The 71,539-nt window shown below is 47.4% G+C and overlaps 2 protein-coding genes across 2 annotated transcripts; both read left to right on the top strand.

Annotated features, from left to right (window-relative positions):
* The first annotated feature begins 12,750 nt into the window (after positions 1–12,750).
* Positions 12,751–23,189, top strand: ankrd67 (ankyrin repeat domain 67). Its single transcript, XM_078410979.1, has 4 exons — positions 12,751–12,822; positions 17,039–17,279; positions 19,471–20,047; positions 22,586–23,189. Exons 2-4 carry the CDS (start codon positions 17,047–17,049, stop codon positions 23,012–23,014), a joined length of 1,239 nt encoding a protein of 412 aa, XP_078267105.1. The 5' UTR covers positions 12,751–12,822; positions 17,039–17,046; the 3' UTR covers positions 23,015–23,189.
* Positions 23,190–25,456: 2,267 nt separating this feature from the next.
* On the top strand, positions 25,457–48,437 carry ccnl1a (cyclin L1a). Its single transcript, XM_078410978.1, has 11 exons — positions 25,457–25,771; positions 28,888–28,962; positions 30,468–30,577; positions 39,172–39,292; positions 39,377–39,441; positions 43,142–43,241; positions 43,987–44,091; positions 44,885–45,026; positions 45,218–45,332; positions 46,624–46,716; positions 47,699–48,437. The coding sequence occupies exons 1-11, from the start codon at positions 25,457–25,459 to the stop codon at positions 48,036–48,038; spliced, it is 1,581 nt and encodes a 526-aa protein (XP_078267104.1). The 3' UTR covers positions 48,039–48,437.
* Positions 48,438–71,539: the final 23,102 nt, after the last annotated feature.

Genomic DNA, 71,539 nt, shown 5'->3' with positions numbered 1-71,539 from the left:
AAGACTGGAGCGACTAGGCTTGTATATGTTGTGATATTGCTGGGACTACTTTGTGTATCCAAGGACTACTTTGTATGCCTGTGTATATAAGTGATTGGGGTGATTAGGCGGTCACTCTGGATCCAGGCGGCCTTGGAATAAACAGCCTGGAGTTGAGCTCCAGCAATGTAACCTTTTATACACGTGTACTTGTGGTCCTTCCAGAGTCACAACAAAGGTACAACAAGTACCGGACCACGAAGTACAACATGGTGGCAGCGGCTTGGTGTTTCGCCTAGGGGGAGAATGAAGCATGCTGCCCGAGCAGAAAAGGTAAAAAAGAAGAAGAAAAAGAAGAAAAAAAAAGCCCTGAAGGGAAACAAAACAAAACAAAAGTTTCCAGCTCTGTACTCCCGACAGAGCCAGTGTGAGTTGGTATACTTACCTGCTCAGTAGTCATTGGCGCCGAGTTGCGGACGTGACGCTGCAAGTTGCTGAGGGCGGTGCGTGTAGGCCCACGTCGCGCCCCAGCACCTGTGTAGGCCCGAGATTAGAAGCCTGCGACTGCTTCGCGGGGGAGAGACCGGGAGAGCCGACACACACGGAGATGTGCGGTGACCGGGGAAGACCGACACACACGGAGATGTGCGGTGACCGGGGAAGACCGACACACACGGAGATGTGCGGTGACCGGGGAAGACCGACACCCATGGAGGTGTGCGGCAACTATAGGAGACCGGGAGAGCCGACACACACGGAGATGTGCGGTGACCGGGGAAGACCGACACCCACGGAGGTGTGCGGCGACCGGGAGACCCGACACCCATGGAGGTGTGCGGCGACCGGGAGACCCGACACCCATGGAGGTGTGCGGCGACCGGGGAAGACCGACACCCATGGAGGTGTGCGGCGACCGGGGGAGGCTGACACCCACGGAGGTGTGCGGCGACCGGGAGAGGCTGACACCCACGGAGGTGTGCGGTGACCGGAGGGGGTCGGCGACCGGAGGGACCGACCACCCGCGGAGGTGCGGCGGCCGGTAAGGCCGAGGCACTGCGTACATACCCAGGCGCGTCGACCGGAGAGTCGGGACGGCCCTGGGCCCGAGGCAGCGGCAGCGCGTTCGAATTTGAGCGGCAGCTGCCGGGAGCACCTGTGGGCGGGGCCGGGGAGCACCTGTGGGCGGGGCCAGCGCACCGCGATTACAGCAGTGCCAACCCAGCAGTGGGAGCCCAGCAGTGGAAGCCCAGCAGTGGAAGCCCAGCAGTGCCAACCCAGCAGTGGGAGCCCAGCAGTGGAAGCCCAGCAGTGGAAGCCCAGCAGTGTCAGCCCAGCAGTGGGAGGCCAGCAGTGGCAGGCAAATCATGGTGGTGGAGCATCTAGAGCCTACACTACGTTTGATCTACACAGCACGTCTTCTTGAGGGGAAGATATGGAACAAAATGAATATTTTGTGTTTAATGACCTGTGTAGTGATCTGTGTAATGAAAGCTTAATGTATTATATTTGATGCTTTTGTATAAATGTATATATCTGTGGAGATGAGTGAAATTCCGCAGAGGAGTGACCACCATGATGGCGGAGAAAAGCAATTGTGTTTAGTTGTGTTATTGGTTTTGTTTGCAAAAAGCAATGGTGTTTTGGTTTTGTTTGTTAAATATATTTTAGCCCTCGAATGGTAAAGAAAACAATTTTATATAAGACAAGGGGGATGTTGTAATATATAAGACAAGGGGGATGTTGTGATATTGTTGGGACTACTTTGTGTATCCAAGGACTACTTTGTATGCCTGTGTATATAAGTGATTGGGGTGATTAGGCGGTCACTCTGGATCCAGGCGGCCTTGGAATAAACAGCCTGGAGTTAAGCTCCAGCAATGTAACCTTTTATACACGTGTACTCGTGGTCCTTCCAGAGTCACAACAAAGGTACAACAAGTACCGGACCACGAAGTACAACAGTATAAACTGGAATTTAGAAGGATGCGAGGGGATCTTATCGAAACGTATAAGCTAATTAAGGGGTTGGACACGTTAGAGGCAGGAAACATGTTCCCAATGTTGGGGGAGTCCAGAACCAGGGGCCACAGTTTAAGAATAAGGGGTAGGCCATTTAGAACTGAGATGAGGAAAAACTTTTTCAGTCAGAGAGTTGTGAATCTGTGGAATTCTCTGCCTCAGAGGGCAGTGGAGGCCAATTCTCTGAATACATTCAAGAGAGAGCTAGATAGAGCTCTTAAGGATAGCGGAGTCACGGGGTATGGGGAGAAGGCAGGAACGGGGTACTGATTGCGAATGATCAGCCATGATCACATTGAATGGCGGTGCTGGCTCGAAGGGCCGAATGACCTCCTCCTGCACCTATTGTCTATTGGCTATTGTCTATTGTCTAAGGTTATCGAGAACCAGAGGATATCAGAGGTTTACGATGAAGGGGGAAAGATTTAATAGGAACATGAGGGGTAACTTTTTTTTCACACAAAAGGGTGATGGTGCATGGAATGAGCTGCCAGAGGAGGTAGTTGCAGCAGGAATTATCGCAACACTTAAGGAACATTTAGACAGGTACATGGACAGGGTAAGGCATAGAGGGATAGGGCCCAAATGCGGACAGGTGGGACTAGTGTAGATGAGACAAGTTGGCCGGTGTGGGCACGTTGGGCCACAGGGCCTGTTTCCACACTGTATGACTCGATGCTCGAAGCAATAGCATTTTAATATCCCGGAGGTTCTGCCCTTCAAGCCCCCAGTAGCAGGGGTGGCACGGTGGCACAGCAGTAGAGTTGTTGCCTTACAGTGCCAGAGACCAATCAGGTCTGCGATCCGGGTTCCATCCTGACTACGGGCGCCGTCTGTACAGAGTTTGTACGTTCTCCCCGTGACCTGCGTGGGTTTTCTCCGAGATCTTCGGTTTCCTCCCACACTCCAAAGACGTACAGGTGTGTAGGTTAATTGGCTTGGGTTTGTATATAGACGCTCCTCAGCTTATGATGGGGTTCTGTTCCGTGAAACCCATCGGAAACCGAAAGTATTGTAAGTGGAAATGCATTGTGATGCACGCGATCACGTGGCCGGGAGCGAGCGGTGGCTCGCTACGGGTCACTGCCATTGGCACCATCGCTAAGTCGGACTATCGCAAGTCGAAGTGGAGTCAGGGGGTATGGGGAGAAGGCAGGAACGGGATACTGATTGAGAATGATCAGCCATGATCACATTGAATGGCGGTGCTGGCTCGAAGGGCCGAAAGGCCTCCTGCTGCACCTATTGTCTATTGAAGCATCGTAATGGCGGGGAGCACCTGTGCTTGGTGTAAGTGTAAATTGTCCCGAGTGTGTGAAGGATAGTGTTAGTGTGCGGGGATCGCTGGTTGGCACGGGCTCGATGGGCCAAAGAGCCGCGCTGTATCTCTAAACTAAACTAAACTAAACTGTGACGAGGACTGGCTGCCAACAAGCCACACATTCCACCAGTTGACCTCCACTGTGAGCTAGCAAATGTCTTTGTAGCAGCACCAAGTATCACCCTCATCTCCAAACAGCTCCGTTTCTTTAACTCCCACCAACACAAAGGACAAAACTAATCATGGGCCAACTGTCAGCATCGCATCTGTAAAAACAACCAGATAAACAAAGTGGGGAATCACGAGAGACAAATCATTCTTTCCCATTTGTGCGTCTCCTCTATATGCCTTGGGGGCACAGTCAACACAACGCTTGGCTGAGATACAAATAATATGACCAAGTATAAATGAACCTTTGTACAGTTCTGGAAACCACCACATGTACATATGATGTGAAGAAATTAACTTCTATGCAACTGTTTCCAATTTTTAGTCATTCTTACGCTCGGCACAAATAAAGAGTTATCCTGCTATTCCTCTCATGAAAAGACAAAGTGCTGGAGTAACTCAGCGGGTCAGGCAGCATCTGTGGAGAACATGGATAGGTGACGTTTCACAGAGTGCTGGAGTAACTCAGCGGGTCAGGCAGCATCTGTGGAGAACATGGATAGGTGACGTTTCACAGAGTGCTGGAGTAACTCAGCAGGTCAGGCAGCATCTGTGGAGAATGTGGACAAGGCCAGAGATGAAATGAGAAAAGAAAGTGTGAGATAAGGGTAGAAGTAGAGGTGCAAATTGTGAAGCCAGAGGAAGGAATATTGGTGGAAGGGGAGGGGGAAGGAAAAGATGGGGGCGGGGAAAGAAACATAGGATCATGGAAATATAGGTGCAGGAGTAGGCCATTCACCCCATCGAGCCAGCACCGCCATTCAATGGATTATGGCTGGTCATCTAAAATCAGTCCCCTGTTCCTGCTTTTTCCCCATATCCCTTGATTCCGTTAGCCCTAAGAGCTAAATCTAACTCTCTTTTGAAAACACCCAGTGAATTGGCCCCCACCACCTTCTGTGGCAGAAGGGAGAAAGGGAGAAGGGAGGGGGGGGGGGGAGAGGTTTGTAGGTTAGTTACCTACAAAACAGTATAAGTTAGTGTTAGATTTAGATTTAGAGATACAGCGCGGAAACAGGCCCTTCAGCCCACCGAGTCGGCGCTGCCCAGCGATCCCTGCACATTAATACTATCCTACACGCGCACACACACACACTAGGGACAATTTTTACATTTACCAAGCCAATTAACCTACAAACCTGCACGTCTTTGGAGTGTGGGAGGAAACCGAAGATCTCGGAGAAAACCCACGCAGGTCACGGGGAGAACGTACAAACTCCGTACAGACGCCGCCCATAGTCGGGATTGAACCCGGGTCTCCGGCGCTGCATTCGCTGTAAGGCAGCAACTCTACCGCTGCGCCACCGTGCCGCCCACGTTACAACAGTGCAAGCTACACTTTGCCAGGTCAATGGGATCGATACTTCTCCATGTCCACTCGTGTGTGCTTGAAACACAAGATCTCAAGATGGTCAGAAATAGTCCATGTGCCTCACCTCCATCCTGTGCCCGAGTTGGTAAAACCAGCCACCAGCCACCAGCCACCAGCCACCAGCCACCAGCCACCAGCCACCAGCCACCCAGCACCAAGGCACCAGCCACCAGCCACCAGCCACCAGCCACCAGCCACCCAGCCACCAGCCACCAGCCACCAGCCCACAGCCACCAGCCACCCAGCCACCAGCCACCAGCCACCCAGCCACCAGCCACCAGCCACCAGCCACCAAGCGCCAAGCACCAGCCACCAGCCACCAGCCACCAAGCACCAAGCACCAGCCACCAGCCCACAGCCACCAGCCACCAGCCCACAGCCACCAGCCACCAGCCACCAGCCACCAAGCACCAGCCACCAGCCACCAGCTACCAGCCACCCAGCCACCAGCCACCAGCCACCAGCCACCAGCCACCAGCCACCAGCCACCAGCCACCAAGCATCAAGCCACCAGCCACCAGCCACCAGCCACCAAGCACCAGCCACCAGCCCACAGCCAACAGCCCACAGCCACCAGCCACCAGCCACCAGCCACCAGCCACCAGCCACCAAGCACCAGCCACCAGCCCACAGCCAACAGCCCACAGCCACCAGCCACCAGCCACCAGCCACCAAGCACCAGCCACCAGCCACCAGCCACCAAGCAGCCCCAACAAGACGTGCCATTTTCAGCTGACAACTTTTAATAGATCAAAGGTACTTTTCAGTCACATGCACCGAGGTACAGTGCAATTCCTTGTTCTTGCTACATGGATGGGAGAGGCTTAGAGGGACATGGGCCACAAACGTGGATAAACGGGACAAAATGAGACCGGGCATCTCAGTTGCACAGACGAGTTTGGCTGAAGGCCTGTTCACTCAATGGGGCAATAAGCCCGTTTTGTCTAGTTTAGTTTAGTTTAGTTTAGAGATAAATGGCGTGGGTCAGAAGAGGAAGGAGGTTCTGTTATGTGAGTGTAGAAAACTAGGCAGGAGGCTGCAAAGCAGGACCTCCAGGGTGGTATCTCTGGGCTGCATCCAGTATGTCGTGCTGGTGAGGACAGGATCATGGAGATGGGGGATCTGAATGTGTGGCTGAGGAGTTGGTGCAGGGGGCAGGGATTTAGATTTCTAGATCACTGGAACCTCTTCTGGGGCAGGGGTGACCTGTACAAAAAGGGCGGGTTGCACCTTAATTGGAGGGGGACCGATATTCTGGCAGGCAGGTTTGCTAGTGCTACACGGGTGGGTTTAAACTAAACAGTTTGGGGGGTGTAGTTAACTATGTGGAAGCAATGCATGCAGTTAACGGGAAAGAGAGTGTAGGAAAGGTCACGTTTAAACTAACAGGGCAGGGCGATGGGAACCAATGCAAGAAGACAGAGGGACATAACAGGAGGACAGAAGCAAAAGGGAGAAGGGAGATAAGAAAAACGAACCTGAAAGCTTTGTGCCTTAATGCGAAGGAGCATTCGAAATAAGGTGGACGGATTGAATGCGCAGTTAGTAGTTAAGGGATATGATGTCGTTGGAATTACAGAGACAAGGCTCCAGGGTGACCAAGGCTTGGAGCTAAACATGCAGGGGTGTTCGATATTCAGGAAGGATAGACAGAAAGGAAGAGGAGGTGGGGTGGCATTGCTGGTTAAAGAGGAGATTAATGCAATAGCAAGGAGAGACATTAGCTTGGATTCTGTAGAACCGGTGTGGGTAGAACTGCGAAATAGCCAAGGGCAGAAAACGCTTGTTGGAGTTGTGTACAGACCACCAGACAGCAGTAGGGAGGTTGGGGAGAGCATCAAGCAGGTGATTAGGGATGCGTGTAGCAAAGATACAGCAGTCATCATGGGTGACTTTAATCTACGTATAGATTGGGCCAACCAAATTGGTAGCAGCGCTGAGGAGGATGATTTCCTGGAATGTATACGGGGTGGTTTTTTAGACCAATATGTAGAGGAACCGACTAGAGGCCAGGCCATCCTAGACTGGGTATTGTGTAATGAGGGAGGATTAGTTAGCGAACTTGTTGTGCAAGGCCCCTTGGACAACGGTGACCATAATATGGTGGAATTGTGCATTAGGATGGAGAGTGACGCGGTTAATTCAGAGACTAGGGTCCTGAACTTGAATAAAGGAGACTTTGAAGGTATGAGATGGGAATTGGCTAGGATAGACTGGCAAATTATACTTAAAGGGTTGACAGTGGAGAGGCAATGGCAAAGATTTAAAGACCGCATGGATCAACTCCAGAAACTATTCATCCCCATCTGGCGAAAAAATAAAACTGGGAAGGCAGCTCAACCGTGGCTGACGAGGGAAGTCAAGGATAGTGTTAAAGCCAAGGAAGAGGCATATACATTGGACAAAGGAAGGAGCAAACCAGAGGACTGGGAGAAATTTAGAACTCAGCAGAGGAGGACAAAGGGGTTAATTAAGGGGGGGGAAAAATGATGGATATGTTGGTTACTGTTTCTGTGGCCTGCGTGGGTTTTCTCCGGGTGCTCCCGTTTCCTCCCACCTTTCAAAGACGTGCAGGTTTGCAGGTCATTGGCTTCTGTATATTGCCCCGAGAGTGTAGGATAGAACTGGTGTTTTGATGATTGCTGGTCGAGCGTGTACTTGGTGGGCCAAGGGGCCTGTGTCTCTAAAGTCAGCTAAATATGCCTGGCACTGTGAGTAATGACCTGTATTTGGAGGTTCGAGTGTCTGGAGTGTACCACTTTCCTCACAGTTGCTCTTCGCACCAGAACCGAGACAATTAAGTGCGAACTAAAGAGGTCTCCAAGCTGACAAATGAAAATATTGTTCCACGCTCCCCCTAGGCCAGAGATACATTAGGAGGAGGCAAAAGATAAACATAGAAAGCATCAAAGAAATGTCTTTCACAGATGGTGATCACAAGGCAGATTTCGTGGACACAAGCAATTAAATTAGTTCAGAAATTATGTTTGGAAATAATTAATTTTCCTCTCAGTAGAACGTATCAAAATAGTCCAAGGAACACACAGAAGAAGGGATAGGGTCAATGAGCTCATACTGTGATATTGTCTCTCGACAGACAAAGGCCAACAGTAAGGCACGGTGGCACAGCGGTAGAGTTGCTGCCTTGCAGCGCCGGAGACCCGGGTTCGATCCCGACTACGGGCGCTGTCTGTACAGAGTTTGTACGTTCTCCCCGTGACCTGCGTGGGTTTTCTCCGAGATCTTCGGTTTCCTCCCACACTCCAAACATGTACAGGTTTGGCTTGGTATGAATGTAAAAATTGTCCCTCGTGCCAGATAGTGTTAGTGTGCGGAGATCACTGGTCGGCACGGACTCGGTGGGCCGAAGGGCCAGTTTCCGCGCTGTATCTGTAAACTAAACTAAAAGGTACATTCTCAAAGGCCATTAAACCCTCTGATCCAAATACACAACTCCTCTGCAATGTAACCAGTCTAGAGTGTTAAATTGGCATAGTTACCGGTGACAGAAGGTAGGCAAAATAGACCCAGCCTTTACGGCCTCTCCTTACACCTCAATCCCTCCAGACTCGGCAACATCCTCATAAATCCACTCTCCTTTCCACACTTGCTCCCTTGTCCAGCTGGGTTTTCCCAGCCTATTCTGCTTTTATGTGTAGGAAGGAACTGCAGATGATGGTTTACAGACACAAAATGCTGGAGTAACTCAGCGGGACAGGCAGCATCTCTGGATAGATGGTGTGGGTGATGTTTCAGGTTGAAGTCTCGACCCAAGACGCCACCCATTCCTTCTCTCCAGAGATGCTGCCTGTCCCGCTGAGTTACTCCAGCATTTTGTGTCTATAATTCTGCATTTATTGCAGTTTTCCAGCATCTGCCGTTGTCCTTAGACCTTCAAATATCATGCCAACTACACTGTTAGCCCAAGAATATCTCCCACCAATCAACAGTTCTGAATTCAGAGGCACCATCCTTGTGGTCTATCAAAATACTTCTCTTCCGATCAAGAACAGCTACAGGACACATCTTTGTAAGGTTGTGCTACCCTCTGCTGGATTTACTCACAGTTTACACAGAACAGGAACAGTAACAAAAATATCCATTCTTTTACTCCAAAGATGCTGCGCTGTGACCCACTGAGTGACTCCAGCTTTTTGTGTCTATCTTCTGCATAAACCAGCATCTGCCTACAGCGGCCCCCCGGGCCTAATACGGGACAAGGGCGGTCCCGTACGGGACAAACCAATTTAGCCCAATACACGGGATGTCCCGGCTAACACGGAACAGTTGGCAACACAAGTAAACATTTTTCAATCCCACACAGTAACCAACATCATATCTTGGTTGGAGATAGACACAAAGTGCTGGAGTCACTCAGCGGGTCAGGCAGCATCTCTGGAGAAAAGGAATAGGTGACGTTTCTGGTCCAGATCTTTCTTCAGACTTGGTCTCCGTTCCTTTTCTCTCTTCCTCCACCCATTCCTTCTCTCCAGAGATGCTGCCTGTCCCGCTGAGTTACTCCAGCTTGTAGTGTCTATGTTTGGTTTAAACCAGCACCTGCAGTTCGCTATCTACACATCACATCTTGAGGCTGGTCACGGTGGTGCAGCGGTAGAGTTGCTGCCTTACAGTCAATGCAGCGCCGGAGACCCGGGTTTGATCCTGACTATGGGTGCTGTCTGTACGGAGTTTGTACGTTCTCCCCGTGACCCGCGTGGGGTTTTTTTCCGAGATCTTCGGTTTCCTCCCACACTCCGAAGGCTTGTAAACACTGGAATTTAGAAGGATGAGAGGGGATCTTATCGAAACATATAAGATTATTAAGGGGTTGGACAAGTTAGAGGCAGGAAACATGTTCCCAATGTTGGGGGAGTCCAGAACCAGGGGCCACAGTTTAAGAATAAGGGGTAGGCCATTTAGAACAGAGATGAGGAAAAACTTTTTCAGTCAGAGAGTTGTGAATCTGTGGAATTCTCTGCCTCAGAAGGCTTTGGGGGCCAATTCTCTGAATGCATTCAAGATAGAGCTGGATAGAGCTCTTAAGGATAGCGGAGTCAGGGGGTTTGGGGAGAAGGCAGGAACGGGGTACTGATTGAGAATGATCAGCCATGATCACATTGAATGGCGGTGCTGGCTCGAAGGGCCGAATGGCCTCCTCCTGCGTCTATTGTCTATTGTCTATTGTATGTAGGTTAATTGGCTTGGAAAATGTAAAAAATTGCATCTGCAGTTCCTAGTCGACATGATGATTCTTTTCATGGCTCTCTCCAAACCCTTCCATGGAACCAAGAGAGTACAGACTGAAGCTTGGAGATGCTCAAAAAGGGAGGCTCTAACTGTTATGTGTACACACGTGAAAACATTGACTTTTAATCTTATGATGTTTATTTTCATTTGCAATCATTGTGTTTCTTTTTCTGATTGGAATCAAGGAAACAGGCCCTTCAGCCCACCGAGTCCATGCCGACCATTGATCGCCCGTTCACACTAGTTGTTCACACTAGTTCTATGTTATCCCACTTTCTCTTCCACTCCCTACACACTGGGGGCAATTTTACAGAGGCCAATTAATCTGCAAACCTGCTGGCTTCAACCGAAGAGAGACACAAAATGCTGGAGTAACTCAGCGGGACAGGCAGCATCTCCGGAGAGAAGGAATGGGTGATGTTTCAGGTCGGGACCCTTTTACAGACCTGATCTGAAGAAGGGTCTCGACCCAAAACATCACCCATTCCTTCTCTCCGGAAATGCTGCCTGCCCCGCTGAGTTACTCCAGCATTTTGTGTCAAACTACAAACTGGCGTGTCTTTGGGATGTGGGAGACAACCGGAGCACCCAGGGCAAACCCACGCGGTCACAGGGAGAACATACAAACTCCACACAGACAGAACCAGGGGCCGCAGTCTAAGAATAAAGGGGAGGCCATTTAAAACTGAGGTGGGAAGAAACGTTTTCACTCAGAGAGTTGTGAATTTGTGGAATTCTCTGCCTCAGAAGGCAGTGGAGGCCAATTCACTGGATGGGTTTAAGAGAGAGTTAGATAGAGCTCTAGGGGCTAGTGGAATCAAGGGATATGGGGAGAAGGCAGGAACAGGTTACTGATTGTGAATGATCAGCCATGATCACAATGAATGGTGGTGCTGGCTCGAAGGGACAAATGGCCTCCTCCTGCACCTATTTTTGATGTTTCTATCTATGTTTCTACCCTGTCACTTATGAACTTATATGAACGACACCTTATATCTGGAGAGGCTGTTATCAGTAATTACACTTTCATGAGCATTGCCCACCACCTTCTTTGGATTAATTCAGATGGCAGATGTTAGATTGGAACTGCATTCGCAGCAACTCCTGCGTACACAATACGTGGAAAAGGGATCAATTTGTCAGGAATATCTTGCACAATCTGAATAGCCATTGGGATTTGTGGAGAAAATGTGATCATCGTTGAAAACGCTTTCTGATCAAGAGCAATTGCCAGCTATTATGTGTCATACTAGCATTTCAGTTCAGTTTAGTTTAGAGATACAGCGCGGCAACAGGCCCTTCGGCCCACCTGGTCCACGCCGACCACCGATCCCCGCACATTAACACTATCCTACACCCACTAGGGACAATTTTTACATTTGCCCAATTAACCTACAAACCTGTACGTCTTTGGAGTGTGGGAGGAAACCCGAAGATCTCTGAGAAAACCCACGTAGGTCACGGGGAGAACGTACAAACTCTGTACAGTCAACACCCGTAGTCAGGATGGAACCCGGGTCTCCGGCGCTGCATTCGCTGTAAGGCAGCAACTCTACCGCTGCGCCACCGTGCCGCTAATATTGATTAAACCAATTAATTTAAATGAATTACACATGACTCGACTTGTAATGGAAAAGCAGTTGAAGATTGTTCATAACAAGGTAGTCATCAATTAGGAACCACGTTTCACTCCTTGATAGCACCATCTTGTCCCAATGAAGCGATGTGCATTCATGCATGCAAGTTGCTAGTGATCACAGCTGCTATAAGGTAGAACTACTCTACTATTGTGCTCGACTGTTCATGTTCCATGTTCTATGAAAGCATCTCTGGCATAAAATGGTTGACCTTTTCTGAAGAAGGGTCCTGACCTGAAACGCCACCTATCCATGACCTCCTGAGATGCTGTCTGGCCCGCTGAGGTACTCCAGCACTTTGATAGATACAAAATACTGGAGTAACACAGCGGGACAGGCAGCATCTCTGGAGGGAAGGAATGGGTCAAGACTCGGGTTCAGATTGAAGAAGGGCCTCGACCCGAAATGTCACCCATCCCTTCTCTCCAGAGATGCTGCCTGTCCCGCTGAGTTACTCCAGCACTTTGTGTCTATATTCGGTGTGAACCAGCACCTGCAGTTCCTTCCTACACACCCCAGCACTGTGTGTGTTTTGTGTCTAAGGTTTACCTAGACCAGAGGGAAGAAGCAAAGGTGAAACCCAAAAAAACACAAGATGGTGGAAATTCTGAAATAAAAGCAGAAAATGCAGGAAATGTTCAGAATGTCAGGCGGCATCTGTGTGAAGAGAAACAGCACTAATGTTTGAGATCAGTCCTTACGAGGGTTCTTGGACATGAAACGTTAGCTTTGCCTCTCTTCCCACAGCTGCTGTCCGACCTCTGGAGTTTTCATAAGTGATAGGAGCTGAATTAGGCCATTCGGCCCATCAAGTCTACTCTGGCATTCAACCATGGCTGACCTATCTCTCCCTCCTAACCCCATTCTCCTGCCTTCTCCCTGTAACTCCCGACACCCGTTCCGGTTTTTAAGCCTCCCTTCCCACACTGTTCATTACTTATGATTGTGTATCGATTCGGGCAGAGCTCTTTTGCAAATATTTATTTAAAGTTTATCGTCCTGACATTTCATGAGGAAGTGTTGAAACAGGAAGTTAGAAAAACACTGCAGTCTAACGCTTCAGAAAGTATAACAGATTGGTGAGTAACTGCCTTTCTAACAAAAATATTATTATTATTTGATTATTTTAACTCGAGCAACTTGATCAAGGATAAATATTGATTAATACCCACACGTGCATGACTTTTTCCTAGCTTCTCAATCATATTAAAACTAGAAAACAAATTGGAGGCAAAAAGACAATAATCAGTAACTACGGTCACTAACGTAGATGTGAAATATTAAAATAACGAACAAGCTACATCGATTATTTTTAAGAAGTAGAAACAAGGACCTGCAGGTGCTGGTTTACAAAAGACGGCACAAAGTTGCTGGAGTAACTCAGCGGGTCAGGCAGCATCTGTTGAGAACATGGATAGGTGACATTTCACAGAGTGCTGGAGTAACTCAGCGGGTCAGGCAGCATCTGTGGAGAACATGGATAGGTGACGTTTCACAGAGTGCTGCAGTAACTCAGTGGGTCAGGCAGCATCTGTGGAGAACATGGATAGGTGACGTTTCACAGAGTGCTGGAGTAACTCAGCGGGTCAGGCAGCATCTGTGGAGAACATGGAGAACATTGAGAAAACATTTCTTCACACAGAGAGTGGTGAGTCTGTGGAATTCTCTGCCACAGAAGGTAGTTGAGGCCAGTTCATTGGCTATATTTAAGAGGGAGTTAGATGTGGCCCTTTTTGCTAAAGGGATCAGGGGGTATGGACAGGCTACTGAGCTGGATGATCAGCCATGATCATATTGAATGGCGGTGACGTTTTTTCGGGTCGGGACCCTTCTTCAGACTGATTGTGGTGAGTGGCTGGGGGAGAAAGCTGGAAGAGAGGAGACACAGGGCACAGTCTGGCAGGTAGACACAAAGTGCTGGAGTAACTGTGTCTATCGTTGGTTTAAACCAGCATCTGTTGTTCCTTCCTACACAACGCCTGGCAGGTAATAGTTTCCAATAGAGGTGAGGGGGAGGTTTTGATAGGCAGATAATTGAACAAAAGCCGGAGATGAAAAGACAAAAGGGGTGAGACAAAAGGATTGAAGATGTTGTGAATTGTGAAGCTAGAGGAAGGAATGTCGTGCGAGGGGAGAAATAGATGCGAGCCCAGGTTTGGGGGGGGGGGGCGGGAATGGGAATAAGGGGAGTGGATGTGTGAAGAAAAGAGAGGGGGAGGGTTTTGTAGATACCTAAAATTGGAGAATTCAATGTTGATACCATTGGGCTCTAAGCTACCCAAGCGGAACATGAGGTGCTGGTCCTCCAGTTTGCCTGTGGCTCTCTGTAAATACTGGTAGATTTATAAATATGTGTTGAGTCAAGAGTAGGTTGGTATTTGCTGGGAACTACAAAGAGGTCTGTTTCTGTTTAACCTTCGTACATGAACTTTTAATCTCCCCCCCATTTAGACTGAAGACTCATTATCTACCTAAAGCTTCAAATATAAACGTGTAATCCCCATTTAGTCATCATGTACAGATGGCAAATCTTATCTAAAGAGCATTCATAAAATTAGGATGCATTCCATTCCATTGCGATTAATTGGAACATGTGGTTGAAGCAGTTGAACTGAACACACTGCCCCGTAGGGAAGTCTGAATATCAAGAACTAATGTTTTTTTTAATCCATCATTTCTGAATCTAGGATCTAAAACTTTATTTGAACACATATTTGGATTGTGAATCAGCATCCAGGGCAATTATAATATGCTTGCATCCTAAGTGACTTTTTTTCCGCAATTTTTCTTCTGTGTAGCAAAATTAATAATCACACGCGTGATCAAAATAGAGGCCTGTGTACACTTACAAAATACTTAGGAGGATCTGTGCTTGAGACACAATCTGATCTGGGTGCAAACTAACGCACTCTTTTCAAGAAATGCCTCTCCCAATATTCTTTGTCCAAGTTGGCAGACTTTGAGGGAAGGTCCTTAAGATTTTTAAAAGAACATTATGTGCCCAGACTTGAAATACTGCAATCTGATGTAAAAAAATAACTGCAGATGCTGGTACAAATCGAAGGTATTTATTCACAAAATGCTGGAGTAACTCAGCGGGTCAGGCAGCATCTCAGGAGAGAAGGAATGGGTGACGTTTCAGGTCGAGACCCTTCTTCAGACTGAAGATCTCGACCCGAAACATCACCCATTCCTTCTCTCCAGAGATGCTGCCTGACCTGCTGAGTTACTCCAGCATTTTGTGAATAAATACCTTCGATGATGTACTGATAGACAATAGACAATAGACAATAGACAATAGGTGCAGGAGGAGGCCATTCGGCCCTTCGAGCCAGCACCGCCATTCAATGTGATCATAGCTGATCATTCTCAATCAGTACCCCGTTCCTGCCTTCTCCCCATACCCCCTGACTCCGCTATCCTTAAGAGCTCTATCTAGCTCAATAGTGAGCCTCAAGAAAACAATGCATCTAAAGCCTTGAACGTAAGCCTGCCAGTACAAGGAATGACTAGCTGGCTGCACTTCTCCTGTGACATTAAGCCATAAAATTGTATTAAAACAAATAAAAAAAGGTGGAAATCTACTGTGTTGCAGATGCGAGAGTGGCTTTTAAGAGCCTTCTAGATAGGCACTTGGACATGCAGGGAAATAAAGAACATGGATCATATGCAGGCAGAGATTAGTTTAACTTGGTATCATGTACGGAATGGACAATGTGGGCCGAAGGGCCTATTCCTATGCTGTGCTGTTCTCATTTCTGTTCGTTGAATATAAACACTTTCACGACACTGTGCGCCTCACCTCTTGGGTAGACACAAAATCCTGGAGTTGCTCAGCGGGTCAGGCTGAATTACTCCAGCATTTTGTGTCTGCCTTCGATTTAAACCAGCATCTGCAGTTCTTTCCGACACCTGTACTCTTAGATCCCTTTGCTCAACAACGCTCCCTGGAGCCCTACCATTCCTGGACCAAGTTCCTGGACCAAGAACCAAGTTTGACTTTCCAAAATGCAACACCTCACACAAATCTACATTGAACTCCATTAGCTATCTTCAGCCCACTTGGCCAATTAACCAAGAATCTGCTGTAATGTTTGATAATCATCTTCACTATCTATGGAACCACCTACTTTAGTGTCATCTTCAAAATCATTAATCATGCCTTCCACGTTCTAATCTAAATCATTGATGTAACCATTTCATACATTGATATATAAACTCACCATTGTGCCCCTTCTTTGGCCATAAGATTATTAAGGGGTTGGACAGGTTAGAGGCAGGAAACATGTTCCCAATGTTGGGGGAGTCCAGAACCAGGGGCCACAGTTTAAGAATAAGGGGTAGGCCATTTAGAATGGAGGTGAGGAAAAACTTTTTCAGTCAGAGAGTTGTGAATCTGTGGAATTCTCTGCCTCAGAAGGCAGTGGAGGCCAATTCTCTGAATGCATTCAAGAGAGAGCTGGATAGAGCTCTTAAGGATAGCGGAGTCAGGGGGTATGGGGAGAAGGCAGGAACGGGGTACTGATTGAGAATGATCAGCCATGATCACATTGAATGGCGGTGCTGGCTCGAAGGGCCGAATAGCCTCCTCCTGCACCTATTGTCTATTGTCTATTGTCTTTAAGGGCGGCACAGTGGTAGATTTGCTGCCTCACAGCGGCAGAGTCCAGGGTTCAATCCTGGCAGCGGGTACTGTATTGTATGAAGTTTGCACACTCTCCCCATGACCGTGTGGGCTGTCTCCCATACTCCACAGAGGTGCAGCTTTGTAGGTTAATTGGCTTCCGTAAAATTCCCCCAGTGTGTGGGATTGAAAACCGGGATAACATAGAACCAATGTAGAGGTGATCGCTGGTCGGCACGGACTCGGTGGGCCGATGGACCTGTTTCCTCTCTGTATCACTAAACTATCGCTTTCATCCCTATTCTTAATTGTGATCAGTAGCAGCATTTAGAAACATAGAAAATAGGTGCAAGAGGAGGCCATTCGGCCCTTCGAGCTAGCACCGTCATTCATTGTGATCATGGCTGATCATCCACAATCAGTAACCCGTGCCTGCCTTCTCCCCATGTCCCTTGATTCCGCTAGCCCCTATAGCTCTATCTAACTCTCTTTTAAATCCATCCAGTGATTTGGCTTCCACTGCCCTCTGTGGCAGAGAATTCCACAAATTCACAACTCTCTGATTGAAAAAGTTTTTTCTCACCTCAGTTTTAAATGGCCTCCCCTTTATTCTTAGACTGTGGCCCCTGGTTCTGGACTCCCCCATTTGTCGGATAATATTTATTTTGCAGAATCCACCATGTCTGAACTATCCGAGGTGATGTGGGAATGGATGGAGTTGCACGATTCGATCTCGGCCCCCAGCAAGAACAGCAAGACCGTGGACATGGACCCACTACAGCAGGGAACCTGCTACCCTCCAAGTGCCTCCATGGGACCCACCTCCCAAAACGGAACACAGCCATCGCCAGTTGCAAGCCAAGGAGGAAGGTTGAATGGAGATCAAAGCCAATTGCCTTCAAAGATATCAAAGTATGTTGGCAAACTAATAACATATTATTGAGACATGCTGAGTCGAGCCGAGTGCTGGAGTAATTGAGTGGATCAGGCAGCATCCCTGGAGAACATGGATAGGTGACGTTTTGGGTCTGATCAGACAGATCAGACTGAAGATGGATCCTGACCTGAAACGTCATCTATCCATGTTCTCCAGACATGTTGAGTTGCTCCAGCACTTTGTGTCTTTTTCTAAAAATATATTGTTGATCTATTAGTCACAAATTCTGCTCAGTTTTAAAAGAAAATATGAAATAAAGGTGCATAAAATCATGAGGGGAATAGATAGGGTGAATACATAGTCTTTTATCCAGAGTTGAAAATCAAGAACGTGAGGACATAGGTTTAAGGTGAGAGGGGAAAGATTTAGTAGGAATGTGAGGGGCAACCTTTTCCACAAAGAGGGTGGTGGGTGTATGGAACGAGCCAAGTAGTTGAGCCAGGTACTGTAACAACATTTAAAAGACATTGGACAGGTACATGGATAGGAATGGTTTAGAGAGATATGAGCCAAATGCATGCAGGTGGGACTAGTGTAGATGGAGCATCTTGGTTGGCGTGGGCAAGTTGGGCTGAAGGGCCTGTTTAAGTTCTATGATTTTAAAAGGAAATAGGAACAGAAACTGTAGGTTCCCAAACATAATTCTCACTAGTTCACAAGTTATTGGAGTAGAATTAGGCCATTCGGCCCATCGAGTCTACTCCACCATTCAATCATGGCTGATCTCTGCCTCCTAACCCCATTTTCCTGCCTTCTCCCCATAACCCTTGGCACCCGTTCTAATCAAGAATTCTCAGCTCACTCTAAAGTAAACCACGTTGGCCTTCAACCTTCCTCTTTGTCGCACGGCTCAACGAATGACCAAAGGGTGAACTTACCCTCCCAGTCATGGGAAATATTCATTACAGTTCATTGCCACTGAAATGCCTAGCTTTGTATAACTTGGTTTAATTTTCACAGATTAGTACATATTACACATGTCGGTTATGTTTTATCTTTGCTTAAAGGTTTTAATTGTTTTATGCAATTAACTAATCATTCTTACTTTGCCCGCTAGCATTAGTGAAGCTGCCTATGGAGTATTGTGTTCAGTTGTAGACAGTCACCGTGCTAGACGAAAGATGTTGTCAAGTTGGAAAGAGTGCAGAGTAGATGTACGAGGATGTTGCCAGGACCTGAGGGCCTGAGCTCCAGGGAGAGGTTGGGCAGGCTAAGACTTTATTTCTTGGAGCACAGGGGAATAAGTGATGATCTTATGAAGGTGTATAAGATCATGAGGTCTGAGGAAGGGTCTCAACCTGAAACGTCACCCATTCCTGCCTGTCCCGCTGAGTTACTCCAGCTTTTTGTGCCTATCTTTGGTTTAAACCAGCACCTGCAGTTCCTTCCTACACATAGAGGAATCAAGAACCAGAGGGCATTGGTTTAAAGTGAGAGAGGAAAGATTTAATCGGAACCTGAGGAGCAACTTTGTCAAGCAGAGGGTGGTGGGTGTACCGAACGAGCTAACAGAGGAGGTAGTTGAGGCAGGTACAGGTAAAAGACATTTGGACAGGTACATGGACATAAAGGTTTTGAGGGATACTGGCCAATTGCGAGCAGGTGGGACTAGCATAGATGGGGCACCTTGGCCAGTATGGGTAAGTTGGGCTGAAGGGCCTGATTCTGTGTTGTACAACTCTATGACTGTTAAGAGAAATAAGAACAGTAACTGAATTAAGATAGGTTCCCAAATGTTACCTATATATTAAAACTCTTGTTTGTTTGTTTGTTCCTGAACTACAGCCAAAACAGTATACGATAGCGCAACAATTTTAGGCCCACCTTCCTCACCGTCGTCCCTTTGGTGCTAATGGAAGAAGTTTCATTGAAATCGGTGTTATATTTTAAAAGTTATTCACATTTTAAAGTTTAAATCTATCTCCTAGGGAGGGAGGGGGGGGATAAGGGGAGTTGAGGGAGATGGAGTGGGGGAAGGGGGTAGGGGATGGGGGGGGGGGGAGAGGGGAGGGGGAGGGGGAGGAGAGGCTGCTGCACCAATGGAAGGAGAGGTTTGGGCCCAATGGGTCCACTTGGTCTATTCTCAGCTAATTTTCAAGTTGGGCCAAAGGGCTGTGTGACTGTATGAATAAGACGCTACTGTTGATGTTCGCCTCATTGCCACAGGCCTCGTGTTGTGAATGACAACTCCGGGAGTGATTCTGGCTGGACCCCACTGCACTACGCAGCGTCCTGTGGGAATATCCCTCTGATCAAACACCTCCTCCACAGACGGGCGGCCATCAACCACCGCAGCGAGTTCCACTTCACGGCCATACACAGGGCTGCCCTGAACGGCCACGCCGAGGCGGTGGACTACCTCCTGCAGCGTGGAGCTCTCCTGGAGGCCAGGACCCGGTGTGGGGCCAGTCCCCTCCACTGTGCCTCGGCCCATGGCCACGTGAGCACCGCCCAGCGGCTCCTGAAATACGGGGCGTCCGTGCACATCAAGGACAACAACAAGTGGACCCCGCTACACTGGGCCGCCCTGAACAGACACAGGGAGATGGTTGAGTTGCTGCTGACCGGAGGGGATGCCCTGGACGAAAGGACGGACGATGGCGTGACACCGTTGCAACTGGCGGTGGAGGCCGGGACTGTCGAGGTTGCCCAATATCTACTAGAGGAAGGAGCTGACGTGAATGCCACGGATGAACATAACGAAACCGCTCTCCACAAAGCTGCTGCCTGTGGAAGAGTAGAGGTGAGGAGGCAGCTGTTTTTACACATTAGAAACATAGAAAATAGGTGCAGGAGGCCATTTGGCCCTTTGAGCCAGCACCACCATTCAATATGATCATGGCTGATCATCCAAAATCAGTACCCCGTTCCTTCTTTTCCCCCTATCCCTTGAGTCTATTAGCCCGAAGAGCTGAATCTAACTCTCTCTTGAAAACATCCAGTGAATTGGCCTCCACTGCCTTCTGTGGCAGAGAATCCCACAGATTCACAACTCTCTGGGTGAAATCGTTTTTCGTCATCTCAGTCCTAAATGGCCTACCCCTTATTCTTGAACTTGACCCCTGGTTCTGGATTCTCCCAACATCGGGAACATTATTCCTGCATCTAGCCTGTCCAATCCCTTAAGAATTTTATATGTTTCTATAAGATCCCCTCTCATCCTTCCAAATTCCAGTGAATATAAGCCCATTCTTTCATCATATGTCAGTCCTGCCGTCCCGGGAATTAACCTGGTGAACCTACGCTGCATTCCTTCAATAGCAAGAATGTCCTTCCTCAAATTAGGAGACCAAAACTGCACACAATACTGCAAGTGTGGTCTCACCAGGGCCCTGTACAACTGCAGTAGAACCTCCTTGCCCCTGTACTCAAGTCCTCTCACTATGAAGGCCAACATGCCATTAGCTGTGTATAAGAAAGAATTGCATTGAAGATAGCACAAAATGCTGGAGTAACTCAGTGGAACAGGCAGCATCTCTGGAGAGAAGGAATGTATATGCCATTAGCTTTCTTCACTACCTGCTGTACCTGCATGCTTACGAGTACACTCAGGTCTTGTTGCACCTCCCCTTTTCCTAATCTGACACCATTCCAATAATAATTTGACTTCTTGTTCTTGCCACCAAAGTGGATAACCTCACATTTATCCACATTACATTGCATCTGCCATGCATCTGCCCACTCACCCAACCTATCCAAGTCACCCTGCAGCCTCATAGCATCCTCCTCGCAGCTCACACTGCCACCCAGCAAATTCGGAGATGTTACATTTAATTCCCTCGTCTAAATCGTTAATATATATTGTAGATAACTGGGGTCCCAGCACCGAGCCTTGCGGCACCCCACTAGTCACTGCCTGCCATTCAAAAAAGAACCCGTTAATTCCTACTCTTTGCTTCCTGTCTGCCAACCAGTTCTCTATCCATGTCAATACCCTACCCCCAATACCATGTGCTCTAATTTTGCACACTTGTGTGGGACCTTGTCAAAGGTTTTTTGAAAGTCCAGATACACTACATCCACTGGCTCTCTCTTATCCATTCTACTTGTTACATCCTCAAAATATTCCAGAAGATTAGTCAAGATTTCCCCTTCATAAATCCATGCTGACTTTGACTGGTCCTGTCACTGTTTTCCAAATGTGCTGTTATTACATCTTTAATAATCGACTCAAACATCTTCCCCACTACCGATGTCAGGCTAACGTCTAGAATTCCCCGTTTTCTCTCTCCTTCCTTTCTTAAAAAGTGGGGTTACATTAGCTTCTGTACCTCTTGCCTAATGGGAGAGGGGAGAAGAGGGAGTGACCGGGGTGAGATCCGTACTTGATTATGCTGGCCTTGCCTTGTGTATATTAACCAACAGGTGCTGGTTAATGCACAAAGGACACAAAGTGCTGGAGTAAATCAGCAGGCCTGGCAGTAACTGTGGAGAACATGGATGAAAACAAGAGAACTACTTCAGACTGGGTCTCGACCCAAAACATCACCTATCCATGCTCTCCAGAGATACCATGTGACCTGCTGAGTAACTCCAGCACTTTGTGTTCAATTGAAAAACTTAATTGCTCTTGGCATCCAAGAGAATCCTGGGCTCCAGATACACATGTCTGTATTAACTAACACCTTGAGGATTCAGAGTTTAGGATTGCCCCTCAGGTTCCTATTAAATCTTTCCCCTCTCTCTTTAGCTTTATGCCCACCTGCCCACTTTTGGTCCATATCCCTCTAAACCTGTCATATCCATATTGTTGAAATGCTGCAACATCATCAGTGTGTGGGAAGGAACTGCAGGTGCTAGTTTACACCGAAGATAGACACAAACTGCTGGAGTAACTCAGCAGGACAGGCAGCATCCCTGGAGAGGAGGAATGGGTGACGTTTCGGTTAGGGTCCAGTCTGAAGAAGGGTCTCGACCCGAAACATCACCCACTCCTTCTGTCCAGAAGATGCTGCCGGTCCCGTGAATAGACAATAGCCAATAGACAATAGGTGCAGGAGGAGGCCATTCGCCCCTTCGAGCCAGCACCGCCATTCAATGTGATCATGGCTGATCATTCTCAATCAGTACCCCGTTCCTGCCTTCTCCCCATACCCCCTGACTCCGCTATCCTTAAGAACTCTATCCAGCTCTCTCTTGAATGCATTCAGAGAATTGGCCTCCACTGTCTTCTGAGGCAGAGAATTCCACAGATTCACACCTCTCTGACTGAAAAAGTTGTCACTGATCTGTTCGCTCAACGACGTTACACATGGTGAGTTTGCTACTCTCCTTTCTTTAGATCCTGCAGCTGCTACTCCAACAGAAAGCCGCGGTGGATGTATTGAACATGAACCACCACTCACCCCTCCACAGGGCTGTGGGCAGTGGGGTTGCTGCTGTGAACCTGTTGTTGCAGTTCGGCGCTTCCATCGACAACAGGGACGCGCTCCAGATGACCGCACTGCACCATGCGGCTACTCAAGGTCACGCGGCGGTGGCGAAACTCCTCATTCAGCGCGGGGCAGACGTAGACGCCCACGACTGGATGAAGAAGACTGCCTTGCACCTGGCTGCAGAGAAGGGGCATTGTGCTATGGTGCGATTACTTGTTAGCAGTGGGGCTGAATTACACGCCAAAACTAAGTGGAATGAGACTGCAGCTGATCTTGCTGAACAACAGCAACAGGAAGAGCTTCTCCACATACTGAGAGGCCACACGTGCAGATAGAGCCTTCAAGTAATCTGTACAAAGGAACTGCACATACTGGTTTACACCGAAGATAGACACAAAGTGCTGGAGTAACTCAGCGGGTCAGGCAGCATCTCTGGAGGGAAGGAATGGCTGACGTTTCGGGTCGAGACCCTTCTTCAGACTGAGAGTCAGGGGAGAAGGAGACTAGAGATATAGATGGCGAGTTATAGAGAGATTTCATCGTCTATATCTCTCATTTCCCTTTCCCCTGAATCTCAGTCTGAAGAAGGGTCTCGACCCGAAACGTCGCCCATTCCTTCTCTCCCGAGATGCTGCCTGTCCCTCTGAGTTACTCTGGCTTTTTTGTGCCCATCTTCAAGTAGTCTGTCATTTTGGATATATGAGATATGTTGTATTATATCTGCACAATGTTGGCATCCCATGCTTCAATCCCTTTGATCTCAAGGAAGCAATAAACACCTGTTCTCAAATCGTAGGCCTAATATTGAGCACGTCTCAGTTAGTGTGCACTTTATTCTTTGCTTTGTTAAGTTTAGTTTATTGTCATGTGTACCGAGCTACAGTGAACAGCTTTTGTTGTGTTCTCCATCTATCTACCTTCATTCATTAATTAACTCTGAAAACATTCAATGCAAAATCAGTGGCACTTTATCATCACATGTACCTGGGTGCAGTTACATGCTTTGTTTTTGCATTCAGGTAGTGTTTTTGCATACAGCAGACCTCACCTAGAGAGCAGACAAAGAGTCGCCACGTTTCTGGCACAGACAAAGTTTCAAAGGTTCTTAGTACTACTGTCTTACCGTCTCGCAACGGTGAACCAGGCCTGCTTTTGCACATGGCCACAGCCCCCCCCCCCCCCCCCCACGCTGGGTCCCCCTTCGTTCGCGGCGGCCCCAATACGCCAGGTCCCCCTTCATTAAGGCCAGAAGGTTCTCCTTATCCCTAACCAATATGAAGAAGGGTCTCAACCCGAAACGTCACCCATTCCTTCATTCCAGAGATGCTGCCTGTCCCGCTGAGTTACTCCAGCTGTATATATGTGAGAGAGAGAGAGAGAGAGAGAGAGAGAGAGAGAGAGAGAGAGAGAGAGAGAGAGAGAGAGAGAGAGAGAGAGAGAGAGAGAGAGAGAGAGAGAGAGAGAGAGAGAGAGAGAGAGAGAGAGAGAGAGAGAGAGAGAGAGAGAGAGAGATTTCATTGAAATCAGTGTTATATTTTTTTAATTATTCACATTTTAAAGTTTAAATCTATCTCCTAGGGAGGGAGTAGGTAGGAGGGGGTGAAGGGAGATGGGAGGATAAGGGGGGTTGAGGGAGATGGAGTGGGGGGGGAGGGGAAGAGGGAGAGGGGAGGGGGGAGGGGGAGGGGGAGGGAAGGGAAGGGAGGGGAGGGGAGGGTGCTGCACCAATGCAGGAGAGGTTTGGGCCTAACGGGTCCACTTGGTCCGGTATGACAATAAAACATTCTTGACTCTCTTGGATAGAACAGGTTTAGAGGGATATGGAGAGGTTATGGGGAGAAGGCAGGAGAATGGGGTTAGGAGGGAGAGATAGATCAGCCATGATTGAATAGCAGAATAGATTTGATGGGCCGAATGGCCTAATTTATTCCTATCACTTGTGATCTTATGATCTTAAGATATGGGCCAGAGGCAGGCAGGTGGTTCTAGTGTAGTTGGGACAGGTGTAGATGGGTCCAGTGTAATTGGGACAGGTGTAGTTGGGACAGGTGTAGATGGGTCCAGTGTGGATGGGTCTAGAGTGGATAGGTCTAGATGGGTCCAGTGTGGATGGGTCTAGAGTGGATAGGTCCAGTGTAGTTGGGACTGGTGCAGATGGGTCCAGTGTAGTTGGGACAGGTGTAGATTGGTCTAGTGCGGATAGGTCCAGTGTTGTTGGGACAGGTGTAGATGGGTCCAGTGTAGTTGGGATAGGTGTAGTTGGGACAGGTGTAGATGGGTCTAGTGTGGACCAGCACGGGCAGGGTCGGGCTGAATGGCCTCAGGCGGGGAAACCCCCTCTTGCTCCACCCACGTGATATGCAAATCACCCTGCGGCTCCGGCCAATGGGAACGCTGCCGCCCCCCCCATGCTCAACTGCCATTGGCTCCCCTACCCCTCACGTCACAAACGGCCTAACGTCACGGCCGCCGCGCCCTCGCGTCACGTGTCGGCGGAGTGAGACCCGGCCGCTTGGCCTGAGGGATGGGAGTGAAGAGACGGGCTCCTTGCACTCACCCACCCTCACACACTCTCTCTCTCTCTCTCTCTCTCTCCCTGGTTAATAAACTATCCATTTCCAGCAGCTCAGAACTCCATAAGAGTTTGGTGCAGGACAGGGAGACGGATTCCTGTCGGCGTAGTGACGGGTTTGAGGGGAGGCGAGGGACTCTTTGGCGGCGCGGCGCGTCACAGCGCGTTGTTGGGAGGGGGGTGGTGGTGGAGCGGGGTCCGGCGCATGCGCGGCAGCGGGCTCGCCGCCATTTTATTTCTCGGTGGGGACAAGATGGTGGCGACGGCTGGGCCCGCGCCCGCGGGGGGACTCGGCGGCTCCAGCGGCTCCAGCGGCTCCACCGGCTCCACCGGCATCCTCATCGGCGACAGGCTCTACTCCGCCGTCTTCCTCACCATCGACAACTCGCTCATCCCCGCCGACAAGCTGTCGCCCACTCCCTCCATGCAGGACGGGCTGGCGCTGGAGGCGGAGAGTGACCTCCGCATCCTGGGCTGCGAGCAGATCCAGGCGGCCGGCATCTTGCTGCGGCTCCCGCAGGTGCGACCCTCACCCCCCCCCCCCCCTCCGTCCTCACCCCCCCCCCCGCCCTCACCCCCCCCGGCATCCCCCCCCCCCCCTCCGTCCCCCCCTCCGCCCTCACCCCCCCGCATTCCCCCCCCCCTCCGCCCTCACCCCCCGGCATCCCCGTCCCCCCCCTCCGCCATCACCCCCCCCGGCATCCCCCCCCCCTCCCCTCCGCCCTCACCCCATCCCCCCCTCCGCCCTCACCCCCCGGCATCCCCCCCCCCTCCCCTCCGCCCTCACCCCATCCCCCCCTCCGCCCTCACCCCATCCCCCCCTCCGCCCTCACCCCATCCCCCCCTCCGCCCTCACCCCATCCCCCCTCCGCCCTCACCCCATCCCCCCCTCCGCCCTCACCCCATCCCCCCCTCCGCCCTCACCCCATCCCCCCCTCCGCCCTCACCCCATCCCCCCCTCCGCCCTCACCCCATCCCCCCCTCCGCCCTCACCCCATCCCCCCCTCCGCCCTCACCCCATCCCCCCTCCGCCCTCACCCCATCCCCCCCTCCGCCCTCACCCCATCCCCCCCTCCGCCCTCACCCCATCCCCCCCTCCGCCCTCACCCCATCCCCCCTCCGCCCTCACCCCATCCCCCCCTCCGCCCTCACCCCATCCCCCCCCTCCGCCCTCACCCCATCCCCCCTCCGCCCTCACCCCATCCCCCCCTCCGCCCTCACCCCATCCCCCCCTCCGCCCTCACCCCATCCCCCCTCCGCCCTCACCCCATCCCCCCTCCGCCCTCACCCCATCCCCCCTCCGCCCTCACCCCATCCCCCCTCCGCCCTCACCCCATCCCCCCCTCCGCCCTCACCCCATCCCCCCCTCCGCCCTCACCCCCCGGCATCCCCCCCCCCCCCTCCGTCCCCCCCTCCGCCCTCACCCCCCCGCATCACCCCCCCCCCCCTCCGTCCCACCCCCCGGCATCCCACCCCCGCCCTCACCCCCCCCCCTCCGTCCCACCCCCCGGCATCCCACCCCCGCCCTCACCCCCCCCCCTCCGTCCCACCCCCGGCATCCCCCCCCCCCCTCCCACCCCCGGCATCTCCCACCCCCGGCATCTCCCACCCCCGGCATCCCCCACCCCCGGCATCCCCCCCTCTGCCCTCACCCCCCGGCATCCCCCCCCCCTCCCACCCCCGGCATCCCCCCCCCTCCCACCCCCGGCATCCCCCCCTCTGCCCTCACCCCCCGGCATCCCCCCCCCTCCCACCCCCGGCATCCCCCCCCCTCCCACCCCCGGCATCCCCCCCCCCTCCCACCCCCGGCATCCCCCCCCTCTGCCCTCACCCCCCGGCATCCCACCCCCGGCATCCCCCCCCTCCGTCCTCGCATCCCCCCCCTCCTCATCCCCCCTAACCCCACACTCCCCCCCTCCTCATCCCCCCCTCCTCATCTCCTCCCCACCCCCCCATTCCCCTCATCCCCCCCTCCCTCCCTCCTCATCCCCCCCTCCCTCCCTCCTCATCCCCCCCTCCCTCCCTCCTCATCCCCCCCTCCCTCCCTCCTCATCCCCCCCTCCCTCCCTCCTCATCCCCCCTCCCTCCCTCCCTCCTCATCCCCCCTCCCTCCCTCCTCATCCCCCCCTCCCTCCCTCCTCATCCCCCCTCCCTCCCTCCTCATCCCCCCCTCCCTCCCTCCTCATCCCCCCCTCCCTCCTCATCCCCCCCTCCCTCCCTCCTCATCCCCCCCTCCTCATCCCTCCCTCCCTCCTCATCCCCCCCTCCCTCCTCATCCCCCCCTCCCTCCCTCCTCATCCCCCCCTCCCTCCCTCCTCATCCCCCCCGCCCTCCCTCCTCATCCCCCCCGCCCTCCTCCTCATCCCCCCCGCCCTCCCTCCTCATCCCCCCCTCCTCATCCCCCCCTCCCTCCCTCCTCATCCCCCCCTCCCATCCTCCTCATCCCCCCTCCCTCCCTCCTCATCCCCCCTCCCTCCCTCCTCATCCCCCCTCATCCCTCCCTCCCTCCCTCCTCATCCCCCCCTCCTCATCCCCCCTCCCTCCCTCCTCATCCCCCCCTCCCTCCTCATCCCCCCCTCCCTCCCTCCTCATCCCCCCCTCCCTCCCTCCTCATCCCCCCCTCATTCCTCCCTCCCTCCTCATCCCCCCCTCCCTCCCTCCCTCCTCATCCCCCCCTCCCTCCCTCCCTCCTCATCCCCCCTCCCTCCCTCCTCATCCCCCCCTCCCTCCCTCCCTCCTCATCCCCCCCACCCTCCCTCCCTCCTCATCCCCCCCCCACCCTCCCTCCCTCCTCATCCCCCCCTCCCTCCCTCCTCATCCCCCCCTCCCTCCCTCCTCATCCCCCCCTCCCTCCCTCCTCATCCCCCCTCCCTCCCTCCTCATCCCCCCCTCCCTCCCTCCCTCCTCATCCCCCCTCCCTCCTCATCCCCCCTCCCTCCTCATCCCCCTCCCTCCTCATCCCCCCTCCCTCCTCATCCCCCCTCCCTCCTCATCCCCCCTCCCTCCCTCCTCATCCCCCCTCCCTCCCTCCTCATCCCCCCTCCCTCCCTCCTCATCCCCCCCTCCCTCCCTCCTCATCCCCCCCCTCCCCATCCCCCCCTCCCTCCCTCCTCATCCCCCCCTCCCTCCCTCCTCATCCCCCCCTCCCTCCCTCCTCATCCCTCCCTCCTCATCCCCCCCTCCCTCCCTCCTCATCCCCCCCTCCCTCCTCATCCCCCATCCCCCCTCCCTCCCTCCTCATCCCCCCCTCCCTCCCTCCTCCCTCATCCCCCCCTCCCTCCCTCCTCCCCCCCTCCCTCCCTCCTCATCCCCTCCCTCCTCATCCCCTCCCTCCTCATCCCCCCCTCCCTCCCTCCTCATCCCCCCCTCCCTCCTCATCCCCCCCCCTCCGCACTCCCCCCTCTCCCGCACTCCCCCCTCGCCCTCATCTCCAACCTCCTCACCCCCTTCTCGGCCCGCACCCCCCATTCCTCCTCCCCCGCTCACTTTCTCTCCCTCCTTTCTCTCTCCCTCTCTCCTTTCTTTCTCTTTCTCATCTGTCTCCTCCTCTCGCTCTCTTTCTCATTTCTCTCCCTCTCATTTCCTTCTCTCTCTCTCTCATTTCTCTCTCTAATGTTCTGAACTCTCTCCCTGAAGGTGGCCATGGCGACAGCACAGGTCCTCTTCCAGCGCTTCTTCTTTTCCAAGTCCTTCGTCAAGCACAGTTTTGAGGTGAGTCTGGTCCACCCCATGGCCGTTTCACTTTCATTTTGGACGATTGATTAATTTAAGTTTGGGTTTATTATTGTCACGTGTGCCAAGGTACAGTTTTTTTTTAAATGGTGCCATCAATCAAATCAGATGTATAAAATAAATACATAAATACAATAAAACCAAACACAAGTACATTAGGAATGGTGAAAGGAAAGATACAGAGTGTAGCATATAGTCCTCAGCATTGTAGTGTATCATCATTTAGATAGAATCGGATACAACCCTGGCTTAAAGGACCATTCAGACACCTGATAACAGTAGAAGAAGCTGTTCCTGAGTCTAGTGGTGTGAGCTTTCAAGCCCTGTATCTTCTGCCAGACAGAATAGGGAGAAGAAGCAATGACCAGGAGGGATAAAAAATTTTGATCATGTGGGCTGTTTTCCTGAGGCAGCATGGTGCAGATGGAGTCAGTGATGGAGTTTGGTCTGGGCTAAATCCACAACTCTGCAATTTCTTGCAGTCTTGGCCAGAGCTATTCCCAAACCAAGCTGTGATGCAACCTGACAGGAAGCCAGCAGTTTAGTGGAAATTACTGAGCAGCCCGTTTTGTGTCAGGATGGGTAAATGCTAACTAACTTGGTCTATAATGTTCCAAACCAGCACAGGAACAGGTCCTTTGGTCCACGATATCCTTGCGAACATAGTTAAACTAATTTCTGCCTGCACATAATCCATATCCCTCTATTCCCTGCATATCCATGTGCCTATCCAAAGTATAAATGCCCTTATTGTATCTGCCTCCACCACCACCCCTGGCAGCGCAATCCAAGCACTCATCAGTCTGTTTCAATTGGGTCTACTTTAAACTTTGCCCCTCTTACATTAAAGCTATGTCCTCTAGCCCTTGACATTTTCACCTGGGGAAGAAAGTCCTGACAGTCCTATCTTCGAATATTTTGCCACCTTTAAAACAAAATGGGTTGGCTTGCACTGCAACAAATGAACCTGCAGTTGGTTCATTGCAGTGGTAAACGGAGAGGCTATTTGGACATTCAATTAGATTACAGCTGATTTTATTTTTAACCCCAACCTCTTGGTTTCATGGTACATATTATTTATGGCTAATGAATAATCAGTCCTCAATTTGAGATATTTCTGATCACACGTGTAATATGTCACGCCTTGTATGCCGTGTTTTAAGGTTGCAGCCCTTTACGTTCATTCATCATAAAAGTCTGCACTTTAATATAAATGTTAGATCATTGTTAGTGTTGAAACCTATTTATGAGTTGAGTCACTCTTGGGTGACTTGTACCATGGCAATAAAGAGTTAGAATAATTGAGGATACGTTCCCCGTAATACAAAGTACTGATCTGTGCCACAAAGAATTGTGTTTGGTTTTGCAACATTAAATAAATTAAATATTTTAAGGTAGAATAGTTTGCTCCCTTGCATACAACAGTTGATGGTGTAAGTGACACCAATGTAGATCATATAGTACTCAGTATGATTGCTTTTCAGATTGTGGCAATGGCGTGCATCAATCTTGCATCAAAAATAGAAGAAGCACCTCGGCGCGTCAGAGATGTGATAAATGTTTTCCACCATTTGCGCCAGCTAAGAGGCAAAAGGTAAGCCAGTTTCTTCAACTTCAGTATTCTGTAAATTAAATGCAAGTTATCCCTTAACATGCCCAAACTTTCAGAAGTCTTTTCAGTTGCACCTAATCTCAGATGGCTGAATGGGGAAACAATGGTGCAATGAGCTGTACAGACCCATTTGGTCCAAATTTCAACCCCAGGCCTGTACTGGTTTAGTACTACAGCTAATAAACTTGGTTACAGTGACCCAAATTGAACATGAAGAATCCATTGCTTTCCAGTAAGCTAAGCTGGAAAATGCTGAGTTAGCTGATAAGGTTGTGACTAAATGGCTTGCTAATACTCACCGTCAAGTCTACAAGTGAAGAACTTTATATGGTACAAGTGGTCTAACAAAAAGTACTCTGTGGTGAGTCATCTTTAAGAACATAAAGTTGGGTAGTGCTGAGTTTCAAATGAGACTTCTGCAATTTAATCTGCGGATGAACTTTGTATAAAAATAAAACTTTAAACTTGCTGTAAACTAGTTAACGTTAAGGACTGGTAAATTAATCATACTGCTTTTGAAATGTGTAGCTATAAGACAAAAAACTGGGAGGTTTTAGCTTCATAGCAATGTCATTCTTTTCTCTGCTATTAATATTTTTATTTACTCCTTGGCCTGTTCTCTCATGATCAGGGATACCTGTGCTTCTGGCACTATGTAGGAGAGTTGCTGTTAGAGGGAGATTGGATTTCCTTCTGTCGACTGCACTCCAGTTGAATAACTTGATTCCCAGTCTAAAAGTGTAGGAAGAAACTGCATATCTTGGTTTACCCCAAAGATGCACAAAATGCTGGAGTAGCTCAGCGGGGCAGGCAGCATCTCTGGAGAGAAGAAATGGGTGATGTTTCGGGTTGGGACCCTTCAGTCTCGACCTGAAACATCACCCTTTCCTTCTCAAAAGATGCTGCCTGTCCTGCTGAGTTATTCCAGCATTTTGTGTCTAAACTATGAGCTTCCGATTCTCCCATTAGAGCTGAGCACTTGTGTCATTGTAAAAAGTGAGCATTGTCTCTTCGAACTCAAAGCATTTAAAATTGCTTGTGTAGTTCTCGTAATTGGTGATAAAATCATTGAATGTTGTGGGAGAGCCAAGTTGGTTTCTCACAGAAAAGTCCTAATAGCATTCATTTGCTCACTGGAGTGTACATCACTCGTGATACAACATTGTGGGGCCATTTCCCATCTTGGAGGAGGCCAGTCGGGAAGTATTAGCATGAAACAGCACAAGACCTAAGTGAGTGCAGTGCAGCTACCTGTTCACTCCAAGGCAGCTCTGAACCCAAGAATATACCGTGTTGCAAATTGAGCAGAGAATGATATTCAAATACTAAATGACTTTCTAAAGTTTGAATGACTGTTAAAAAAAAAAAAATCAATGTTGCATTCTTTGTGAATTTGGATTTTTGTACACTTTCAACTGTTTAATTGCTTGAAATATAATTCCATTCTTCACTTTTCAAAGTATATAAATGAATCCATGGGACAAATGATTCCTAACATGGGTTGGAGGGAGGGCGGGGATCCAGTCACTTCATTAGTTAATCTACAGAGCATTAGAATTGGCATCTGTTGCTGTATGGGGATGTCAGGACCTAGTGGAGTGAACTTTTTTACAAATAATGATTTTACTGGTGATTAATAATGCATTCTTTGAAATTAATTGGACTATTACTTCAGAAGACTACCATAGATGCCCAAAACCAATGGTTGAGATAAATTAGACTAGATGTATGTTATGTGTAAAATTACTCTTGGGTCTCTTCTTACTATGATCGTTTTTACTATTGTGCATTAAGTTAAAGTGCAATATTGACTTTTATTCTTTTTTCCCTTGCAACCAACCTAACAGCGACCAACTACATTTACCAAAGACTGGGTGATGTGGAATGGTACGTAAAGATGAAGCTGTCGACAAGGCAACAGTGAAAATAAGAAGTGCCGTTTGATCCCGATGGAGACCCAGTGCCCTATTGAACGGGTCACTGGAATCGGGGGCTGTGGAAGGTTGGGCGCAGAATTGTTAAAAACTAGAAACTCCTGTACTTGATTCTCAGCTTTTTGTCTTTGCTGTCCAAGTGGTACCATCAAATTTTTTGCCTTGGTTTTAGATATTTACTCTGAAAGAGGGAATTTCACACATTTCTAAACTCAAACTATAAGAATCAAACTTTTCCAATAAAGGTAGGGATCGTGTAAGCTTGGATTAAGGTACTAATCGGGATAATCAAAAATGTATTTAAACTAATATGATTTAACATCAAAGATCTTTTTGAAAATAAGGCTACAACTTTGTAATGACCATAGCTTGCAGTCCATGAAAAAACTAATTTGGCTTTACAATTTATAAGGTGGTGGTTAAAGTTTCATAAACATTGGAATGAGTGACAGGAATTCACTGTGAAGGGAAAATGTCCTCTCCTTATCGACGACATTTAAGATGCTCGACATAGCCTGATTTGAAGTTTAAGTTAAGAATTTAACTCAAAATTATTGTGCCAACTTGTCTGTAATAAGACAAATGGCATTAAGGCAGCTAATGGCATATAGGTCTTTATTGCAAAGGGATTGGGGTTTAAGAATAGGGAGTTTGTTTGTTTTTTGTTACGGTTGTACAGTTGTTGGTGAGGTTATCTGAAATATTTCTGTTTTGGTCCCCTTACCTAGAAAGGATGTGGTAGCATTGGAAGCAAAGGAGATTCACCAGGCTAATTCCTGAGACAAGGGTGCATTCAAGGGAGGCTGGGTGGTTTGGATTTGTATTCCTTTGAGTTTAGAACTTTATTCAAACATAGGATCATAAGAGGGCTTGACAGGGTGGAGGTTAAGGCATCTCCATTTGTGGGAGAGTTCTGAACAATGGGGTGGCTATTTAAAGCTGTGGTGTGTGGAAATGTCTCTAGGCCTAGGGGTAGCGAAGCTCTGGAATTCTCTGCCCCTGAGAACAGCCAAATCATTGGATTATATCGAAGTGGAAATGGATAAATATTGAAAGGCAGAAGAATTTGGGATTATGGGGAACTGGCACAGAAGAGTTGGGCCCAGCATAGATACGCCATGATCACCGTTAATTGTTTGTAATTAAGACTAGTGGAAAGTGCGGTATAGGAGTTCGTTAATAAGTGGCTACGGGATGAAATGTTAAACTGCTACTCTAAGTAATTGGTTCAGACAGCATTATGCTAAAGGAAGTGCAAACTATTCTAGCTGTGGATTGGCATCCTTTGCTGCCTAATATTTCCAACAAATTGTTAGTTTTTGTCATTCCTGCCCAAGTAGTATTTCCTAATTAACACGATACGAATCATCAAATTCTGTCTCTGCATTTCACCCTCAAATGGGTACAGTTTACAGAGAACTTTCAAATGTTTCTTAATAATTGATGTGAAGTGCCAAGATCACTATTGTGGTAAATCTACGTTAAAGGATACATGAGTGCTATTACCACCAAATTGTTACAAATGGTTTTGCTGTAAGTCAACTCGACAGTTGTAGTTGAAATTCAGCATGAGGCTGGAGTGGCTGCTTGAATTAACATTTAATTTAAGATTAGAGTAGTGCTCAGCAGAGCTGCTTCCTGCTTTAGATTGGTTTATTAGGGTCTTATCTGATTTGTGCTGGATGAGAATCTGATGTAATCTAAAATTGAAATTACCCTCCATTGATGGCAGACTATAAATACTGTGTACTTGGAACGTCTGAACTACATATACAATTTTTTCCAGTCCCAGTATAAATCCCTAGTGCCTTGTTTGTAGTTGTCCTTTTTAAACTGGATATCAAATGGAATTTTAGTGTCTTTGAATTGCGTGTTCACAATGATTAATCTTTATTAATATGTAAATCCTAAATTTGCCAATTGAAGAGGTTCACACTAACGCTTTTCACACCATAAATTCAGCCGGGCTAACCCACGCCATTTAACATGACTAGAAAATTACACGGATTAATTAGGACTAACTCACTGAGGGTGTTTGCTAGTAATAAATGAGTAAAACTTAACTGTTTCAAGATCAAAGTTTAATGCACTTCTGATCAGGCTAGTAATCAGGCCTACGGTAAAATTGAAATAACAGTGCGGTAAAATGGATTTGGAAATTTAGATATTGGTAATCTGAAATCCACAATTGCTGTGTCTGTTCCTTTTGACTGAAGAGTTTAATGGACAGGATGTTTACTGCTAAATAGTTGAAAATTAGTTTCATCCTTTTATTCCATCAATATATAGACTAAAGTAGAACACTGGTAGAACGTTATATTGTGTAGTATCACAGGATACAAAGTGGCTAAGTAATCTTGAGGTGAAAATAAAGAAGATTTAGACTAAAACTATGTAGAAGGTCTTATTTACTGTTAAGTGTTACAGCTATTACTGTACTGTTCAATCATTCAGAAATTGAGCATGCAATACCTGCAGTTATTTATAGTCAAGTGGCGATGCTGCCATCAGGAGGGTGCCCTAACCACGCCATAAAGTAGCTTGTTAAAAAATGTGTGAAGAATTCACAAATAAATTGCACAGAGTGGGAATGTCAACAAAACAAATAGAGAGCATAGCTTTAAGGTTAGGAGGGTAAAGTTTAAATGAGCTGTGCGGGGCAATTTCTTTTTTTTAAAGAGACTAGACATCTGGGACGTGCTGGCAAGAGTGGTGGTGGAGGCAGATTCATTTAAGTGGCTTTTAGATCGGCACATGGATCACTTGCATGCTGAGAATATTATTGGGCTGGAGTGCAATACTCTATGTTCAAAACTAATGCTTTTATGGCAAGAGTTGAAATGTAGTGCCTGTTAAATGAATGAATGTTCAGTTTTTTTAATCTTAAACTTTATAACCATACACTGCTTGCTTACAAAGCATGTGGCAACTTATTCACTGCAGTTGTCTTCTTTGTTCCTGCCATCCATGGTCGCATCAACTTTTCCTTGTGGGTGATTCCATTATGTGAGAACCCCCAGCTTTCTTGATCCTGGTGTCCCAACAAATGAGTGCTAGATTGTTGATCAGATTACTGTTTTTCAGACCAGGTCGTTTTATAATCCACGTACTTTTCAGCTGTGCATTAGTCAGGAATAGTAGTTTACCTTGGCTAATATGTTAAGAAGTCCTCTAATTTGTGCATGGCATTTGGCTGGAATTCCACTGACTATGGCAAAGCTATAGACTAGCTGTATCTTTGTGTAAAGAGACTCAGCGTGCCAAGAAGAGCGCAAGGAAAGTTATTCATCACATTCAATGAGGGGCATATTAGTTATGGAAACCTGTTTCAAATAATTGCTAGATGAAGATATAAATCCACTTGTTAAATGTTAAAGCATATTTCTAAACTTCAAACTTTCCACTGTTCAACTACTGAACCATACAGTTTTAGAGTATAGATATTTAAGAAAATTGAGACTGCACTTTTTACTTGAATTTTGTAGATTAGTGTAATGGTGTCACTCATGTTATGTGTCATGCTTTTGTAGTTACGTCCCTTTAGCTTTTGAGTGACCACTGCTTGCGAGATTCCAGTTAGTGTAAGTGGAACGTGCAGGCGTGAAGTCGTGCTTGCTATGTAGTTAATAAAGTCTTTGGATCGTTATCCAGGTGTAAGGCTTCTGTTATTATACGGTCAGCACAACATGGTGTTAGAAGTGGGATTCGAACCCACGCCTCCACTTGGAGACCAGTATAATAACAGAAGCCTTACACCTGCATAGCAATCCAAAAACTATTAACTACATAGCAAGCACAACCTTACGCCTGCACGTTCCACTTACACTAACTCGAATCTCGCAAGCAGTGGTCACTCAAAAGCTAATGGGGCGTAACTGCAAAAGTATGACGCATAACATGAGTGACACCATTACACTAATCTACAGATTTGAAAATCATTGGTGTACTTCAGCTATTTGATTTTATGAATGTAAAATACTGTGGATAATCTGGGAAGTGAATTTGCCGTCTTTGAAATTGGAAGAAAATTATCAGAATAAGATCAGTAGATATCAATGGAAATTGCTTTTCAGTAAATTGTGGCCTTTTATAAACTAGTGTCTAATTGTTTAGAATTGGAAACCATTTGTGTAGAACGTCATCATCATCACTCTAGTTATCAGGTGAGTGTACTTTAATATTGGATAAATTTACACGTTGTAATCATTGTGAGAAGGTGAATTTTGCAGGTATGCTTTGAAGCTTTGTATCCAGGAATGGGCTAATGCCAATTTTACCCAGCAGTGTAGTTGGAAAGGATTAAAGATTACGCTTTAGGGGTGCAAGAAGCTGCATTCATGTAATGTCCAAGTGTGTGGATTGGCCTGGGCTAGATTTTGGCTCAACTGTCTAGTATCCTTGAGTAAAACACACAGTTCTAGGGTAATTCATCGGGTCAGGCAACATCTGTGAAGGGAATTGTTAGATGCCATTTTGGGTCGGAACCCTTCTTCAGACTGATGTTTCCTGACCTGCTGAGTTACTCCACCACTTGGTGTACTCAAGATTCCCAGCATCTGCACTACCTAGTGGCACCTATCCTTGCCATTTGCATTTCTGCTCCTGAAGCTTTGTGTGTGTAGACTTACCACTGAGAATATAGTTGGACATTAAATGCCTTGGTAATTCATGTTATGACACCATAAATTCATGTGTGGAGGAGCACAAAAATGTGTGTTTTTTGTGTAGGGGTTTATATTGCAACTACACACACAGCTCAGGGGCAGATGCTTGTGATGCCAAATAGTATCTTTAAATTTCTTAAAGGTGCTTTAACCAATGTAATATTTCCATTGCTATTTTTCTTGAGTGCTCTGTTCATGATTTCTTCATTCTCTAAGTCCAAGTATTATTTCTGAAACCAAAGTGGCTCACAAGCTCTCTCGTAAGGGAAAAGGAATGATCTAATAATTTTGTTGTTTGGCCTGCATTGATTTCATTAATCATCATTAGTTTATCAAGTCAAAACCATGTACTATTGAATTAAGATTGCCCTTAAAACAGTGGCCAGTTTATTATGTAACTAAATCAATCTCACATATGCCAATATGCTTTGGATTTTGCATCCTACAAAAGGGGCCTGAACATTATTATTTATATTTGGGATTGTGCAGTAACAAAGATTTATAATTGAAGATTAAACCCGGTAGAAAGAAACAAGTGCAATTGCATTGAGTAGTGAGGGGGGGAGAAGGAAGTGATTCAGTCATTTTTGTTCATAAATATCTTGATTAAAATACTTTTATTGACTGGTGCAGTGTATAACAAAAACATATTCTTAGAAGGTACATGGAAGAATGACATAGGTACTTGCTGAGATGCTATCTACTGCATTGTAGCACACGAGGTTTTAAGCTTAAGCAGAGCTGCTACACTCCCATGTTTTAGTTCTGGATTTTATATAGATCTTGTAGTCTAGTGCCTTTATGATCTTGAATTATTTCCCCTTTGCTTCCCAAGAGATAAGAAACTTGGAATATAGTGTGATCAGTCTGAAGAAGGGTCTCGACCCGAAATGTCACCCATTCCTTCTCTCCTGAGATGCTGCCGACCTGCTGAGTTACTCCAGCATTTTGTGAAAAAATAAATAAACTTGGAATGTCTGCTTTAAGATTTAAACAGTAAACCATGTTACTACCCCCTCTTCTCCCCCCCTCCCCCAAATGCAGGAAGGATGTGGAGGCTTCAGAGGAGGTGCAGGGGAGGTGTACCTGAATGGTGCCCAGATTTTGGCCGGGGGGGGGGGGGGTGAGCTACGGGGAAAGGATGGACAAACTTGCTCTAGAAGCCAGAGGTTGAGGGGAGACCTGAGAGACGTAAGGCATAGAAAGAGTGGACAGTGAGAGCCTTTTTCCCCAGGCTGAAAATGTCAGATGAGAGGAATTACTTTTCAATGTGAGAGTGGCAAAGTTTAAAGGAGATGTGCGGAGCAGGATTTTTTAGCGTTGGGTGTCAGGAGCACATTGCCAGGGGCGATGGCAGAGGCAGATACCACAGTGGCATTTGAGGTTTTTAGACAGGCCTGTATATGGATCACGTGCAGGCAGAGGAGATTAGTTTATCTATATGTGACACGGTCATGGACTGATAGGCCTATACCAGTGATGTCTCTTTCCACTATTTCTTGGGGTGGGAGGGAAATAAAGGGCCATGATCTTCTGGCAGAAGGGAGGGTGTGAATAAAATTGTATATTTAGTGCTTTTATCACTTTTTCCAGAAATTTGATCCATAATTGTGTAAAGACCCATGTAGGTCAATGAATATGAATGATTTTGAATTTAGCTGTAAAATCTTGTGGGTTTTCTTAACTGGAATGGCTCTAACAACTTCTATCTTTTTAATGTCCTGATTTTCTTGGACAGGTTTGACTCTAGTTTGGTTTTCCCTCTCGTAACTGGTGGTAACCGCAAAACAGGTTTGACACGTTTTATGATTTTTAATTTGTAATGGACAGCACAAGACCAAGGCTTTGGATGCAGTTACAGGAGTTTCTCCCAGTGGTTGGTTGGAAGGGGAAAAAGTCCCTTTAGAGAAGTAGAAGCCGATTTCAAATGTTTGCCTTTTTAGATTTGCAAATAGTTGTGATTTTGTTTTCAAACCAGGAGTCCGACACCTCTGATACTTGATCAAAACTACATTAACACCAAAAACCAAGTGATCAAGGCAGAAAGACGAATCCTGAAAGAATTGGGATTTTGTGTCCATGTGAAGCATCCACACAAGGCAAGTTATTTGATCATGCATTTTAATCCGGTAAAGATGGGATTCAAATGTTGTTTGTTTTAAGAACTTTTCTTGTCCCAACAGATTATTTTTATGTATCTTCAAGTCCTTGAATGTGAACGAAACCAAACTCTTGTCCAGACAGCTTGGTAAGTGGCTTCTTTTCTTTGAAGTAGCCATGAAAACAGTACCAAAAAATTAAAAATCTGCCTATAACAGCTTAAATTTTAAGACAAAAATTTAGTTGACACTAATTTATGATTGTATCCATGACAGAATGGTGATTTGGACACTTTGGTCACTGCAGCCTTTCAGTATACCTGCTCGTGCTGTCAATGCTTTGAGCATGCGGCACCTACAATTTCTTGCTTACTGTTTTCATGGCTCGTTTGCTTGCTATGGTAAAGGAGAACTCCCATTAACTTTGTTCTTTTTTTCTACTCTTTTTAATTAAAGGGTAGTCCATGATGGTAAGTCATAGAACTCAAAGAACTCTGCCCTCTGAACTCAGCTTCTCATCTCCATGACCTCAGGGGGGCCTTCGATTAGTTGCCCCTTCAGTCAATCAAGTGCGAGCTCTCGTCTGTGACAACTAACCACAGCAGTGGTCACAAAACATCCGGCAATGTCATCTAGGTCTGGCGAGGGTGGAAGGATTTGTATTGGACTCGTGAAAATGGATATTCAACGTGCACATTTTGTCTAACGTTTCTAGCTAAGTTTGAGAATGTGAACTTTCTAAAGCATGTGGAAGGAAAGGGACAAATATTCAGTAAACTACCATTACCATTAAACTACCATAATCTACCATTACCATTACTGTGCACGTGGAAAGATTTTACAACATGCTAATTACTCTATCATCTTTAGACTTTTATTTACAGGCTACTTTCAACCCCATGGTTAAATCTTTCTGCTAAACATCATCTGGGTATTCCCTATGAAAGTACACTGGGCCTGTGGAGAACACTATGCTGGGCCTCCACAGGCCCTACAACTGGGCCTCCACAGGCCCAGTGGAAGTACACTGGGCCTGTGGAGAACACTAGTGTTTGTCCATTTTCTTCATTCCTATATATATTTTTAGAGATATAGTGCGGAAGCAGGCCCTTCAGTCCACTGATTACACACTGTTTGCACTAGTTCTATGTTATCCCATTTTCGCATCCACTACTGACTCTAGGAGTGATTTGCACTGGCCAATTAACCTACAGACCTGCACATCTTTGGGACATAAGAATAAACTCGCACGCAAATTTCAGACAGACAGCACTGGAGGTCAGGATCAAACCTGGGTTTCTGCCACTGAGGCAGCAACTGTGGTTAGAATCAAATAATCTCCTTTGAATTAACTTTGGTATCCGTCTACAATGGGTGCTTAAACCATTCAAAGTCTATCAAACGTCTCTGGTGTGCCAATTTATTTATTTGATTTGCTTCAGATTCAGTTTACGAATCCTTATTCCTCCTTAACACACTTTAGATTGTTTTACTATCAGTACTTAGTGTGAAGTTAAAGTTAATCTGCCTTAAAATTATAGTTGATGTATTAAGAAGCTTTACATATTCCTGTATTTCAAAAGTTTAAACCATTATAAAAGATTTGTCAATCTCTAATTGGAATAATTTCTTGAATGACTACACCGATCAGCCAAAACATTATGAAAACTGACAGGTGAAGTGAATAACATTGGCACCTGTCAAGGGGTAGGATATATTAGGCAGCAAATGAACAGTCTGTTCTTCAAGTTGATATGTTGGATGCAGGAGAAATGGGCAGGAGTAAAGACCTGAGCGACTTTGACAAGGGCCAAATTGTTATGGGCAGATGACTGGGTCAGAGCATCTCTGAAACGACAAGGCTTGTGGGGTGCTCCTGGTCAGCAGTGGTGAGTACCTACCGACAGTGGTCCGAGGAGGGACAAACCGGCGACAGGGTGTTGGGCGCCCAAGGCTAATGAAGGCCATCCCTTCTGGTCCAAGCCGACAAGCCGGTGGAGTATGATGCTCTGGGCAATGTTCTGCTGGGAAACCCTGGGTCCGACCATTCATGTGGACGTCAATTTGACACGTGTCACCTACCTAAACATCGTTGCAGACCAGGTACAGCCCTTCATGGCAATGGTATTCCCTGATGGCAGTGGCCTCTTTCAGCAGGATAATGCACCTAGTCACACTGTACACATTGTTCGGGAATAGTTTGAGGAACACGATGAAGTGTTCACTGTGTTGCCCTGGCCTCCAAATTCTCCAGATCGCAATCCAAGTGGGATGTGCTGGATCGATAAGTCCAATCCACGGCGGCTTCACCTTGCAACTTACAGGACTAATGTTTAGGTGCCAGATACCACAGGACACCTTCAAGGGTCTTGTAGAGGCCATGCCACGGCTGGTCAGCACTGTTTTGGTGGCACACGGAGGACCAACAGCATATTAGGCAGGTGGTCATAATGTTTTGGCTGATCGGTGTATATTCTTGTTCCCCCACCTATGGATTTAACCATAATCCTTCTAGGTTCACACAGCGTGGGATGCTTAGAACTGCTCCCACAACATTTTCAATTAGATTAGAATGTTTTGACTATTTTATGACAAATTGGAGAGTTTACAGCTAAAATAAAATGAGGTTAATGTCTTTAGTGAAATTTGGATTGATAAACAACTTCAATGTATGAACTGTGAAATGTCGTTTAGAAATATGTTGGCAGCCCAATCACCATTTGGTGGATTATTATTTAAATGAAATTCTTTACTGGTGCCAACAAGCTTGGTACATCTTTTAAGTCTTGAAGGAGCTCTACCAGCCTGATGACCTGCCCTTGTGTCATGTAACACTTGGAGATTGTTATTCGTTCCTCTTATTTATTTGTGAAGTCGTGCTTGCTTCATTGGCCTTCCATGCCAATGGCCTAAACGTGATACCAAACGTGGGCAGGTGGGACTAGTCTAGTTGGACACAAAGCTGGATTAACTGCGGGCCAGGCAGCAGCTCTGCAGACAAGGAATGGGGGACGTTTTGGGTAGAAACCCTTCTTCAGACCCTATGGTTTAAACCAGCATCTGCAGTTCCTTCCTACACTAGTGCAGTTAGGACATGTTGGCCGGTGTGGACAAGTTGGGCCGAAGGGCCTGTTTTCACACAATGACACAGACATTGATGGGCTGGTTGGTCCATTGGCCAAGCAGACACTTTGAATATGGTGACCAGTTAGATCTGAATGACCACTTCTGAATGTCCTGTTATTGGGTTGAGTGGTGGTGCTGGTGGGGCATTTTCATTTGTTTAAGGAGGGTGGTTGTAGGATCTTACACAACTATGATTTGTGTTTTACTTAATATGGACCAAGATACCTCTCTGCACTGTCACATCGTGCGGTTCCATTGAGGAAGAATCATCTTTGGTGTGGTTCTTTAATCTCAAACAGGGAACGTCAATATTGGCCGTCAAGATTCATTTTTGTGCATGTATTTTAATTGACATTGCTGGTGAGTTCTAGAAATGGGATAATTATGTTTATAGGTATTTGACATTCTATGAATTCATTAACTGTATAGTAGCTGCAAATGTTTTTAGGAACATTTTAGGTTGGATTTGGCTTGCCGTGGCGGTTACAAGAAATTGTAGCTGCATGATGCGAATACAAGTTATTTGTGCAGGTGTAAATAAAATTTAAATTAATTGTGCTCCTTGTGTCTCAAAGGCAATATCTGAAATTTGAGGTCTACAGAAGATATCAGAGGGCATAATATTTAAATGAATCAAAAAAAATAACAAAGCTATGAATGAGTCTCCTTGTTTGTACTTAAAGTCTCCTGCATTGTGCAACTCTTATCCCGTTTATCTTTCAGGAATTACATGAATGATAGTCTCCGCACAAGTGCATTTGTCCGGTTTAAACCAGAGACTATCGCCTGCGCTTGCATCTACCTTGCAGCCAGAGCATTGCAAGTAAGTGAAGAAATAGCTCTTCATTCTTCCTCAAATAAGTATTTTAATCTTCTGGTGCAAGATGCGTTTTGAGCAAGTAGTGACCGCTAAACATTTGGCAGTCTGGTCTAATATAGACATATGTAGTACTGCTGGATTTCTGTTTAATTTATTATCATTTATACCGAAGTACAATGAGAAGCTTTTATTGCACGCTAACTAACCAGGCAGCGGAAAGACGATATATTACAATCGAGCCAGCCACGGTGTACAGATACACGATAAAGGGAATAACGTGAATGATGTTTAGAGCAAAAAAGTCCAGTAATGTCCAATGAAAACTAGTCCGAGGGTCTCCAATGAGGTAGAAAGCTCAGGACTGCTCTAGTTCTTGGTAGGATGGTTCAGTTGCCTGATAACAGCTGGGGGAAAATGTCCCTGAATCTGGAGGAGTTTGTTTTCATGCTTCTGTACCTTTTGCCCGATGGAAGAGGGAAGGTACAGAAGAGGGAGTGACTGACCGGGGTGCGACTCGTTCTTGATGTTGCTGGTGGTCTTACTGTGGCAGCGTGACATGTCGATGGTGTCAATGGAAGGGAGGTTGGTATGTGTGATGGTCTGGGGTCTGGCCAATGGAAGGCAGGTTGGTATGTGTGATGGCCTGGGGTCTGGCCAATGAAAGGGAGGTTGGTATGTGTGATGGTCTGGGGTCTGGCCACAATTGTCTAATCTCTTGCAGTCAATTATTCATTCTTTACATCTGCAGATTGTTTTGCCAAATCGCCCTCACTGGTTTGTGGTCTTTGGTGCAACTGAAGAGGAAATCCAGGATATCTGCATCACTACTTTAAAACTTTATACACAAAAGAAGGTGAGTTATACAGGCATGCGAAAGTTCCGCGTTTTTAAAATCCATTTTCGGTGTTTTTCACTTTGCCAAATAAACGGAGAAATCGGATCGAAAAAAAGAGAAAAATAAATAAACAATGTATAGACTTGTAATGAACATTAGGGTTCTGCTAGAAAAATAAATAAACAATGTATAGACTTGTAATGAACATTAGGGTTCTGCTAGAAAAATAAATAAACAATGTATAGACTTGTAATGAACATTAGGGTTCTGCTAGAAAAATAAATAAACAATGTATAGACTTGTAATGAACATTAGGGTTCTGCTAGAAAAATAAATAAACAATGTATAGACTTGTAATGAACATTAGGGTTCTGCTAGAAGTCGCTAGGGGTTCCGCAAGAAATTCCACCCGCGCCCTGGAAGTCTCCCCGGAAATGTGGCACCCAGGCTGGGCAAGGCAGCCAATCTCAACCTCATCGGGACTTCCACGGCAGATCGTGGCTTCAAAATGTTATTAGTGTACAGACATATTCACATTATTTTGCAATGTCTTTTTACTTTGAAACTGGTAATTTTGTGTGTAAATTTTCAAACAAAACTCAGGTTTTTTTACCCCCGTTGTACGCCTGGCGCAAGCACTCAGCTCTTTTCCTCTTTTACTTACCTTGCTCACATGCCTGGTTATGTGAAAGTTATCTTTCTAGGATTGATTGTCCGACTTTGCCGTTTTAACATTTGACGCCCATTCTGTAACGCTCTGTGATAGCTTCATTTGCTTTGCTACATTTGAAGACTAACTTTATTTCACCAGCCAAACTACGAGCATGTGGAAAAAGAGGTCGAAAAGAGGAAAGTTGCACTACAAGAAGCTAAGTTGAAAGCTAAAGGGTTAAACCCAGATGGAACTCCTGCACTTTCCACGGTGGGAGGCTTTTCCCCAGGATCTAAATCATGTAAGTATGTCAACACAGTAAAACACAGTGCTGGAGTAACTCAGCAGGTCAGCCAACATCGATGAATTAATTTATCTCTCACTAATGGCCGTGATGGTGTGGGGGGTGTAATGCTGTAACAAACCTCGTACATGTTTTTATTGTAAGCATCCCTTTTGTAAAGCAGAATACTATTTTTCATTCATTCTTAGGTTCACCCAGAGAAATTAAAACAGAAGACAAAACGCCTGGAATTCAGAATCCTAAACCTATCAAGAAGGAACTAGAAGAACGCCAAATGAACGCTAATAAAAGTCCTTACAATGGGTCAGTAGCTACTCGTGCTTTGCTATCACCCCTCGTAATTTTGTGTTAAAACACAAAACATTTAATTCTAAAGGACACAGAGTGTTGGAGTAACTCAGCGGGTCAAGCAGCAACTCTGGAGAACATGGGGAGGTGATGTTTCAGACCCGAAACATCACCTCCCCATGATGCCTGACCTGCTGAGTTGCTCCAGCATTTTGTCCTTTTGTGTAAACCAACATCTGCAGTTCCTGGTTTTGAAATTTAATTCTAATAGTTATACCCTCTCACTCTGCTTTGACCCACCGACTAAAAAAAACCTAAAGCTGACTGCCGGCATTCCTTACAGTAGTTGTGTCCTTACTGAAGCTACTCGTGTTTCAGATTTATTGTTCGAGCTACTTCTGGAAAGGGTATACAAATCATTATGGTGTGTACGTTATTTGAAATTGGTGTGTACGGTTAAAACTAATTTGCCCTAGGCTGTCATGAGAAAGTAAATTTGTCCATTTGAGTCTTTATTAGAAATTATGCAAAATAGTGAGGTGGTGTGTGCTCTTGCAAAATGAGGAGGCCAATTACACCCATACAGAGCTAGAGTTGGCTCTTAGGGCTAATGGAATCAAGGGATGTGGGGGGAAAGCAGGAATGATGATCAGCCATGATCATATTGAATGGCAGTGATGGCTCGAAGAGCCGAGTGGCCTACTCCTGCACTTATTTTCTATGTCTCTATATTGGCTCTTCAGAAGAGCTACAAAATTGGTGCAACTTCTCTATGCAATACTTAAACTGGGATAAATAAATCTCATTTTAATCTGGCCAGACTCGCAGATATACTGGATCATTGGATATTATTCTATCAATATTCGATCGCATTTAATCCGCCTGTTATAAATGTTATACACTAAATAATAAATTTTACAGTAAGTCCTATATGTTATGGAGAAATGTGGCAGGCCCCAGTAAGTTTAAAGAGCACAGGCAGCCGAAGCAGGTGATTTTGGAGACCACAGGGACTGGGTGGTCAGGGATTGGGGCAAACAGGCCTGGGAACCGTAGGTAATGAATGCTGTCTTTCAAAGCATCAGCCGGGGCAACTGCACCTGTCCATTTGCATCATTCCTTTCTATCACTAGAGTCAGTTGCTGAGCGGCAGGCTTGTTCCAAATAGTCGGATAGCAGGCTCAGTTATACTTTGTTTTGCTAGTGTGCAGATTGTTTAGTGATTGAGATAACGTGTTCAATTGAACTTGTGTTTCTAACAGATTCTGTAACATTCTAATTCAAAGTTCTTGTTCATAATCTGTAGGTTGAGAAAAGAAAATAAACCAATTCGAAACAGTAGGAGCATCAGTCGTTCAAGATCTCGAACAAGATCAAGATCCCATTCTCCCCGAAGGCAGTGAGTATTTGCTTACCCGGTTGATGAGTTTAAGAGGTTATAACACGGTCAGCTGTTTCCTCAAAGTTAAGCATTGTGCCGTTTACACTGTTGGAAAATACCTGACAAAAGGTGAGTGTCCAAGATCCGTGGGTTTACACTTTACTAAATGAGTTGAGTTTGGTGGCCACCCACATGGACTGATGCTCTTGTAACCCAGGGGTGCTGGGCGCTGAATTTAAACGTTGATTAGGTGAAAAGAGTTTCCTTGTTCCTTGCATGAAAAAACTGAACGTGTATCAGCAGGTCAGGCAGCAGTTGGGGGAAGTTTTCATCTTGGCTCAAAGATCCTTCGTCAGAACTCTAAAGATTTTTTTTAAAATCTGATTTTGGTTGCAGTAAAGGTGAAAGGATTCGACAAGGGGGATATTTCTGAGGCATCGCCAGTTTTACCCTGGGAATAAGTGTACAGATTAATGGGGGGGGGTAGTTGGAATATCAAAAGAGCATTTAAGAAAGTAGGAAAATCTCTGCCATGCTGGATGTCGAGGGGATATTTGATAGAGGTATATACAATTATGAGAAGCATAGAAAAGGTGGAGAGTCAACCTTTTTCCCAGGATGGAGGTATCAAATACTAGAGGGCAGAGCGTTAAGGTGAGAGGGACAATGTTTAGAGGAGGTGTGGAGAGGGATATGGATTATGTGCAGACAGATGAAAGTCTGTCTTGGCATCATGTCCAGCACAGACATTGTTCCTGTGCCGTTCTCTGCTTTAATTGTAAATAGTGCCAACGGCAATACTTGATGACATCTTCCTTGCAGCTCCTACAAAAACACACTGCTTGTAAATACTTTGATACTCGGAATGCTTGCAGGCTTAAGGGATCAGTCCCGTGTTTATTTGTACTACATTTCCGTCTTCCCTGCCACCTCCAGGCTAAAGTAGTGTTATTGCCGTAGGTCCCGTGTTTTAAATTGGATTGTGTTGTGCTTCCTGTAGTTACACCAGGAGGAGCAGGTCTGGGACGTGCAGTTCTCGATCGAGGAGCAGGTCCCACAGTCACAGTGCTTCGCCCCGACATCGGCACAACCACACATCCCCACACCTCAAGCCAAAGCCCCAGCGGGAAGAGGCAAAGATGGCCGTCCGGCACGGGCACAAGAGGAAGAAGTCACGCAGCCGCAGTAAATCTCCGGATGGCTGTGATCCCGCCAAGAGACGGCGGCACGACAAAGAGCATCAACGGGACAGGCATGAGCGCTCGCGCTCGTACGAGAGGGTCCACAAGGGCAAGCACCACAGTACTGCTCACTCGGCTCACGGCAGGCACCACCGGTAAAGTGGCTCCGACCGGCCGGCCGCTGCCCACCTGTAATTACGTTAAACCTGTAGTTTATTCACTTGTAAATGATGCTTTTTATAAGGATTTGTTTAAAGGGTGTTTTTGCTTTGTGGAGGTCATTAATGGAAAAACAAATGAGGGAGAATTTGCACACTTTCAGAAATATAGAAATACTTTATTCGACAGTGTACAGGTAACCATGGACAATTACGTATGCTGTGTTTTTCTCTGTTCTACAGAATTTGAAGGGAGATTGCTGTAGAATTGTACCTTATTTTTATACAATGAAAATGGACACTGGTATGTTTAAGTACAAGTTCATTTGTTTAAAATCTGTGGTGATTACTTTGTTAGACTTTTTTGTAGTCTGCATGTGGTCATTTTTACAGAAATAAAAGCCAAAAAAAGTATGCTGTTTGCTGTACTATTTTCAAAAACTGGGGAAAGTCAAAAGAAACATCATCTGTTGGGATAATATAAGAAAATAACTGCAGATGCTGGTACAAATCGAAGGTGTTTCTTCACAAAATGATGGAGTAACTCAGTAGGTCAGGCAGCATCTCAGGAGAGAAGGAATGGGTGACGTTTATGGTCGAGACCCTTCAGACCCGAAACGTCACCTATTCCTTCTCTCCAAGATGCTGCCTGACCTGCTGAATTACTCCAGCATTTTGTGATACCTTTGATTTGTATTAGCATCTGCAGTTGTTTTCCTACCTAATTCCCTGCTCCTGTCACTTTGGTTAAGATCTGTTGTCACGTGTACCAAGGCACGATGGAAATTGGTGTTTTGCTTGCTATCTCAACCGTTCAAATAATAATGCAGGTAAATATACCGACCAGCCAAAACATTATGCCCACCTGCCTAATATGCTGTTGGTACTCCGTGTGCAGCCCCATACGCAGCAGGGTGCGATGCACTGTGTATTGTGACACATTCCCCCCGTGACCACCATTAACATTTTCTGTGACTTGTGCCACAGTCGACCTTCTGTGGGTTCAGACCAGACGGGATAGCCTTCGTTGCCCTCGCGCATCGATGAGCCTTGGGCGCCCAACACCCTGTCTGTTGCCGGTTTGTGGTTTGTCCCTCCTCGGACCACTGTCAGTAGGTACTCACCACTGCTGACAGGGAGCCCCCCACAAGCCTTGCCGTTTCACAGATGCTCTGACCCAGTCGTCTGGCCATAACAATTTGGCCCTTGTCAAAGTCGCTCAGATCTTTACTCCTGCCCATTTCTCCTGCATCCAACACATCAACTTCAAGAACAGACTGTTCACTTGTTGCCTAATATATCCCACCCCTTGATAGGTTCCATTGTAACAAGATAATCAATGTTATTCACTTCACCTGTCAGTGGTCATAAGGTTTTGGCTGATTGGTGTATAATCAAGTCAAACTCCGGTAAGTGGGTAGAGCAGAGTGCAGAATATGGTTCTCGACACAACAATTCCAGAAACAAAGTCCAATGTCCGCAATGGGGTCGAGGTGAATCATACAGTACCCCGGCTTGTAGCTATTAACTATATACACAAGCTTTGCTAAAGTTGACTTCTCCAGAATTGAAGGTTTTCCATTTTGAAACCATTTTTGTGGCAGAGCTTGTACTAAAGGCTTTGTTTTGGCTGCCACGGATGTAAGCCACCTCTTGGTGAGACTGAATAAAGAGAGGTAGGGGTGAAGGTATGGAAGGATTTGTGAGAAGGTAGTTGCTCTTTATTTTTACAATCTCCCAACTATTCCATCTTTGTATCCAAAGCAACAGCAGTATTAACTCCAGCTTCTGAAGAACAAGGTTAAAGTGTAGATGCAAGTTTACAAAAGACACAATGCTGGAGTAACTCGGGATCGGAAATGTCACCCAACCTGCCGAGTTACTCCGGCACTTTGTATCTTATGTTCAAGTGTTTTTAAAGCAGCGTTTTGCTCTGGTGTCTCTGTAACCCTGGGGTCAGGGCACGGCTCCTGAAATTTGACAACATTTCACAGAGGCAACCTGCAATATTCATCCCTTCCCACCCAAACCACCCTCTCCCCAGGTACCTTCCCTTGCAACCGCAGAAGGTGCAACACCTGTCCCTATACCTCCGTTTGGGATCCCAGACAGTACTTTCAGGTTAGGTAGAGGTTCACTTGCACCTCCTCCAACCTCATCTTTTTTTTTTTTTTTTTTTTTTTTAATAGTCAATAGTCGTTTATTTGTTACATACACATAAATGTGTAGTAAAATGAAACATTACCCGCAGTTGAACAATAAGACCAATAAGATTAATCAATAAAAATGCAATAACACATACAATCACAACTAACACCAACAAAAAGAAACATCCATCACAGTGAGTCTCCTCCAGTCCCTCCTCACTGTGATGGAAGGCCAAAATGTCTTTTTCTCTTCCCTGCCGTCTTGTCCCGCGGTCAGGCTGTTGGAGTTGCCACGTCGGGGCGGTCGGGGCTCCCGATATTGAAGCCCCCGCTGGGCGGTGAAAGGTCAACGGCCTATTTCAGGCCGCGCCGGACGGTGAAAGGTCCGCGACGGACCGACCCAAGCCCCGCGATTCGGGGCGGGCGAACACGCTGCCGTTGCCGGAGCTCCCGATGTCGGCCCCCACCCAGGGGTCTGCGGGCTTCCGACGTCCACGCGGCCCGCGCCGGAGCCTCCGGAGACGAGTCGCAGCCGCGCCCGCAGCATCCGCAGGCAGCCAGCGCCGCAGGTGGTGAGTCCGGGCCGCAGGCTCTGCGAACCAGAGCCCCAGGTGTTCCCAGGTGAATGGCCGGTGGTGGCCGCAACGGGAACGGAGACACGACACAGAACAAAGGTCACGTCTCCGTTCTGGAGAGAGAATGTTACAGTTCCCGTTCCCTCCCACCCCCCCCCCCCCAAAACATAACATACAAACACTACATCATATTAAACTACAATTCAGACAAAAACAACAAAAAACACAAAAGACAGACGGACTGCAGGCAAGCCGCAGCTGCGACGGCAGCGCTGGCTCCCTGTCCGTTGTTCAAGATGTGGACTCTTATACATCGAGACCAAACGCAGACTGGGCGATCATTTCACTGAACACCTTCACTCAGTCCGCCTGAACCTACCTAATCTCCCAGTTGTTAAACATTTTAATTCTTCCCATTCCCACACTGACCTTTCTGTCCTAGGTCTCCTCCATTGTCAGAGTGATGCTACACACAAATTGGAGGAACAGCATCTCATATTTCACCTGGGCAACTTACAGCCCAGTAATATGAATATTGATTTATCTCACTTCAGGTAGCCCCGGCATTCAATAGACAATAGACAATAGGTGCAGGAGTAGGCCATTCAGCCCTTCGAGCCAGCACCGCCATTCAATGCGATCATGGCTGATCACTCAATCAGTACCCCGTTCCTGCCTTCTCCCCATACCCCCTCACTCCGCTATCCTTAAGAGCTCTATCCAGCTCTCTCTTGAAAGCATCTAACGAACTGGCCTCCACTGCCTTCTGAGGCAGAGAATTCCACACCTTCGCCACTCTGACTGAAAAAGTTCTTCCTCATCTCCGTTCTAAATGGCCTACCCCTTATTTTTAAACTCTGGCCCCTTGTTCTGGACTCCCCCAACATTGGGAACATGTTTCCTGCCTCTAATGTGTCCAATCCCCTAATTATCTTATATGTTTCAATAAGATCCCCCCTCATCCTTCTAAATTCCAGTGTATACAAGCCCAATCGCTCCAGCCTTTCAACATACGACAGTCCCGCCATTCCCTCCCTCTATCCCTCCCCCACCCACGTTGCACCAGCTTCTTGTTTTCATCCAACAACCAGCTAACAATGGCCTGTCTCCTTTATCATCGTTACTTTCTTTGCATATCTTTCATTCATTGTCCTTTATCTCTCTACACTGTCTATATCTCTCTTTTCCCTGACCAGTCTGAAGAAGGGTCTCGACCCAAAACAGCGCCCATTCCTTCTCTCCAGAGATGCTGCCCATCCCACTGAGTCACTCCAGCTTTTTGTGTCTATCTTTTGCCAGACCTCCCAACCCTTCTGAATTTGGCGGAAAGTTTCCGCTTATATCATTTCAGCCATTCCGATTTTGCACCTCATTTTTCCGCCAAACTCACGCCTCCCCTCGCCTGACTCTGCTACCCCTTCAGTTGTACAGGGCATTGGTGAGACCACACCTGGAGTATTGCGTAAAGTTTTGGTCTAATCTGAGGAAAGACATTCTTGCCATAGAGGGAGTACAGAGAAGGTTCACCAGATTGATTCCTGGGATGGCAGGATTTGCATATGAAGAAAGACTGGATAGACTCGGCTTGTACTCGCTGGAATTTAGAAGATTGAGGGGGGATCTTATAAAAACTTACAAAATTCTTAAGGGGTTGGACAGGCTAGATGCAGGAAGATTGTTCCCGATGTTGGGGAAGTCCAGAACAAGGGGTTACAGTTTAAGGATAAGGGGGAAGCCTTTTAGGACCGAGATGTGAACGTTTGTTTTCACACAGAGAGTGGTGAATCTGTGGAATTCTCTGCCGCAGAAGGTAGTTGAGGCCAGTTCATTGGCTATATTTAAGAGGGAGTTAGATGTGGCCCTTGTGGCTAAAGGGATCAGGGGGTATGGAGAGAAGGCAGGTACGGGATACTGAGTTGGATGATCAGCCATGATCATATTGAATGGCGGTGCGTACAGGCTCGAAGGGCCGAATGGCCTACTCCTGCACCTATTTTCTATGTACAGTTTGGTCTGTATGTTTAGCAGTAATATAATCTGGGCAATTCAACTTGGGATTTTTATTGCAGAACTCCCATCCTCTTCACATCAGTACTGGCCTTTCACATCTTGGGTCTTCCCTCCAGGTCTGCTTCATTTCCCTCTTTTGGAGATGTTTAGTGGGCCACAATTTGAGTTTTGGATCGCCAAGTCTACTCTCTCCCTAAATCCAATTCCCATCAAAAAGAAAGCAGTGAGGCGGTGGCCCAGTGGTAGAGTTGCTGCCTCACAGCGCCAGAGACCCGGCTTCCATCCTGACCACGGGTGCTGTCTGTACGGGTGTTCTACCCATGACCTGCGTGGCTTTTCTGCGGTTTCCACCCGCACTCGAGACGTACAGGTTTGTAGGTTAATTGGCTTGGTAAAATTATTCCTAAAGTGTGTAGGATAGAGTTAATGTGCGGGGATTGCTGGTTGGTGCGGACTCGATGGGCCGAACGTCCTGTTTCCGCGCTATACCTCTAAACTAAACTTCATGTTTAAATCAACCAAGGAAAACACACAGTGCTGAAGGAACAGGTCAGGCAGCATCTGTGCAGGGAGATGGACAGGGGACAGGTTGATGTTTCGGGTCACCAGCCTGAAGAAAGGACCTGACCCATGACATCACCCATCCATTCCCTCCCCAGGTGCTGCCTGACCTGCTGAATTACTCCAGCACTTTGTCCTTTTTTTGTAAACCGGCATCTGCAGTTCCTTCTGTCCCACATTTTAGTGTTTTGCTCAAGATTTCAGTACTTGTAGTCTCTTATCTCCATTTTATAACACGAATACGAGTTTTGAAACCACCACTTTATCTCACCAGATGGCAGTCTGCTCCTTCAGCATGTGGTGACTGATTAAAATTCATTTCTTTTCTACGAGTATATAATGAGCAAACCAAATAAAATTTATGACCTGCCAATAAAATACCAGCAAAATCATTTATACTATTAATAAAATGTCTTTTAAAAATTAGAGAATACTAGTACAAATAGCATTGAACAGCAGAATCTATAGATGTCCAATTTCATTTCCCCTGTTAAGTATCATTAAGCTGGAAAGAATGCAGAGAAGATTTACACAGATGTTGCCAGGACTTGAGGGGGTGAACTACAGAGAGAGTTTTTATGCGGGCTAGGACTTTATTCCCTGGAGTGCAGGAGGCTAAGGAGTGATCTTAGAGTGTGTAAACTCATTAGTATAGGAAGAAAACTGCAGATGCTGGTTAAAATCAAAGGTAGACACAAAATGCTGGAGTAACGCAGCGGGTCAGGCAGCATCTCGGGAGAGAAGGAATGGCTGATGATTCGGGTTGAGACCCTTCTTCAGACTGATGTCAGGGGAAGGGGTGGGACAAAGATAGGATGTAGTCGGAGACAGGAAGACTAGTGGGAGAACTGGGAAGGGGGAGGGGATAGAGAGGGAAAGCAGGGACTATCTGAAGTTAGAGAAGTCAATGTTCATACCGCTGGGGTGTAAACTACCCAAGCGAAATATGAGATGCTGTTCCATGAGGGGAATAGATACAATGAATGTGCAGTCTGTGGGTAAGGGAATCAAACAACAGGTCATAGAGTGAAGAAGTTGCCCCTAGAATCTTAAATCTGAGGGTGGTGGGTGTATAGAACAAGCTGCCAGAGGAGCTAGTTCAGGCAGGGACTATAACACCATTTAAGACGTTTGGACAGGCACATTGGGGAGGAAAGGTTTTGAGGGATCTGGACCAAACATGGGCAGGTGGGACATAGGGCATCTTGGTTGGTGTGGATGAGTTGGGCCAAAGGAACTGTTTCGTGCTGTAGAATTCTGACTCAGAATGGCAGAATTAAATAAAGACACATGGCAGGATGTTACCCCACTTCATGCCTTTCACACTCGGGGCATTTCACAAAGGCCAATTGAACTACTTTCCTGCACGTCTTTGGGACGTGGGAGGAACCCCACGCAGTCACAGGCAGAACGTGCAAACTCCACCCAGACAGCACCTGAGGTCATGATCAAGCTTGGATCTCTGGCGCTGCGAGTCAGCTGCACTACCCGCTGCGCCACTCCAAGGACGTACAGGTTTGTAGGTTCGTTGTCTAGGTACAAGTGTCAATTGTCCCTCGTGTGTGTTAGTGTGCTGGGATCGCTGGTCGGTGTGGACTCGGTGGGCCAAAGGGCCTGTTTCCGCGCTGTATCTCTAAAATAAACTGAACTAAAAGCCACTGTGGACCATAAGAATGAACTATCTCCCACATCTTTTGTTCTCATTGTATGTGGTGTAAACGGCGTGAAAATATGGCAACTTGTGCAAGTGTGAATTGTGCAAAAAGAATTTCACTGCAGTGCCCACGTGACAATGAAGTGCCATTGACTCGGTCTGGAGGTGATGCAGAACAGGAGACGTGCGTCTGATTCTCGACACCCACTCTGCAATTACCGATCAGGTCAGGAGCAGGCTGCTTGCATGAATTTATTTTTGTTTCTGACTCCCACGTGTGAGAGCACGTCTGCTTCTTGCATTTCCCTTCATTTGAGTCACACCAGCAGCTTGTCATGTGACCACACACCCCACGTAATGTCACACTTCAGCGGTAGCCATGTAGTCGCCATGTAGTCACCCTGACTCACGCCACACAATCGCTCACTGCACACGCACAGAAACAGGCCCTTCGTCCCACTGTGACTGTCATTCCCCACATAGCCATCTGTCTAGCCAAAAGCCTTTTAAACTCCACTACTTTGTTGCTTGAAATAGTCTTGTTAGATTTCAACCTCTTGTGTCTCGTTGCTTTTCACTTAGTATGGCTGTATGGTAACTCACATTTCACTGTACCTTAATTGGTACATGTGACAATAAATTGATCTTGAAATCTATCTTATCCGCCCAGCAGTGCGTTCAAGGTACTCACCACTTTTAAAAAATCACCTTACATAACTCTTTTAAAGTTTGATCCTCTCACCGTAAACACTGCCCCTCTCAACTTATCCTTTGCCCCTCTCAGCTTTTACTTTAATTTTACTTTCAATGTGCCCCTCTCACGTAAAGCGTTGCCGTCTCACCTAAACCTTTGCCCCTCTCACCTTAACTTAACCTCTCTCACCTTTAACTCTATTGCTCTCAAACAAAACTTTGACTCTTCCACCTTCAAGTTTGTCCCCTCTCACCTAAAACTGTGTCCCCTCACCTTAAACTTTGCCCCATCCCTACACACTAAAACTCTCGTTTGTTTGTTTGTTTGTTACTGAACTGCAGCCAAAACGGTACACGAGAGCGCGACAATTTTAGGCCCACCTTACTCACCGTCATCCCTTTGGTGCTAATGGAAGAAGTTTCATTGAAATCGTTGTTATATTTTTTAAGTTATTCACATTTTAAAGTTAAATCTATCTCCTAGGGAGGGAGGGGGGAGGATAAGGGGGATGGAGGGGGATGGAGTGGGGTGGAGGGGGATGGAGTGGGGTGGAGGGGGATGGAGTGGGGTGCCAAGGGGAAGAGGGAGGGGGGGGAGGGTGGAGGAGAGGGTGCTGCACCAATGCAGGAGAGGTTTGGGCCCAACTTGGTCTATTCTCCCCTAACATTTTGTCTCTCCCACCACAAACTTTGCCTCATGCAAGATGATGTTTGCATGCGTGACATTTAAGTAAGACATGAAAGTGGACTCAAAAATCTTTGATTTAAAATAACTAGCGAAGCTTTTAATGCAGGAAAAGTCAAGTCAAGTCAATTTTATTTGTGTAGCACATTTAAAAACAACCCTCGTTGACCAAAGTGCTGTACATCATCAGTTCAGGTGGAAGGAAGAAGCTCCGAATTAATTCACGACCAATGAAGATTTATTTGAACCAGTTATGTTATGAATAGTTAATAAGAAAACTTTGGGAGATTTATTGATCGCTGCAAAAAAATTACCCATTGAGCAGATGCCCATAGAAATCACACTGCAAAGCAAAGAGATCGGGTAAACAGTTAAACATTCTGAGGGAAGTTTGATGCACAAATGGTAATTGTCTCACCTGCTCATATGGTTGAGAAACTGTTTAAAAAATCGTGGAAACAAGTTTGTTTGCCCAACCAGTTTTGAAGCCTGATCAAGCTGAAACATGGTGCATTGAAATAGTCACCTGGTAAACCTGGCTGTCCAGTTGTAAACAGTTCCCTGGGTGAGGAAGGGTCCCGACCAGAAACATCTCCAGTCCATGTTCTCCAGAGATGCTGCCTGACCCGTTGAGTTACACCAGCAGTTTGTGTTGTCCTTCCCCGTGTTAGAGCTGGAAGTTCGTCCTTACGGAATTCATAAGGTTTTATTTCATGAGTCAAAGGAGCAGAAGTAGGCAATTCAGCCCAAGGAGTCTACTCCACCATTCAGTTGTGGCTGATCTCACTTTACCTTTCAATCCCATTCTCCTGACTTCTTCCCGTAACGTTTGACACCCGTACCAATTTCAATCACACATTTGCCGGAAAACCAAAATAGAATTGTGTCGGTGAGATCGAAGGAAGTGATTCTGAGTGAAAGAAAAATTCGCATAGAACAGTACAGCAATGTACAGGCTTGAAGAAGGGCCTAGACCCCAAACGTCACCCATCCCTTCACTCCACAGATGCTGTCTGACCCTTGACGAAGGGTCTGGACCCCAAACGTCACCCATCCCTTCACTCCACAGATGCTGCCTGACCCGCCCAGTTACTGCGGCATTTTGTGTCTATCTTCGATGTAAACCAGCATCTGCGGTTCCTTCCTACACAAGAACAACTCTTATCAGCCTGCACATAATCCATATCCCCCCATTCCCTGTATTTCCATTCAAGAGTCTCTTCAAATGCTTCCACCACAACCCCTGGCAGCATGTTCCAGACCCCCACAACCACTGGCAGCAAGTCCCAGACCCCCACAACCCCTGGCAGCATGTTCCAGACCCCCACAACCCCTGGCAGTGCGTCCCAGACCCCCACAACCCCTGGCAGTGCCTTCCAGACCCCCACAACCCCTGGCAGCATGTTCCAGACCCCCACAATCCCTGGCAGTGCCTTCCAGACCCCCACAACCATTGGCAGTGCCTTCCAGACCCCCACCACCCCTGGTAGCATGTTCCAGACCCCCACCACCCCTGGCAGTATGTTCCAGACCCCCACAACCCCTGCCAGCATGTCCCAGACCCCCACAACCACTGGCAGTGCCTTCCAGACCCCCACCACCCCTGGCAGTATGTTCCAGACCCCCACAACCACTGGCAGTGCCTTCCAGACCCCCACAACCCCTGACAGTGCCTTCCAGACCCCCACAACCCCTTGCAGTGCCTTCCAGACCCTCACAACCACTGGCAGTGCCTTCCAGACCCCCACCACCCCTGGCAGCATGTTCCAGACCCCCACCACCCCTGTCAGTATGTTCCAGACCCCCACAACCACTGGCAGTGCCTTCCAGACCCCCACAACCCCTGACAGTGCCTTCCAGACCCCCACAACCACTGGCAGTGCCTTCCAGACCCCCTGAACCCCTGCCAGCATGTCCCAGACCCCCACAACCACTGCCAGCATGTCCCAGACCCCCACAACCCCTGGCAGTGCGTCCCAGACCCCCACAACCCCTGGCAGCATGTCCCAGACCCCCACAACCCCTGACAGTGCGTCCCAGACCCCCACAACCCCTGGCAGTGTGTCCCAGACCCCCACAACCCCTGGCAGCATGTCCCAGACCCCCTCCACCCTGTGCGTAAAGAGATATGCCCCGAACATCGCCTTTAAACATTGCCCCTTCCATAAAGTCCGTTCTCACTGTTGTGGGGGGGGGGGGGGGGGGGGGGAAGTAAATAAACCAACACAAATGCTACTTCCTTTCTGCTCCAGTTTGTTAACATGTGCACAGATCGTGCACCTCAAGACAAATCGCCATACGGACCATTTTCCCGAAAAACAATCCCTTGCAACTTGTGCAGAACTAGGGTTGCCAACTGTCCCGTATTAGCCGGGACAGCCCGTATTTTGGGCTAAATTAGTTTGTCCCGTACGGGACCGCCCTTGTCCCGTATTAGTAGGGTTGCCAACTTCCTCACTCCCAAATAAGGGACAAAGGGTGACATCACTGCCCCGCTACCCACATGACCTCACCCAGCCAGCGCCCACGTGCTCCCGGCCCGGGCGGCCGCCATTGGTGGAGCAGGAGCACGTGGCCGCTGGCTGGGCGAGATCACGTGGGGCGCGGGATGGTGACGTCACCCATTGTCCCTTATTTGGGGGTGAGGAAGTTGGCAACCCTAGTGTAGGCTTGCACAAAACCTGGTTTTGTGGACATCTGAAAACTAAGGTGAGGAGAGTAATGTTGAAAGGAGAGGACGCTGGCATTGAGTATTCGCCGCTTTTCTGTCAGGATAGTTTGTCTGTTTGTTTCTATGTTAATTGTTTTTGTAAAGCGCTTTGAGCATGTGATAAGGCGCTATATAAAATAAATGGATTATTATTATTATTATATCTGGGGGCAGGTTTTATTTTCCACAGAGGGGAGAGAATGTCGGGAACGGGCTGCCAGGGGTGGTGGGGGAGTCACACGACATTGGCATTTAAAGACTGTTGGATAGGCACAAAAAGCTGGAGTAACTCCGCCGGTCGGACACCATCTCTGGAGAAAAGGAATAGGTGACGTTTTGGGTCGAGCCACTTTGATTTAAACCGTGGGTAGACACAAAAGGCTGGAGTAACTCAGCAGGTCAGACGGCATCTTCTCCAGAGATGCTGCCTGTCCCAGCCTTTTGTGTCTATCTACGGTTTAATCCAGCATCTGCAGTTCCACTGGAGATTGCCACTCGGATATGGATCACGTGCAGCAGAGGAGATTAGTTTAACGGCATCATGTTGAGCACGGACATTGTGGGCCGAAGGGCCTTGCTCCTGTGCTCCACTGTTTTACGTTCAATGTTCTTTGTTCCATTTCACTCAATTGCTCTTTGCTATATTGTTATAATTTTTTTTTTAATAGCTGTGCTTTTATGCCACAAATACAGTTAAACTGCAAAGTCTGAGAAGCTTTGCATTCAGTTTGCATAAGCCGTCATATTTTACTACAATGCACACCATGAATTCAGTTCAGTTTAATTTAGTTTGTTGTCACATGTCCCGAGGTACAAGAGGCTATAACATCAGCATGGCTGTTGATTCTCAGGGTGTTTCATTAAAATTGAAAGGTGATTTTGAGACCAGGCTCGGTCTGTTTCATGCAAATCTTTTCATGTAAGGCAGGTCCCATTAATTTTCATTATTTTGTCATGCTGGGACATTTGCATTTGCATTTTGGATTCCTCCAGTTACACCTTTGGAGTTTAGTTTAGAAGTACAACGTGGAAACAGGCCCTTCGGCCCACCGAGTCCACTCTGGCCAGTGATCCCCGCACAGTAGTTCTATCATATCGCAGACAGAGATACAGCTCTCAGGGCTAACAGAATCAAGGGATGTGGGGAGAAGGCAGGGACGGGGCACTGATTGTGGATGATCAGCCATGATCACATTGAATGGCTCAAAGGGCTGAATGGACCCTATCTTCTATGTTTCTATCCTACACACTAGGGACAATTAACCTCCAAACCTGTACATCTTTGGAATGTGGGAGGATCGGCTTCACATATGATGAGTGTTTGGCGGCACTGGGCCTGGGCTCACTGGAGTTGACAAGGATGAGGGAGGACTTCATCAAACGTATACTTCATTGAAACAGATTCTTGATCAATACGAGTGTCGGATGTTATGGGGAGAAGGCAGGAGAATGGGGATGAAAGGGAAAGAGAGATCAGCCATGATTGAATGGCGGAGTAGACGATGTGCAGAATGGCCTAACTCAGCTCCTATAAGTTATGAACTTACAAAACTGGAACACCTGGAGAAAACCCACGTGGTCACCGGGAGAACGTGCAAACTCTGCACAAACAGCACCCGAGGTCAGGATGGAACCCAGGCCTCTGGCGCTGTGAGGCACCAACTCTACAGCTGCACCACCGTGCCAAGTTGCTAAGTTCTGTTTTGGTATTTCTGCAAGTGCACAATTGAAAAAGAAAACAGTTGTTTCACTACCCACTCATTAAGAGGGAAACTCTGCATCTAATTTTAAAGCAGTTCAATCATTTTGAAGGATAGGTGGTGTTCCATGTGTTATGCACAATTCCAAGGCTTTTATATCGCAGGTGCTAATGTCCATATGTGACACAGGTGCTGATACCATTTGTCTTTTCTTAAGCTTTCCGTGACTGCTTGAGATTTAATGAGATCCTGAGGGGCAACTTTGTCCCACAAAAGGTGGTGGGTGCATGGAACGAGTGCCAGAGGAGGTAGTTGAGGCAGGAACTGTAAGACTGGGACATGGATAGGAAAGGTTTAGAAAGATATGGGCCGAATGCAAGTAAATGGGACTAGCTTAGATGGGGCATCTTGGTCAGAATAAGTTCATAAGTGATAGGAGTAGATTTAGGCCATTCCGCCCAACGGGTGCTGTTTGTACGTTCTCCCCGTGACCTGCGTGGGTTTTCTCCGAGATCTTTGGTTTCCTCCCACACTCCAAAGACGTGCAGGTTTGTAGGTGAATTGGCTTGGCTGATGTGTAAATTGTCCCTAGTGTGTGTAGGATAGTGTTGGTGTGCGGGGATCGCTGGGCGGTGCGGACTTGATGGGCCGAAGGGCCTGTTTTCTTGCTGTATCTCTAAACCTGAACTGAACTGAACCAAAGCCATTGTCATGTTAAACCATTGGATAGGCCATTAAGCCTCCAGCGGGATCTATCCATTAACATTCAGTCACAGAGAGGTTAATAAATCTTTCTCTAGTTCAAAAACAAACCTTTAATCCTGCAGGTTGAACTGACATTCTTTTTCAATAAACAATCTCGAGAGGCAGTAAAACAAGTCAGGGCTAAGTGAGAACCAAAGGTGACTGACTATTGAATGAATGCAAATAAGGAACAGCCTGTGTGTGATTATCATATGAAGCATGTGCTGTACTCTTTGTGATATTAACCTGTCTTTTGAAATATTTGTGTAGTGGCTTAGTTATTGATAGTAACATGGAATTTTCCACTTGACTTTATTGCAAGCAGTGATCCATTATTTTAAGGTGTTGGCCTCAATGTTACAGTGACAGTAACTCGAAACACAGACCAATTGCCACGAAAGTTATATCAACCCAGTAAAATAACTACTGTTCGTACAAAATGTTTGCAGATTTGATTTGGGTTTGTTTTTTACGAGCTTACATTCCTCTGCACCAACGTGCTTCTTGCTGAAAATGTTTCTCTTATGGAAAACAATCCTTTCTGTGTTGGACGCAGGACTTTCCTGGAAATTGTTTAGTGTTTGAAGCGAGCAATAATTTATTGGTGTGTTGAAGATCAGAAGAATTCATTGTTGTCCAAAGCTCAAATTCTTCAATGGCTTTACTTTAGACTTTTAGAGATACAGTGCGGAAACAGGCCCCCCGGCCCACCCAGTCCCCGGCCCACCCAGTCCCCGGCCCACCCAGTCCCCGGCCCACCCAGTCCCCGGCCCACCCAGTCCACGCCAACCAGCAGGTCAGGTAGCATCTCAGTCTGAAGAAGGGCCTTGAGCCGAACATCACCCATTCCTTCTCTCCAGAGATGTTGCCTGTCCCAATAGACAATAGGTGCAGGAGAAGGCCATTCGGCCCTTCGAGCCAGCACCACCATTCAATGTGATCATGGCTGATCATTCTCAATCAGTACCCCGTTCCTGCCTTCTCCCCATACCCCCTGACTCCGCTATCCTTAAGAGCTCTATCTAGCTCTCTCTTGAAAGCATTCAGAGAATTGGCTTCCACTGTCTTCTGAGGCAGAGAATTCCACAGATTTACAATTCTCTGACTGAAAAAGTTTTTCCTCAGCGGGTCAGGCAGCATCCCGGGAGAGAAGGACTGGGAGACGTTTCGGGTCGAGACCCTTCTTCAAACTGATGTCAGGAGAGGGGGCGGGACAATAAACTGAAACTGAAACTGAAACTGAAACTGAACAAAGTGGTTAAGGTTATTGTTCCTTGTGACGCCGTTTCCTTGGCACTTTAACGGCAGTGGGGAGATCGGAGTCCAGGATGTGGAAACGGTGTGATTACCTGCAGAGTGGGAGCAGTCAGAACAGCAAGTGCATCAAACCAGTGACAAAACAAGACCAATCGGTGGTCATTCATCACTTGCTGCTCTCACGTCATAGAGCACATCTGGATCAATACAGACGCCAGCTTTAGTTACAGTATCTTCTTCCATTAGTGAGTCAAGCTTTGGACCTGTCAAGCAGAGATGGAATGGATTATTTTCCCATATCTAGCACCGATTTTCATGTTTAGTCATATGGGATTAACATATTGTGTGGGAAGGAACTGCAGATGCTGGTTTAAATCGAAGATAGACACAAAATGCTGGAGAAACTCAACAGGTCAGGTAGCATCTCAGTCTGAAGAAGGGCCTTGAGCCGAAACCTCACCCATTCCTTCTCTCCAGAGATGTTGCCTGTCCCAATAGACAATAGACAATAGGTGCAGGAGGAGGCCATTCGGCCCTTCGAGCCAGCACCACCATTCAATGTGATCATGGCTGATCATTCTCAATCAGTACCCCGTTCCTGCCTTCTCCCTATACCCCCTGACTCCGCTATCCTTAAAGGCTCTATCTAGCTCTCTCTTGAATGCATTCAGAGAATTGGCCTCCACTGCCTTCTGAGGCAGAGATTTCCACAGATTCACAACTCTCTGACTGAAAAAGTTCACAAAATGCTGGAGTAACTCAGCAGGTCAGGCAGCATCTCAGGAGAGAAGGAATGGGTGACGTTTCGGGTCGAGACCCTTCTTCAGAGTGATGTCAGGGGGGGGGGGGGGACAAAGGAAAGATATAGGTGGAGACAGGAAGATAGAGGGAGATCTGGGAATGAGGAGGGGAAGGGAGGGACAGAGGAACTATCTAAAGTTGGAGAAGTCAATGTTCATACCACTGGGCTGCAAGCTGCCCAGGTGAAATATGAGGTGCTGTTCCTCCAATTTCCGGTGGGCCTCACTATGGCACTGGAGGAGGCCCATGACAGAAAGGTCAGACTGGGAATGGGAGGGGGAGTTGAAGTGCTCGGCCACCGGGAGATCAGTTTGGCCAACGCGGACCGAGCACAGGTGTTGAGCGAAGCGATCGCCGAGCCTGCGCTTGGTTTCGCTGATGTAAATAAGTTGACATCTAGAACAGCGGATGCAATAGATGAGGTTGGAGGAGGTGCAGGTGAACCTTTGTCTCACCTGGAAAGACTGTTTGGGTCCTTGGATGGAGTTGAGGGGGGAGGTAAAGGGACAGGTGTTGCATCTCCTGCGGTTGCAGGGGAAAGTGCCCGGGGTTGGGGTGGTTTGGGTAGGAAGGGACGAGTGGACCAGGGAGTTGCGGAGGGAACGGTCTCTGCGGAACGCAGAGAGGGGAGGGGATGGGAAGATATGGCCAGTGGTGGGGTCCCGTTGTAGGTGACAGAAATGTTGGTGGATGATATGTTGGATCCGCTGGCTGGTGGGGTGGAAGGTGAGAACGAGGGGGATTCTGTCCTTGTTGCGAGTGGGGGGAGGGGGAGCAAGAGCGGAGCTGCGGGATGTAGAAGAGACCCTAGTGAGAGCCTCATCTATAATGGAGGAGGGGAAGCCCCGTTTCCTGAAGAATGAGGACATCTCTGAAGCCTTAGTGTGAAACACCTCATCCCGGGCGCAGATGTGGCGTAGACAGAGGAATTGGGAGTAGGGGATAGACTTTTTGCAGGGGACCGGGTGGGAAGAAGTGTAGTCCAGATAGCTGTGCGAGTAGGTGGGTTTATAGTAAATGTCAGTCACTAGTCTGTCTCCTGCGATGGAGATGGTGAGGTCCAGAAACGGGAGGGAGATGTCGGAGATAGTCAGTGAGTTCGCTCAGTCTGCCTTAACCAACCTGATCTCCCGGTGGATGAGCACTTCAACTCCCCCTCCCACTCCCAGTCTGACCTTTATGTCATGGGCCTCCTCCAGTGCGATAGTGAGGCCCACCGGAAATTGGAGGAATGTTTCGCTTGGGCAGCTTGCAGCCCAGTGGTATGAACATCGACTTCTCCAACTTTAGATAGTTCCTCTGTCCTTCTCTTCCCCTCCCCCTTCCCAGTTCTCCCTCTATCTTCCTGCCTCCACCTATATCCTTCCTTTGTCCCGCCCCCCTGACATCAGTCTGAAGAAGGGTCTCGACCCGAAACGTCACCCATTCATTCTCTCCAGAGATGCTGCCTGACCTGCTGAGTTACTCCAGCATTTTGTGAATAAATACCCTCGATTTGTACCAGCATCTGCAGTTATTTTCTTATAAAAATTAATTGATCGTTTTGCAGATTTTGTGTCAAAATTCTCAAATCTACAGTAATACACTTTTTTTTGGAAGCAATTACATTTTGGTTGAGTGTGAGCTTTTGCTAACGACTTTTTTTTAGGATTAATAAAGAAATGTAAATAAATTTTATTGCTGCATTGAATTTCAATTCAGTCATTTGATTTTTTTTAATCAAAGATTACGGTTAGCGTATTTTATTAGTGCAGAACAAAAAGTCACAACACTGTACAGGATGTTATCATGAGGGAACTTGCAGTGCTGTGCAAATGTCAGTTTATACCATTCCTGAAGGGTGCTCCCAATACTGGGCTGGAAAAGCAAAATGACTTCTTTATCTTGAGACAGTTCAAAGAAAGCAACAGCAAAGTGGAAAACAAAAGGCAGGAGCAGAAGCCGACTGCAAAGTTGCAGTGATAATATCTGCTGTTAACTGGTGATAATATTATCCTTTGGTAATCTGCAGCGTAGAGTTACAGAGACACAAGGATCAGCAGATGCTGGAATCTTCAACAAAAACACAAACCCACACGTCTTTGGGGATGTGGGAGGAAAGTGAAGCAACTTGACAGGCTGGGACAGAGAGGATGTGGAGAGGGTATTTCCACTAGTGGGAGAGTCTAGGACTAGAGGTCACAGCCTCAGAATTAAAGGATGTTGCATAGAAACATAGAAACATAGGTGCAGGAGGAGGCCATTTGGCCCTTCGAGCCAGCACCGCCATTCATTGTGATCATGGCTGATCATCCACAGTCAGTAACCTGTACCTGCCTTCTCCCCATATCCCTTGATTCCGCTAGCCCCTAGAGCTCAATCTGTTCCTTTAAGAAGAAGATGAGGAGGAATCTCTGCAGTCAGGTGGTGAATCTGTGGAATTCTTTACTGCAGACAGCTGTGGAGGCCAAGTCAATGGATATTTTTAGGTAGATAGATTGTTGACTGGTACGGGTGTCAGAGGTTATGGGGAGAAGGCAGGGGAATGGGGTTGGGGGGGAGAGATAGATCAGCCTTGATCAAATGGTGGAGTAGACTTGATGGGCCGAATGGCCTAATTCTGCTCCTAACACTTATGACCTTATGAAATCCATGTGGTCTTGAGACTTGAGACTTGAGACTTTAGAGATACAGCATGGAAACAGGCCCTTCAGCCCACTGGGTCCATGCCGAGCCACTGAGTCCATGCCGAGCAGCGACCACCCTGTTTCCTAGCAATATACTACACACTACAGACAATTTACAATTTTACCTAAGGCAAATAACCAACAAACCTGTATGTCTTTGGAGTGTGGGAGGAGACCGGAGCTCCTGGAGAAAACCCACGCAGGTCACGGGGAGAATGTAGAGCAGAGGAGCAGAATTAGGACATTCGGCCCATCAAGTCTACTCTGCCATTCAATCATGGCTGATCTATCTCTCCCTCCTAACCCCATTCTCCTGCCTTCTCCCCATAACCTCTGACACCCGCACTAATCAAGAATCTCTCTATCTCTGCCTTAAAAATATCCACTGACTTCTGGCCTCCACAGCCTTCTGTGGCAAAGAATCCCACAGATTCACCACCCTCTGACTAAAGACATTTCTCCTCATCTCCTTCTTAAAGGAACGTCCTTCAATTCTGAGGCTGTGACTGTTAGTCCTAGACTCTCCCACTGGTGGAAACATCCTCTCCACATCCACTCCATCCTGGACCATCACTATTCGGTAAGTTTCAATGTGGTCCCCCATCAACCTTCTCAACTCCAAGTGAGTACAGGCCCAGTGCTCATCACATGTTAATCCTAGACACAAAATGCTGGAGTAACTCAGTCAATATGGAGAGAAAAGATGAGGTACGAGGGTAAACTAGCAAATAATATAAAGGAGGATAGTAAAAGCTTTTTTAGGTACGTGAAGAGAAAAAAATAGTCAAGGCAAATGTGGGTCCCTTGAAGGCAGAAGCGGGGGAATTTATTATGGGGAATAAAGAAATGGCAGACGAGTTGAACCGGTACTTTGGATCTGTCTTCACTGAGGAAGATACAAACAATCTCCCAGATGTTCTAGTGGCAAGAGATCCTAGGGTGATGGAGGAACTGAAGGAAATCCACATTAGGCAGGAAATGGTGTTGGGTAGACTGATGGGACTGAAGGCTGATAAATCCCCAGGGCCTGATGGTCTGCATCCCAGGGTACTTAAGGAGGTGGCGCTAGAAATTGTGGACGCATTGGTGATCATTTTCCAATGTTCTATAGATTCAGGATCAGTTGGGAGCATTTGGATAGTAGTAACAGGATCGTTCTAAGTCAGCATGGATTTACGAAGGGGAAATCATGCTTGATTAATCTTCTGGAATTTTTTGAGGATGTGACTAGGAAAATTGACAGGGGAGAGCCGGTGGATGTGGTGTACCTTGACTTTCAGAAAGCCTTCGACAAGGTCCCACATAGGAGATTAGTGGGCAAAATTAGAGCACATGGTATTGGGGGTAGGGTACTTACATGGATAGAAAATTGGTTGGCAGACAGAAAGCAAAGAGTGGGGATAAATGGGTCCCTTTCAGAATGGCAGGCAGTAACTAGTGGGGTACCGCAAGGCTCGGTGCTGGGACCGCAGCTATTTACAATACACATTAATGACTTGGATGAAGGGATTAAAAATAACATTAGCAGATTTGCAGATGACACAAAGCTAGGTGGCAGTGTGAACTGTGAGGAAGATGCTATGAGGTTGCAGGGTGACTTGGACAGGTTGTGTGAGTGGGCGGATGCATGGCAGATGCAGTTTAATGTGGATAAGTGTGAGGTTATCCACTTTGGTGGTAAGAATAGGAAGGCAGATTATTAGCTGAATGGTGTCAAGTTAGGAAAAGGGGACGTACAACGAGATCTGGGTGTCCTAGTGCATCAGTCACTGAAAGGAAGCATGCAGGTACAGCAGACAGTGAAGAAAGCCAATGGAATGTTGGCCTTCATAACAAGAGGAGTTGAGTATAGGAGCAAAGAGGTCCTTCTGCAGTTGTACAGGGCCCTAGTGAGACCACACCTGGAGTACTGTGTGCAATTTTGGTCTCCAAATTTGAGGAAGGATATTCTTGCTATTGAGGGCGTGCAGCGTAGGTTTACTAGGTTAATTCCCGGAATGGCGGGACTGTCGTATGTTGAAAGACTCGAGCGACTAGGCTTGTATACACTGGAATTTAGAAGGATGAGAGGGGATCTTATCGAAACGTATAAGATTATTAAGGGGTTGGACACGTTAGAGGCAGGAAACATGTTCCCAATGTTGGGGGAGTCCAGAACCAGGGGCCACAGTTTAAGAATAAGGGGTAGGCCATTTAGAACGGAAATGAGGAAAAACTTTTTCAGTCAGAGAATTGTAAATCTGGAATTCTCTGCCTCAGAAGGCAGTGGAGGCTAATTCTCTGAATGCTTTCAAGAGAGAGCTAGATAGAGCTCTTAAGGATAGCAGAGTTAGGGGGTATTGGGAGAAGGCAGGAACGGGGTACTGATTGAGAATGATCAGCCATGATCACATTGAATGGTGGTGCTGGCTCGAAGGGCCGAATGGCCTACTCCTGCACCTATTGTCTATTGGGACAGGCAACATCTCTGGAGAGAAGGAATGGGTGAGGCCCTCCTTCAGACTGAGATGCTACCTGACCTGTTGAGTTACTCCAGCATTTTGTGTCTATCTTCGATTTAAACCAGCATCTGCAGTTCCTTCCCACACAATATGTTAATCCCATATGACTAAACATGAAAATCGGTGCTAGATATGGGAAAATAATCTATTCCATCTCTGCTTGACAGGTCCAAAGCTTGACTCACTAATGGAAGAAGATACTGTAACTAAAGCTGGCGTCTGTATTGATCCAGATCTGCTGTATGATGTTAAAGCAGCAAGTGATGAATGACCGATTGGTCTTGTTTTGTCACTGGTTTGATGCACTTGCTGTTCTGACTGCTCCCACTCTGCAGGTAATCACACCGTTTCCACATCCTGGACTCCGATCTCCCCACTGCCGTTAAAGTGCCAAGGAAACGGCGTCACAAGGAACAATAACCTTAACCACTTTGTTCAGTTTCCGTTTCAGTTTCAGTTTCAGTTTTCGTTTCCGTTTTCAGTTTCAGTTTCAGTTTAGTTTATTTTCCCGCCCCCTCTCCTGACATCAGTCTGAAGAAGGGTCTCGACCTGGAACTTCACCCAGTCCTTCTCTCCCGGGATGCTGCCTGACCCACTGAGTTACTCCAGCATTCTGTGTCTACCTCGTGTTTACAAACCTGTTTTGCCGCTGCAAGTAAAAATGTCATTGTTCCGTTTTGGTACATTTAACAATGAAACACTCTAGACTCTTGATTGGGGAAACCTCCGCTTGGACAGCAGTTGAGGTCAGGATGGAACCTGGGTCTCTGGCGTTGTGAGGCAGCGCCTTTACCGGCTGTGCCACTGTGTCTCCTACATCTGACTTCATCCAGAAGCATTGGTAAAGTCACTCTCCCAGAAAGTGCAGAGTGAAGGTGTGAGATACAGTGATTAAAGACCACAGTGGTACAGCGGTAGAGTTGCCGCCTTACAGCGAATGCAGCGCCGGAGACCCGGTCCTGACTACGGGTGCTGTCTGTACGGAGTTTGTACGTTCTCCCCGTGACCTGCGTGAGTTTTCTCCAAGATCTTCGGTTTCCTCCCACACTCCAAAGACGTGCAGGTTTGTAGGTTAATTGGCTTGGTAATTGTAACAATTGTCCCTAGTGTGTGTAGGATAGTGTTAATGCGCGGGGATCGCTGGTCGGCGTGGACCTGGTGGGCCGAAGGGCCCGTTTCCGGTTTGTATCTCTAAACTAAAGTAAACCAAACTGAACCAAGAATGTAGGCAAGTTAGACTCCAAGCCCAGGCAGATCACTCAGCACACCGTGGCCATCAGGAATGGAGGAACAGGGAACTGCAGATGCTGGAATCTTGGACAAAAAAAATCAAAGTGCTGGAGGAACTCAGCAAGTCCAGCAGCATCTGTGGAGGGAGTGGACAGGCGACGTTTCTTTGGGATCCAAGTTTGTCCAATCTCTCCTTACAGGTAATGACCTCGAATCCAAGACATCGTTCTGATAAACCTCCTCCACCCTCTCCAAAGCCTTCCACATCCTCCCTGTAATGGGGCATGCAATACGCCAAGTGTGGCCTGACCCACGCACGAGAAAAGCTGCATCGTGACTTGCTGACATATGGACAGGTGAGGATGGCAGGTGAGGATGGTAGGTGAGGGTGGGTGAGGATGACAGGTGAGGGTGGCAGGTGAGGATGACAGGTGAGGATGACAGATGAGGATGACAGGTGAGGATGGCAGGTGAGGATGACAGGTGAGGATGACAGGTGAGGGTGGCAGGTGAGGATGGCAGGTGAGGATGGCAGGTGAGGATGACAGGTGAGGATGACAGGTGAGGATGAACAGGTGAGGATGGCAGGTGAGGGTGGCAGGTGAGGATGACAGGTGAGGATGGCAGGTGAGGATGAACAGGTGAGGATGAACAGGTGAGGGTGGCAGGTGAGGGTGGCAGGTGAGGATGGCAGGTGAGGATGACAGGTGAGGATGAACAGGTGAGGATGAACAGGTGAGGGTGGCAGATGAGGATGGCAGGTGAGGATGGACAGGTGAGGATGGCAGGTGAGGATGGCAGGTGAGGATGGCAGGTGAGGATGACAGGTGAGGATGGCAGGTGAGGATGGACAGGTGAGGATGGCAGGTGAGGATGGCAGGTGAGGATGGCAGGTGAGGATGAACAGGTGAGGATGGCAGCACAACATGTTTTGGGGTGAAGGGGGTAGAACTGACGGAAGAGTTGTCACGTGGAGTGAATTATCACCAGACATGATCAGGACATCAGGGGTTAAGTATATTTGGCACCTCGTGTTGTTATAACTTTCTATGAATTGCTGAGCCTGTATAACAAGTACCACATTCTCCCCACTGCCATGGAAATGCCGAGAAACAAACAGAAAATGTTACCAACATGTGTTTTTTATTTTGATCTATCATTTCTCGCCCCATTTAATAATGCCCCAGCACTATCTGTGTTTTGTAAATAACTGTTGTGTCACCTTAGCAACACCAAGGCTCCACAGTCATCCAGCCATGCCTGCATCTATTGTAACAGGCAGGTGGGATGGGGATGGATGGTGTTTCTTGCCCTTCACCATCGGATCATTCCCTGGTCTAATTTGGCGGTGCTGGTTTGGCTTGGCTTGGCTTGCTTGCATTGATTGCAGGAGCTGAGCAAGTTTCTTACACTGGGACTACTTCCTGCTGATCAGGGATCCCTGTGGGACTATCAAACGTGGATCTGCCCGCCTTTTGTTCATTGAAAGTGGGGTGAGAATCAATAGCAGACACACTCCATGACAACTTGTGACAATACTCGAAAGTCCAAGGGCACTTCAGTCAGCA

Source organism: Rhinoraja longicauda, chromosome 13, assembly GCF_053455715.1.
Source record: "Rhinoraja longicauda isolate Sanriku21f chromosome 13, sRhiLon1.1, whole genome shotgun sequence".
Classification (NCBI taxonomy): Eukaryota; Metazoa; Chordata; class Chondrichthyes; order Rajiformes; family Arhynchobatidae; genus Rhinoraja; species Rhinoraja longicauda.
The sequence above is the reverse complement of the archived record's forward strand: the minus strand, read 5'-3'. Positions and strand labels throughout refer to the sequence as shown.

Bases quoted from the DNA above. Each gene is read 5' to 3' on its own strand.
- ankrd67 (XM_078410979.1), top strand. From the start codon at position 17,047: ATGTCTGAACTATCCGAGGTGATGTGGGAATGGATGGAGTTGCACGAT. The intron at 17,280-19,470 runs GTATGTTGGCAA...TCATTGCCACAG, and splicing joins TTGCCTTCAAAGATATCAAA to GCCTCGTGTTGTGAATGACA. The intron at 20,048-22,585 runs GTGAGGAGGCAG...TCCTTTCTTTAG, and splicing joins CTGCCTGTGGAAGAGTAGAG to ATCCTGCAGCTGCTACTCCA.
- ccnl1a (XM_078410978.1), top strand. From the start codon at position 25,457: ATGCGCGGCAGCGGGCTCGCCGCCATTTTATTTCTCGGTGGGGACAAG. The intron at 28,963-30,467 runs GTGAGTCTGGTC...ATTGCTTTTCAG, and splicing joins TCGTCAAGCACAGTTTTGAG to ATTGTGGCAATGGCGTGCAT. The intron at 45,027-45,217 runs GTAAGTATGTCA...ATTCATTCTTAG, and splicing joins TTCCCCAGGATCTAAATCAT to GTTCACCCAGAGAAATTAAA.